At 39.1% G+C, this 72089-nt stretch overlaps 1 protein-coding gene and 2 long non-coding RNA genes across 3 annotated transcripts; 1 reads left to right on the forward strand and 2 right to left on the reverse strand.

Annotated features, from left to right (window-relative positions):
• Positions 1-3510: 3510 nt before the first annotated feature.
• On the reverse strand, positions 3511-4800 carry LOC148865254 (uncharacterized). The gene is made up of 2 exons (XR_016109105.1): positions 4106-4800; positions 3511-3942 (listed from the first exon to the last, which is right to left on the reverse strand). It is a non-coding gene; the product is annotated as an uncharacterized LOC148865254 (long non-coding RNA).
• A 4342-nt stretch (positions 4801-9142) lies between these two features.
• Positions 9143-12340, reverse strand: LOC148865255 (uncharacterized). Its single transcript, XM_088976369.1, has 5 exons — positions 11776-12340; positions 11411-11583; positions 10498-10507; positions 10063-10398; positions 9143-9756 (listed from the first exon to the last, which is right to left on the reverse strand). Exons 1-5 carry the CDS (start codon positions 12338-12340, stop codon positions 9143-9145), a joined length of 1698 nt encoding a protein of 565 aa, XP_088832495.1.
• A 50651-nt stretch (positions 12341-62991) lies between these two features.
• Positions 62992-65510, forward strand: LOC148865256 (uncharacterized). The gene is made up of 3 exons (XR_016110465.1): positions 62992-63058; positions 63149-63250; positions 64316-65510. It is a non-coding gene; the product is annotated as an uncharacterized LOC148865256 (long non-coding RNA).
• Positions 65511-72089: the final 6579 nt, after the last annotated feature.

The raw sequence follows: 72089 nt of genomic DNA on the forward strand, positions 1-72089 counted from the left end.
CTAATCCCATTAGGAGGTTTCTAGATCTGAATCACATTTAGATCTGGACCCTCTGAGTGGATAGGATTAAGACCCTATCCTATCTGCTAATCCATCTCAGAATTTGCCATTTTAATTAACTAAATAAATAGCCCAGTTCGAAATGGGCTTTAGGCCCATTAAGCTTATGTGCTCACTCAACCTTCCTAACTGCTGCTCAGTTGGGCTTCCTTGTATGGCGTGGGACCCAAGCATTGATCTACACATCAGCCACATGGGTTCGGCCCAGCCTTTGTTACAAGGCTTGGTCGAATACACTGTTAAAGACAGTGCATCCCATGAAACCCATCAAATGGGCTTTATGGGCCCAACACTTACCCTAAGTGGTCCTTGGGCCAAGCCACCTTGTAACACCCAGGGACTGTGGGCAGATGCAAGATTAGCCCATCAGGTATTATCCTCAATGGTCTTACACTTAACCTCTCAGCCCTTAATGATCATACACTGCCCGACAAGAGAGGACCTCTCCCTCGGCTTCAAGGAACAGTATTGCACTCTCCACTTATATGGATCCTGGGAATTAAAACCTTTTGCAAACATTTTAGAAACCATAATATATATACTTTTATATTTCATATAAAATATACTTTGCAAAACAAATCTCAACGGTTGAAATCGGCTGCTGGCAGTCTTGGTTTCCAACAGTGAGAGCGCATCCCCGATCATTACCTTTGTCCGACAAAGGGGCTGATCCTATCATTATGATCACCCACTCAGATGAATTCTCGGATTGTCCCAACATACCCAGGTTTTGACTCCCGCTAAGGATCTCACTGATTGGTACATCAAAGACACCCCGATCCGACACCTAGTGCAGTATCATAATCGAGTCTAGGGGTCGGGTGTAACTTTCCAGTTTTGCCCATCAATCTCCAAGGTCCAAGGCAATACTGGAAATCTGGTCCAGTTCAAAGATTCAATTAATCCCACACTGTATGTGCCTGGGGTCTCACCCCGGTAGCTGAGACAAGCCACCTCAACCGACTTGATGGCACCACAGTGTCAGCCTTGTCAGGATAGGTCTCCCCAGATCGACCCACTGGCTGTGAACTTTCTAAACTAACACGAGTCTCAATAAGTGTCCAGTTTAAGGGTATTACACAGAAACATACCAAGGGAACATGAATCAAATATGCACTTTTATTCATTTACAATAAACTCATAAAGTACATCAATTTTGATTGAAGCTAAGGGCATACAAAACTGTCTAACACCACTGGTGACCCGATCCCTGATGAAGTGATAATCCACCTCCACATGTATTGTATGGGCATGATAAATTGGATTTGCGGTGAGATAGGTTGCTTTGACATTATCGCACCAAAGCACAGGTGGGGAGGAAATAGGTATGTGTAATTATTTTAGCAGAGATGTGAGACATACGACTTCAACTGTAAGGTCAGTGAGTGCATGAAATTCAGCCTTTGTGCTAGACTGAGCAATAGTGGCTTGTTTATGAGCCCTCCAAGTAATTAAATTTTTGCCAAGAAAAATGACCATTCCTCTAGTTGATTTTCGGTCATGTGGACAACTGATCCAGTTTGCATCATAGTACCCATGGACGGATAGGTCAACAGTGGAAGTGAAGGATAGACAGTGATCAATCGAGCCTTTTAAATAATAAAGAATTGTTTAACAAAACTCCAATGAACATCAGTAGGCTGTTGAAGGAACTTACATGCTTTGTTCACATTGAATGCAATATCTGACCTAGTGATGGTGGCATACTTTAGAGAGCCAATAGCGCTACGATATTGAGAGGGATCTTCAAGAGGCTACCCTTCATACTTGGAAGGGGAAGAATGTGCAGGGAGAAGTGTAGCAATTGGTTTTGAATATGCAAGATGACACCTATGAAGAATGTTGAGTATGTATTTGCGCTATGAGAGTTGTAGTCCTGAGGAGGTGGAGTGAACCTCTATGCCAAGAAAATGATGGAGTGTCCCAAGATCTTTGATCGCAAAAGAGGTGGCACGGTGATTTATGACTGACGAGAGAGTGTATTCATCATTTCCAATGAGCAATGAGTCACCAACATAAACAAGCAGATATATAAGAACCATATCATGATGATAAATAAAGAGAGAAGAGTCGGAGTTAAAGGCCACAAAACCAAACTCAACCAGCTTGGTGCTTAGCTTAGAGAATCAAGCACGGGGTGCTTGTTTCAAACCATAGTGAGTCTTTTGCAGTAGACAAACATGAGAGGGGTATTGCAAATCCTCAAAGCCTTGAGGTTGGTGCGTATAAATAGTTTCATGTAAATCACCATGCAAGAAAGCATTACTGACATCAAATTGCTGAATCTGCCACCCCCTGTTTAGAGAAATTCCAATAATAGTTCTGATAGTGGCCGATTTTACAACTAGGTTGAAGGTATCCTCAACATCAATGCCGGGTTGTTGAGAGAACCCTTATGCGACCAACCTCGCTTTGTAACGTTGAATGGTGCCGTCAGAATTTTGCTTAATTCGAAAAACCCACTTGGAGCTGATAACGTTCATGTGGGATTTGAAGGGTACGAAAGTCCAGGTACCATTTTCCATGAGGGCATCAAACTCCTCACACATAGATTTGCGCCACTCAACTTGTTTATTTGCTTGAGAAAAGGAGGTTGGTTCAATAGGCAATGTAGAATAATGAGATAGTAAAGCCTCTAATAATGGATGTCGTGTAGATGCATGGGACTAAGATCTCGTAGTCATAGAATGAGACCGAACCGATGGAGGTGTCGTTGGGTGTCTCTCATGATGGAATCCATCGATTTTATCCTAAGCTCAGGGGAGGGAGTGGGTGAGTTTGGAGAAGGAAGGTTGTTTGGTAGTGGTTTTGGTGAAGGAGAAATTGGAGGAGAAGGATCGGGTGCAGGGTGGATGATAGAGGGAGAAGAAATGTAAGTGCCTTGGTTAATAGAAGGAGGTGATGAAGGTGCACTGGTAGCAAACGAGAATACTGTTTCATGAAAAACAACATCCCGACTAATGAGAACACGACCTGTGAGTGGATTTAAACAGTGATAGCCTTTATGATCTTGTTGTATCCAATAAAGATATAAAGAGAGGACTGGTACGTGAACTTTTGTTTATTAAATGGGAAAAGGTGAGGATAGTAGCTGCAACAAAAAACTTTCAAGATGGAATAGTTGGGTTGTTGTTTGAACAAGAGTTGATACGGTGAAGATCCGTGTAGAATAGGTGTGGGCATGCGGTTGATGAGAAAAGCAGCCGTTTGGATGGCCTCATCCCAGTATGACAAAGGCATACAGGAATGAGAAAGTAAGGTTAATGCGATTTCAGTAAGGTGTCTATGTTTGCGTTTCGGAGCACCATTCTGGGCATGAGCATGAGGGCAAGAGACACAATGATGAATCCCATTCTGTTTCAAGTAAGCATCAATGGAGCGAAATTCGCCCTCCCCCAATCAGATTGAAATTGTTTTATCTTGCAAGAGAACAAGCTTTCAACCAAAGTTTTAAAGCACAAGAATGTTGAGCATCAGATTTGTGAGATATAGGAAACACCCAACAATATTTACTATAATCATCAAGAAACATAATATAATAATGAAAACCATTATGTGAAACTACAGGTGCAGGACCCCAAATATCAGAGTAAACTAATTCTAGGGTAGATGATGAACACTAGTGTATGGTAGACAATGACTTTTTGAATTAAGACAATGATGACAAACAGTAGAAGAAGATGCAGCCGAAGAACCAATAGTAGAAAGAACTTGTTGAACAATCTTGAATATTGGGTGACCTAATCGATAGTGCCAAGAATCATAGGAGTCAATAGTGTGATATAAAGCAACAAGAGATGGTGCGTCCGGTGGCAAAAGTTCATAGAGACCATTCTTATTGAGACCACGCATGAGGAGGTTCCCCGAGGATTGATCCTTCACCTAGAGTAAAATTCAAAATAGCAGTTATTGTCTTTAGCAAACATACTGACTAATAAAAGGTTTATAGTAATATTAGGGACATGGAGAATATTGGTAAGATGAAAGAGCCTATTATTGATAGAGAAAGAAGGATCAACAACATGAAAAATAGCCAAACCTGTACCATTAACAATTCGAATCTGATCAGCCCCAATATATTTGAATTTGCTTTGTAGGTTGTTCAGATTGGCTGCGACATGATAAGAGGCTCTAGAGTTGGATACCATGCTGAATCGGTGGAGGAATGAGAGCTACTTGCTTGAAAGGCATGAGCTGGGATAGATGGTTGTTCACCAATGAAGGAGACATCAAAGCGACTATAACATTGTAGAGCATTGTGATAGAGCTTATTGCAGAGTTGGCATCTTACTGCACTCAGATTGCTATTCTAGGAATCCTGAAAGTCGCCCCATCCACCACCACCACGACCTCTGCCCCTTCCACAACCCCTATTTGAGGCAAGGAGGGTCATTGTTAATTGGGATCCATGGAGGGAGTGAAACTAAATGGCAGTTGAGAGGCATATTGTTTACTTGTAGTATTGGTAGAAGAGTCACCAAGAATAGAAGAATTACATTGCAAGAGCCAAGCTTCATTATTTAGAAGTTGTCCAAAGAGATAAAAAATAGTAAGAGAAGAGAAATCAGATTTATTTGTTACTGAGGTAATGAATTAATGGATCATAATCAGGCCCGAGTCCATTAAGAGTGCTGAAAAGAAGATCCCGGTTGTGGACAAGTTCAGACACGGCAACCAACTTCTCTGCTATGATCTTTATCTTTCGTATATATTTAGTAATTGAGGAAGAGCCTTTCTTAATGTTCATGAGCTGCATGCATAGTTGGAGAAGCAGAGCTGGTGAGGGGGATGTGAAGGATTCTTCTAATGCCTTCCAAACACCCCTTGATGTTCTGAGGCCGATAGTTTGATTGATGATGCTTTTAGTGAGTGAGGAGATAATCCAACTCATGATAAGTTGATCAATTTGATCTAGATGAAGTATTCGGTATTTGGAGTTTACTGCCCTCTAGAGAATACTGTCTATGGAGGACATGTGAGTGTTCCATTTACAATTCCTTCAATTTCATGGGTTCTGAAAACTAGTACAAATTGAGCCCTCTAAGCAACATAATTTTCCCCAGTGGGTTTTATGGGTAGAAAGTGGGTAATGTTCGAAAAATTGATAGAAGATGAGAGGCTAGTTAATGTATTGGGAGAGATGGTTGTCAATGGGATGTTGGTTGAGGAGCTCTCTCTCGCCATTGGCTCTGATAACATGTGCGATTAGAAGTAAACAACAAAATAGAGGAGAAAGAGTGTGCGATAAGATAGACAAACCAAGAGAATGTGCGATGAGATATACACAAGACAAACATTGAGAAGAGAGAGACGAGGGAAAGAGAATGCTTCTTTAGCAAAGGTTGATGGATTGTGTTGCTGTTATGTAGTCGATATATATGCACATTGAGAGTTGTGTTTATACATAATTACTAGGAGTTTGATTTATACAAGAATAACTACCAGTTCTGGCTTTTCTAGAAATACAACCCTATCTTATCTAGGATTTACATCTTAAGTCTTATCTTCACAACAACGAGAGTCCTCTTGGACTGGTGCACTAACACTTTTCAACTCTAAAAGCCCAATTTAAGAAATGAACTCCATTATCATCTAGTTGGAAACAATCACCTTCATGTGTCTCCATTCTCAACCCTAGATTTTTCTCTTTAGAAAGACAATGCAACCCATTGTCCTATTCCGTGACAGCTTAGTTAAAGTGATGGAACTAGAATAATAGGTGGAGATTGACAAAATCTTCCCCTCAAATAAAAACCTGAGTTCGGTGACTAAAATGAAGTGGGTATTTTAAATGTATTTTCTTTTTACATTGGAAACAGAGGTATGCAGAGTGATGAGAAATGAAATGACCGAAGAGAATTTATAAAGAGAAAAAAGGCCAAATGGTGGAAGAGTTCGAGAAAAATGCTAATAGTCGATTGAATTGGCCTTGTAAATCATAATGTGTGTGTGATAGGTATCAAATTCCACTCTATGGCCCTCAAAAGTCAAATTTTACTATTCGCTCGGTCGGGTTATTTTTGGTTTATAAATTTATAAACCTAGACCAACCCGATTGTTCTTCTTGTACATTTTATCAATCTAAAACTGACCGACAACATCAATAAACCGAACATATTGGGTCGAGTCGGATCAGTTTAGTCGGTTTGGTTGGTTTGGAATTCTTTGTGAACATCCCTATTTTACAGTCTTAGCATTTCATGTCTCGGTTGTCATAGTTAGTTGACTATGTTGTCTAGAGTAGTCAACTATGTCTTACAGTCAGGATAATGTTGCCTAATAGACAACCTAACACTTAAAAACCTTTGAAATTCATATCCATTGGATTGGAAACTCTTCCATTGGCTTTCAACATCTATTTTCTTGATTGTAATATTCTTGTTTAAGTTCTTAAAAACCTAGGAACCAAATCCATTCAAATTGATGGTTTCTAAGGTTGATTATATTGACTTTAGTATTTTTGAGCATCTAGTGAGTGCATCATACAACTAATTACATCAAGGCCCTAAAATGTAAATACAAAATGACCTCAATTTGATGTAGTCCTCTCCTCAATGTGGTGTTGTAGTAGATGTCCTTTGAATAAATCTAAAAACATTTAAGTTGTTCAATAGCCTTGATGCTTGAAATGCTTGGAGTTTCGTAAGCTTAGAGAGGTGATGATGGTGTAGAAATCTTTGAAGCACAAGCAGCCAAATCAGTAAAAGTTCTATTTATCTTTGATAGCATTTTAACTTTGACACATTTTTTTGGCCTAGAGAATCTTACTAAGGATTTGCTACACACTTAGTTACACCATTCGTATTCTCAATAAGTTCATTATCACCAAAATATATAGGATAACATAATGCTCTGTGTTTTAATTGCTTATCTTTATTGAAAGTTGGAATTGTTATTATTATTATTATTATAAGCTAGCAGTTTGAGTTAAAACATGGTTAGAAATCTGTCTAATAAAATTGATATAAATTACAAGTAAAAAGATTTAAAACTAAGTCTTTAGGTAGAAAGGTAATAAATCCATTAATGCTCTATTTTTCATTTGTTTAAAATTGTTATGTGCAATGCACATGCACATTCATTACTAGTTAAAATTATTGTGCATGGATTTAATTATTGAAGTTTAATAATGAAAACATAGATATCTTAAATATAAAATTCAATGTAAGAGAATGAATGTTAATACCTCAACTATTGTATTTTTTATCCTCACAATAGAAAATAACCAAATTAAAAATGAGGAGTCTATATATATAGATAGATAGATAGATAGAATAAATTATTACATTATATCTATCATATAATAAGTTTAAAAATTATCTTTACATTATTAATAGAATATATGCTGTATATGTCTTTATTTATTTATATGTTGTATATCTACATAAATACATGTATATATATGTGTGTGTGTGAGATATATTACCAATGCTAGGTTGGAATATATATGAGCTACATCAGTAATTAAATATGTATAAAAGAGTTCCATGCCATCAACATATTATAGTCGCTATATAAATATAAGCAGCCATCTTAGCTTTTAAGTTTATTGAAAATCGACTGTAAAGAAATGGAAGTTATTGAATCACCAATTTTCTTATACCATGCTGTTTCCATTAATTCAAAACAACAATTATATTGGACACAAGTACACGTCTTTATACTCTACATCCCCACCAATTCCACAAAGACATACCTTCCTGCCTCTAATAAAGCCAAGTTAAGAATGTTTATGTGTTTTATTCACCGAAAACAAAAGAATTTTTATGGGTTTACATCGTATATTAATTTCTAAACTTGAACCGTTTGAAGAGTGAAAAAATCCAACAACTTGAGGCTTGCTACATGCATACCTAAAGTTGTAAAAGGAATAGGTAACAATAGCTCCGTCAAATTAAATGCTATAAATAGTTTTTGATGTGCTAGCTGAGTTATGAGTTCTTGGTTTGAAAACAAATTGGTTCTCAAAACAAAGAGTTAAAGAAATAAAATGGGAAATAGAAAAATCAAATAAATGGAGAATGGTTCAATGGAATTAACTAACCATTCGAACCCTATGTATTTATAGATGAAGAGGTACAGTTTGGGTACAACAATAGTTGGAGAGAGTCAGATAACGTTGAACTCTATCAGATAGAGTTTATCAAAGATTTAAACTCTATCTGATAGGGTCTATCTAGTTAGTTGAGTTCTATCTCAATCTGGATAGAGTTACATCTGTAGAAGGAGATCTATCTGATGACATGGCAGCTCTTGATGACGTGGTAGTAAGGTTATCCTCAATATGCCCCTTCAAGCGAATGGGCATTGGAAGCACATGCAGCTTGTCCATAATAGAAGAAAAACGAGGGGAAGCCAATGGTTTTGTGAAAATGTCAGCAAGCTGATGCAGGGACTGAACATGATGGAGTTGAAGAGTTTTCTTGAGAATATGATCCTATAGGAAGTGAAAGTCGACTTCAATATGACGTGTCTGAGCATGGAAGATTGGATGAGCTGCAAGGTAACAAGCTCCGACATTATCACAATAAAGTGATGGAGTAGATGGAAGTCAAGCTCCAAGATCCTGTAAGAGAGGCTACAACCAAATTAATTCGGTGGTAGTATTGGCAAGGGACTGAAACTCTGCTTCTGTATTGGATCTAGCAATAGTTTGCTACTTCTTAGCACCCCAACTCAATAGATGTGAACCAAGATAAACACAATACCTGCTAGTAGACCGGTGGTCATCAAGGCATCCTGCCTAATCAACATTAGAAAAAGCCAAGAGTCTGGTAGAGGATGGAGAGGAGAAGAACAAAGCGTGATTTAGGGCAAAAATAAGGTACTGAAGAATATGCTTTACTGCTATACAATGTTCACCAGTGGGATTACGTAAAAACTGACAAGCCTTGTTGACTGCGAAACTGATGTTAGGCCTAGTGAGAGTAAGATACTGTAGTCCGCCCACAATACTCCTATATTGAGATGGGTTAGAGAGAGGAGACCCATGAAGTGTAGAGAGTTTAGCACTTGCCGCCATAGGAGTAGAGAGAGGTTTAGCACCAGATAGCCTAGCACAATGATGAAGATCACTAATGTATCAGCGTTGGCAGAGATAAAGTCCAGTGTAATCCCTTTGAGCTTCAATACCCAAAAAATAGTGGAGATCACCAAGATCCTTGAGTTGAAACATACGACTCAGTTTGGCAATAACATAATTGATAATAGCTAAGGAAGTGCCAATAAGTATAACATTGTCCACATATAACAACAAGTAGATACGGTGAAGACCATGAGAGTAAATAAAAAGAGAGGGATCACAGCTAGGGGTATGAAATCCTAGTTCAACAAGCTTAGAGCTAAGGCGTGAGAACCAAGCTCTAGGAGCCTGTCGAATCCCATAGAGGGCTTTAGATAACTTGCACACATGATTGGGCCGATCTGCATCCTCAAAACCCTTAGGCTGCATGTAAATATTTTCAGTTACCAGACCATTGAGAAAAGCATTATCAAAATCCAGTTGCTGAATAACCCATTGATGAGAAATGACAAGAGAGAAGATAGTACAAATGGTAGTGGGCTTAACAATAGGACTAAAAGTGTTAGAAAAATCCACACTTGGTATTTTCGTAAAACCTTGTGCAACAAGCCGGGCTTTATATTGATCCACAGATCCATCAGGTTTCAGTTTGACCTTGTAAACCCATTTGGAACCTACCACATTCATCAAGGCATGATACGGAACAAGATCCCAAGTCTTATCCTAAACAAGAGCTTGAAACTCCTTGGTCATCACCTCACACCAATGACGATGCTTAAAGGCTTGGGAATAAGTGCTAGGTTCAGATTTAGTAGCAGCAACAGAAGCAGTATAACAGAGGGGCAGAGGGTACCGAGTAGCAAAAGAGGCTTGAGCGCACATGGACCCAGTGACCATAGAATGAGTGCGCCGAACTGGAGCAGGGACAGGTTGTGTGGTGTTCATTAAATTCTGAACCAACCAAGTCCGAGGTTAGGTGCCTGGAAGTTCATCTGAAGCAGAAGGAGGACCAGCGCTTGCAACATCATTATCACTAGAATCAGAATTGGGTACATCTGTCTCAGAAGATGTCTGGGGTGATGACGAAGCTATAAGAATAGGTGATGATAGTCGAGACATACATATTGGCCGTAAGTGAGGAATCTGGAGTTGAAGATGGCGATGGAAAGCCAAGGAACCAATCTTCGTCAAAGATGACATGGCGGCAGATATAAATTCATCCTGTTTGAACATCATAGCAGTGGTACCCCTTGTGAGAGGAGTTGTACCCCAAAAATATGCAGAGGGAAGAACAAAAATCCATTTTATGTCTTCGTCTGTACAACAGACATAAAATGGATAACATGCACAGCCAAAGGTGTGAAGTAGAGAATAATCTGGTGTACGCTGAAATAAAAGTTCATATGGTGACTTGCCTTGAAGAGTCTGTGATGGAATGTGATTGATTAGAAAAATCATAGTTTCAGCTGCATCAAACCAAAAATTCTGGGGGAGAGAGGCGGCGACCAGTAAGGTGAGGTTGGACTCTATCACATGGCAATGCTTCCTTTTAACCATGCTATTTTGCTCATGAGTGTGCGGACAGGTGAGGCGGTGTCTGATGCCTTGAGAGTCAAGGTATTGTGAAAGTCTCTGGTATTCCCCTCCCCAATCAGATTGAATACATTTAATTTTTCTATCAAATAATAGCTCAACATGCCGTTTAAATTTGAGAAAAATCTCAAACACATCAGATTTATGGCACATAGGAAAAATCGAAGAAAATTTAGAAAAAGCATCAACAAATAACACATAATATTTAAAACCATTATTTGACTCATCTGGGGTTGGTCCCCATACATCCAAATAAATAAGTTCTAAAGGATTATTGTAAGACGATGATGAACTAGGGAGGGGAAGATGATGACTTTTCCTAACTGACAAGCATGACAAACTGAAATATCAAACGAACCATGATAAGGAAGACCGGACTAAGACAACACTTGTCGAACTACTTTAACTGAAGCATGCCCAAGTCGATGATGCCAAACTCGAATTGATGCTTTACTGCTGGAAGACAAAGGAATGGATGCTGAAGTGGGAAATTGATAGAGTTCACCTTTACTGGGCCCATGGAGTAGAACTCTCCCCATATGATCCTTCAAGAGAAAATATGAAGGATGAAATTCAAAGACAACAATTTTATCTTTGGTAAATTTGCTGATAGAAAGTAGGTTCTTTGTAATAGAGGGAACATGATAGATATCCTTAAGATAAAATTTATTTTTATCATGAGAAATAACAGAAGAACCAATATTTTTAATTTCCAAACCTACGCGATTAACCAACTTTCACTTGGTTAGACCCACCATAGTCTGATCGAATCTGCAGATTGTCCAGATTGGACGTGATGTAGTGTGTGGCTCCAAATTCCGGATACCAGGCCAGACCAAATTGTGATGAAGAACTAATGTGAATAGTAGCAACTGGATCTAGTGTGGGATTCTGAGTAGGTTGTCGATCTGGACCAAGATAGGAGATATCAAACCTATATCTATACTTCCAAACACCATGGCCAGGGATGCTGCACAACTGACAGATAATATTGCTACGTCCATGACCTCTTCTAGAACCATCATTCTGGTTCCCACGGCCGCCTTTGCCTCTATCACGCTGTGAACTATTGCGCGACTACTGGGAGTGTTGTGAGTTACTTTTATTGTTTGTAGCAAAATTGACAGAAGCTCCATCATCAGAGTTAGTAAAATGATTTTCTTTGAGCCAAGACCCATGATTGAGTAATTGGCCAACAATATCTACAATTATCAGTCTATCAAAATTAGGTCTAGTAGCAATAGCAATAATAATGGACTCATGTTCAGATCCAAGTCCACTCAAAATACACATAAGATCTTGTTGAGAGACTGGTTCAAAAATAGCAGAAAGGTTGTTAGTAATACCTTTGGCCTTTTGTATGGATTCAGAAATAGAAAGAGTACTTTTCTTGATGTTGTGGAGTTGTCTCTTTAATTGCAAGACTCTAGAACGTGAGTGGGAAGTAAAAGGCTCTTCCAACGCACTCCAAACTTTAGAGGATGAGGACATACCTTCGACCTGAACTAGGATACCCTCAGTAAGTGAAGAAACGATCCAACTGAGTACTAGTTGATCCAGTTGATACCAGTGATCGAATGTTAGGTTGATAATCTTCCTTGATGGACCTTCAAGATCATCAATATCTTCAGGAGGAATAGGAGTCTTCCCTTCTACGATACGCATGAGTTTGTTAGTATGAAGAATGGGAAGAAGTTGTGTTCGCCATAGCATGTAGTTGTCACTATTCAGCTAGATAGGGAGATAGTGAGAGACATTTGGAATTGAACCTGGTGGGCCTGTTGTAGATGGTGGTGTCAACGACCCTAGGTTGTTGATCTCTCCTCCTATCGAGCTATTGAAAGAAGCCACGAGAACTAGCTCTGGTACCAAGTTAAATAAATAAAACAAGAAATCGAAAAATCAAATAAATGGAGAATGGTTCGATGAAATTAATGAACCATTCGAACCCTGTGTATTTATAGATGAAGAAGTACAATTTGGGTACAATAATAGTTGGAGAGACTTAGATAATATTTAACTCTATCAGATAGAGTTTATCATATATTTAAACTCTATCTGATAGGGTTTATCTAGTTAGTTGAGTTCTATCTCAATCTGGATAGAGTTACATCTGTAGAAGGAGATCTATCTGTAGATGGAGATCAATTTGATGACATGGCAGCTCCTAATGATGTGGCAGTAGGGTTATCCTCAATACAAAGCACGAAAATCATGTTGTTCTTGGTTTTGTTTCCATAATTGAAACCAAAGTCTTTTATCTTGAGTTTTTGGTTTGACATATTTTCATTCGGTGATTTGATATCATGTTTCATAAATAATAATAAATGATTTTCACAAAAAAATATCTTTCTTCAAAAACTTGTTTGTTTTTCTAAAAATCATAACTTTGATGGTTTCTAAAATAGAATTGTTCTTTTAAAGAAAAAACCAGCTTGTATTTGCTTCCACTGTGTTTGGTTGCAATGTAAATAAATTTGTACTGATGCAAAACTATGGCAGTGCAAATGATTTGAGTGTAAATTCTAACCTATTTTTGTTTCAAATTTTAGTTTATTTTATTTAATTGCAATATGAATGAAGTGAATTAAGACATAAAGAAGAATAAAGTAAAACCCAAAACAAAATTAAATGAGAATTTGCATTTTTTTATTTGCACTGCCATGCATTTATACTAGTACAAATAAAATTGCACTACAACCAAACACAGCCTAAACTTCTTTCCACCAATATAATCATCATCATTAACTATTAGAGAGCTTATTTAATGTACATTTTCTAATCCAACTTGAAGGCTCTTGAAAACATTAGAGAGAGAGTGAGAGAGAGAAATAAATAAATATGCAAGTGGGGGTATATGTATGTTACTTAAAAGACATCGTAGAAAGTGAATGATTTATAAAAGACAACAGAAATGCTATTTAGTGAACCTATACGGCTATACTACTTGACAATCATTAGATTCTCTATATTTAGTGATATTCTTAATTACTGCTATTCAATTCTTTAATCTCCTTATTATTATATTATTCGCTTGCTTTTCATGAGAGTCTTGGGTTAAACTGCAAACTGCCAAGCCAAATCTGATCAGGAGATAATTAATAAGTTTGAAGTTGGTCCTTGGCTAGCTTTTAGGAATATAACATATTTCAATCCCCCACTAACCTGGATTTTGATTGGTTTAATTTACGGGTCGTTGTTGGCAAGTCACAATCTTGTTGATAACTTATTCACTGAAAAGACAAAACAATAACTCATCCATCTCTGTTGTTATCAGACTGACCTTTAATTATTCCATTCTGAATCGATGTGCAATTAATAGACATTTTCACAACCTACTTGAGAAGATAATTGGTGCAATGGACCACTTGGCTGGGATAGTTCATGACAATGGCAGTGCAAAATCATGTGGTTTTGTGCTGTTGTTCCATGGCTGTAGCTTGCACTCATTCCCGGGTAGGGAGTGGCCAAATACTGGTCCTCAAAAGTTATTTTGTCACGTTTACTACAGAGCTAAAACAATGGGGGACCTCTGTTTTGATTTCCTCCATGTTAGTGCCATTGGGTCTTTCATTTTATCTCTCCAAATATATATTTCTTCCCATACTCTGTCATACCAGTTCACCCTGAAGCTGCATTCGCAAGCATGACCAGCAATGTAGGTCCCTACCCTTTAAGACTTGTGTGTGTGAAGGTCAGATTTGGAGCTTTGGGTTTTGAAATAAGTGAAGAGAAGTTGAAGAAGGACCACCTTGGCTCACTTTGGAAGAGTATAAATGTAAATATGTACAATGCAAATACATATAAAATAATACAAATTACAGGGTTTTGCACTCTTCATATATTTGTAATTTGTAGTCCTTCCAAACTGAGCCTTTAGGGTTAATTTGTTCATGTGAAATAAAAGAAAAAAAAGGAAAAAAAAATTGTTCATGTGGGGATAGAACAAGTAGCGTATTCCTTTAAGACCATTACTCAATAATATTATTGGTCCCGGCTATCCAGGTTGCTGAGAGGGGTGAACTGAATGCAGACCTGTTATGTTTTGGCATTTTTTGCACAGTTGACCAAATTCGACCCTGTCCTTTTGAGATTTTACCATGCATTATACCAAACAATATCCCCTTTTAAATTATCCTCTTCACAAATATTAAAAAGTAGTGGCTAATTCAGCTGATGATAAATGTTTAAAGAAATGTATGATAAAAACATAGCAGGCCTGGTCCAATTTTCAAGACATCCAACGCATTAGAGAGAATCACATTTTGGTTGCCTGTGGAAGGACAAAACCAGGACCATCTATGGGGAATCAACTTGGGTGCTTCTGAGAATCTCTTATATGTGCCAAAATCAATCAGACATGATTGGTTGATTCAACCTTACAAATTGTTATTTTGCAAACTTTTTTCTTGGTTTGTTTTGGGGCTTTTCCCCATTTTTATCATTCCAAAAACTGCAGTGGTTGCCTTCCTTTTCCATCGAAAAAAGGAATGTAATAATATTAGTATAGAAGAACCCGAGACGCTGCTCTGAAGTGTAGAGACCAATTGCTCATCTGAAGCTCGTTCCACGAGGCTAATACCAACGTTTTAAAAACTGATCCGGAAACGAAACCGTTTTGGCCACCGGTTTTCGGGTCAGTGGTTCAATCATTCGGATCAAATAGTTCGAACATCTTACTCATTAGATTGAAATTTTAGGTTAAGATGCATATAAATATAACTATATAAGAGAAAATAAGGTTTGAACGAGAGAGATTTGAGAAAATTGTCAGCTGAAAGAGTTTAGAAGAAGAAGAAGAAGAAGAGGAGGAGGACATGCAGGTTGCAGCGTTGACGACGATGATGACTTACAGTGGCAATAGTGATGGCGATGGCGAACTACAATGGCAACAATGGCGGTGATGGTGGCAAATTGGCGATGAAATTAAGTAGATCTGAGATTTTTCAGTCTCATATCTCACTCTCTCTCACTGTCTCATACATCTCAGATCTCTCTCACCGTCTTGCGTAGATCTGTCTCACACATCTTAGATCTCTCTCACCGTCTCGCGTGAGAGAGACAGATCTGCGCAGATTTGAGATATCTAGGTCTCAAATTAGGGATTTCTCAGTTTTTAAAACCTTGCCACAAACCGTTCTCCGGCGAACGGTTCAACCGTCAAACCGTATGGGTCACCGGTTTGTTGACTAATTCAACGGTTTTTGACCAAAGACCAGGTTTGGGGTAAAATGGAACCAGTTGCCTAAACGGTTTTTGGTCCGGACGGTCCAACCATCCGGGTCAAGGACGGTTCAAAAACCTTGGAGAATACATAAGCAGCTAATATAGGAAAAGGAAAGAGGGGAGATGAAAATCCTCTCATCATAGAATTCACACGTGCCTTTTTCCTTTTCTCCTTTCTCAAACATATGTATATTTATTTTTAAATTAAATCATTAAAACTCTTATGGGTCTTCATTGTCTCTCATAAAGTCCATATTTATTCTCTAATAAGAACATTCTCTCCCTCCCTCTCTAACCTTAATAGTTAATATTTGTAACATCTCCCCTCTTGATTAAATGCTTATTTTTCTCTTAAATATCCCTTAATCCCTTATGGCTCTCTCTAATAATGTAGGGGCATAAATTAGATGAGTTGGGATCACCTGCCAATAAAATTCATTCCAACAACCTACCAACATGATCACACATACATGACGTGTCCTATTTTTATGGTGGGTCTCAGTTTCATGATGACGTGTGCGGTGTTAGATCAAGTTGGTAGGGGGTTGAAATGTTTTTTGTTGGAAGATAATCTCAATTCAAATTAGATTGCTTGGGTTAGGTTAAGAGTCAACCTAAATATGAACCTTAGCTTGGACCCAAATTAATGTCAAAACATGTAAATTTCCCACAAGTACATGGGGTAAACCAATCTAAATAAATCATTTCTCTTTTCCTTGGGTTATCAGGTCTTTCTTTTGTTTCTATTAATTTAATTTAATGTAGATTTGTTTCATGGGTTGTTTTCGTTCAATAATAAAATGTAGCAAGAAAGAACTTAACATGAGTCTTTAGTTATCTTCATTAGTTCAATTTTGAAATTGTTTTTTATTTATTTTTTATCTAGGTTATTAATCTCATGTAAAACACATTTTTTGGCTTTATAGGGCTACACAATGGGGGGTAGCCCATCCCCCTAACCCAAGTCTCTGCTACTAGATAACATAGCAATTGAACCACCATCAGTTGGTTTATATGCTTATCATAATATATAAGTTATATAAAAAGGAAAATTTAAAGCTCAATAACTAAAAAAGAAAATAAAATTATTTTTCTACTATTTTACATGTAAATATATAAATATATAAAAAACTTTGGTGAATCATTGTTACTTCATTTTTCTCTCTTAAAAAGTACATTTTTAAACAGCATCCGTCAATCGCACGGGTCACCACTAGTATATAGTAGAAAGAGGAAAGAGGAGAGGTGAGGATTCCTCTCACCATAGAGCTTGCATGTTCCTATTCCTATTCTCCTTTCTTGCACATGTGCATATTTATTTTTAAATGAAATCATTAAAAATATAACAAGTCAAAACTAAAACCCTCATGAGTCTTCATTTTCTTCATAAATTCCATATTTACTCTCTAATAATACCATTCCTCTCTCTCTCTTTCTCACACACACAACTTAATAGGCAATGTTTGTAACACCTTCCCTCCCCATTAAATCACTCTTTTCTTCTTAATTTTCTTTTATTCTCTTTTGGCTCTTTCTAATAAAGTAGGGGTGTGTATTAGATAGATTGGGTTAGGTTAAGGGCCAGAATATGAATCAACCCTAGCTTTGACCCAAACTAATGTCAGAACCCAAATTTACCTACCAATACATGGGGTGAACCGGTAAATCAATTTTCTTCTTGTATAAAATTCTAAAGAAACTAATTTTCCTTTCCATGGGTTATTTGGTTTATCTCCGTTCTTTTATTAATTTAGTGCAAATTTGTTACATGGAATGTTTTGGTTCAACAATAAAAATCACTTACCATGAGCCTTTGGTTATCTTTGTTAATTCAATTTTGAAATTGTTTTTAAATTAGTTATTGATTTCATGTTAAACACATTTTTTGGCTATATAAATAAGAATAATTTGAAGCTCAATAACTAAAAAGGAAAATAAAATCATTTTTGTACTATTTTATACATAAAGAAATAGAAATATATAATAACTTTGATGAACCATTGTCACTTGTAGTATATACATAGCTAGTAAAGCAAGCCAACGATATATGCCCACGTAACCCTTTTCGTCAGCGAATTGAAGCAATGTAACGTGCTTTAATCAGTCTTAATGTATAGGGGAGTTGGGTTGACTTGAGAATATAGAATAAATTTTTATTTCTAAAAGCTACTTGTTGTTAGTTGAGACTCCATTCATACCTTGTGTTATATTTAATTGATTATAATGGGGGAGTCAAAGATCAAACACTAGACTGCTTGGTTTTAATAATACATGAACTTGAGTTGTACGTGTTAGGTAGTCTCAAGGAATTATTCAACTTAATTAAAAGTTTAATTAAGCTATTAGGTGAGGTGTTTAAATAGGTTTTTACTACTAGGGACCCGTGTGATGTATGGGTTTTGTTAAGTAAAAAATAAAAAATAGAAAAATATAAGAGTATAACAATTATTAATTTTAGATAGGATTATTCATCAAATTAAATTTAAATCTTTTGAACTGATCAATCAAACCCAAAACTGATCCAAATCAATACAACTTGAGTTGGCTGGTTTTCACTCAAATTCATTCGATTTCGGGTGACCAACTCCCAAACCCAACCAAGTCAACTCAGTTGGATAAACAGTATGTAACTGAATTGAATCGACCCGTGAGCACCCCTAATATCAACTAAATTAAGAATTTAATCTCTAATAAATAACAATAATTTAATCTCCAATAATTAATAAAATTTATAGAAAAAATATACAATTATTTAACTAAGTGCTGACCTGTTCCTTCGTTTCTTTAGCAGAGACGCTTTGAAGTGGAGAGGTTAGGAATTGGACTCCTCTCTTCCGCTCTTATTATTCATTTGTCCTTTTTCTTTATATTTTGATTTCAGTCTCATTACCATCTGTCTCATCATTGTCGGTGTTTGAATCTAAACCAATCAACCCACATCTTCCACATTGTCAAGGCTTTAGTCTAATAAGTAACTTGTTTATTATATTTAATAAATTAATTGCTAAGATATAATCATTACATATTTTAGACATTTTACAATTTGTTACTCCCTATGCTGGAAGTTTTGTTCTGGTGTTAATAGAGAAGTGACGAGCTACTTTTTATATTCAGTGAATTTGTTTCCTCTGATGGAAAGTTAGAGGAAGAAATGTGAATACTTATTCCAACGTTTATCAATTCCTGAAATGCTTAACTAATTTTGCGGAATAATTGTTTGATAATACGTCTAAGAGAAGAAAATGCTTCACTGCAATACCATTTATACACAGATACATCAGAATAAATCCTTTTTTATTTTCAAATTAGTGCAATATAAAGGAAAAAATATATGGTAACCACATGAAAGATAACTTATAACCATGTGGTTAAAAGTTAAATAATGGGATTTATGGACCCAAAGATTTTTTTTCTTTAAGAGATCAAATTGGTATTTTTTTTTTTTTTTGCAATCATGTGAATTGTTTCAAAGGCCTAGAAAATTGTTCTTTCATCTAGATATTTCTAAATTACTATAGATGTTAAGAATTTTTTATTAGTTTCAAATTGTCTTATATTTTTGTAGTTTTTGGAGGTTAGATATTGTAAGGTTAGTCTTACATTTTTATCTTTATGGTAATGGATGTTATCTCTATGATTATGCTTTCATGGACTTGCATGGCTAATAAACCTATAAATAAAAAGAAATAGATGCATCATGAGCAAATTCTATGATCTTTTGTTATATTTTTTTGGTATCACTTATTATCAGCACCTGATTTTTGCTCGTTCTGCCGCCTAAACCTCCAATTCACCCTAAACACACGATCAAGCCCTTCTGATCCCTTTGAAATTCCAGAAAACTAAATAACCCAAATGTTACCACGAAAGTCCTCAAATCCACCGTTAAACCTGCCCCCTAATCAACCCCCGTATACACTTTGACCCTCAGATTAGACACCACCATCAGACTCAAGGCCTTTCAGAATACCAACCCAGTAAATCTCAACCCAAACTTCTTCCATTTATCCTCTCATGAAATGAAGATTCCATTTCAACCCATTTCATTAACCTAAAAAATTGACAACCCAGATCCCCTCAATTTAGACATATTTGAACCAATCTTACTGTACGGTTGAGCCCTAGACACACCAAAGTACCTGCCCATAAAGTTTCAACCCAAGATTCCCCCGTTTACCCTTCCATAAAACTGAAATTCTATTTTAAATCCTCTCATCAACCCAAATCCCAACAATCTTGATCCCCCCTGAACCAATCTAACCCCACCATTCAACCCAAGTCACCATAAAATACCTACTAGTAAAATTTCAGCCTAAAATACCCTTGTTTGCCCCTTCATTTCACTAAGATTCTATTTTGATGCCCTAGATTAATTGAATCATTACCCTTCCAAGGCAGCCGGTTTCCTTCGGCAAGTCCTTAGTTGTAGTCATTTGTAACTAACATCCTTTGAAGAAGGCTACGAGAAATTCATTCTCAGTGTACCTTGTTTCGGCATCAGACCTCCGGTCGGTATACAACTTAATACTTCACACAAAACTTCTGTTTTCAAATCTAATCGTGTAAAGATCCAGCTGGTTGTCGCACTAGAGGACGAACGAACTGGAATCTAACTCAATTAGCTCTCATTGCAACGGTTGGTTTCAACCAAGCTTCAAGTCGAGCTCAAGCCTAATTTACAGACTCATTCATTAATCGAGTCGAGCTCTAGGCTAATAAAGTTTGGCTCGTGAGGCTCACAAGCCGGCTCAAATAGCTACATACATACATACTAATACTAATACTAATACTAATACTAATACTAATACTAATACTACTACTACTACTACTACTACTACTACTACTACTACTACTAATACTAATAATAATAATAATAATAATAATAATAATAATAATAATAATAATAAAATATAAAACTATAGAAAATAATATATATATAATAAAAATATTATATATATAATATTTTTATTTTTATATATAGTAATAATGAATTATTATAATTCTTAATTTTTTAAATATCAAATAAAAAAATTATATATAATTTTTTTATTTTTATAAAACATTTTTCTCAAGTCGAACTCAAGACAAGCCAAGCTCGAGCTCAAAGAAAACAAATATAAAAATAAAATAAAATAAAAGAATTTTGATAAATAAAAATAGGGAATTTTTTTGGGCTTATGGTTTGCTTTCTTTTTGCATGTTAATTGTTTACTTTTTATGATTATGATTGTTCAAAGCATCTTGTGGGCCCCACCTATTAGACCCGGGAGAGGGGTGCCTAATCTCTTTCCTCTTTAATCCGAGTCTAACCCAAACTAGTTTAGCCGGTGCCTTGATTTATTGAAGTCATTATTTAATAAGAATGCTTTTGATGCTATTCTCAGAGGTCCCACCACCTCCTTTTCCGTAACTGATGGGTGGCAGCTCCAATACCAGCCTAAGTGAGCCGTTTCCCGACACTCACAGACCAACGACTCCACTGGGGAGTCCTTGGAACATAGATGGGGCCCACATGGGGCCCATTTGGCTTGATTGCCTTTTCTTGTATATATGCATGCTTCTTTGTTGCTTCCATTCTGTTAAAATAATAATTGCTTATTTTCTAATGATTATTAAATAGTTTTTTATTGCTTTATTCTATTATTTCTCTATCTACTTATGCACACTCTACACATCATTCTACATTAAATCTAGCATCCCATCATCCTATAGGAGAGGGTCAGAAGTCTAAGCCACGAGATCTAAGTACTTGTTGGCCAAGCTGAAGGTTCTCCACCAGGCACTAACTTGAGAAGCCCATTTGTCTGATGGGTGGAGGTTTGAAGGCTAACAAGCTTGTTGGAGCCATTTGAGTCTAGGTGTCAACCCTCTCCTCATGCATCACACTCCACATGTCATCCCAGTCATTTAGGATGTTAGCCACCCATCTTGGTTTGTTTGAGTACACCTTGTGGGGCCCATGAAAATAATTAAAAGCCAAAGATAATAATAAACAAAAATAGATAAATTTTCAAGAGAAATAGGACAATAGGATAAAATGTATATAAAAAAAACATAAAATCAAAAATAAAAAAAATAATGAAAAAAGAAAAAACAATTGAAATAAAAGAGGCAAGAAGAGTTAGTTAAGCATAAATACACATAAAAGAAAATAAAAAATTTTAAAAATCCAAAAAAGTTGTAGAAGAGAAAAATAGAAAAAAAGAAGAAAAAAGTAAAGAATATATAAAATAATCAAAATTAAAAGAAATTAAAATCAAATAAAATTTCAAAAAATTTATAATAATAAATACAAAAAATTCAAACAGAGAAAATTAAAGGGGAAAATTTTAAATAGGAAAAAAGAAAGAAAAAGAAAAGAAAAAAATAAATATATAAAAATGAAAAGAAAACAAAAAGTAAAAAAACAAACTTCTAAAAAATCAAAAAATAAACTATAGTGTCAAAAATAAAAGCAAAAAAAATTATAACCATAAAAAAATTATAAGAAACATGTGAAAAATAAAAATAAAAAAAATAAAATTATAAGATAAACGTCAGCAAAAATAGAAATACAAAAAAAAGGAATAGAAATGAAAAAAAAAAAGAAAAGGAGAAAAAAAAGAGAAAAGAAAAACAAGAGAGAAAAAAGAAAGAAAAATGAAGGAGGAAAAATGAGAAAAAATTGCAATATATCTTTCTGGTAGTTAAGGAAAAATTAATCATAGCACAAATATATAAAAAATTAATAAATAAATAAATTATGAATTTGAAATAAAAATAGTACAAATTCATAACAAACAAAAAAAGTATAAAAAGAAAAAGAGTAAACAAATTAAAACACAACAATCAAAGGAAAAGTAAAAAAGAAAAATATAAAAAAACTATTTAAATGAAAATTAACCATGATTCTTTTGGATAATTAATAAAAAATAAAAAATAAAATTATCAAATCAAATCAATCAAGAATTAAAATTCAAAAATGATAATAAATCATTAATAATTAAATTGTAAAATAATAACAAATAAAAATAAGAAAAATTTGAGAAAAATATAAAAGTTAAAAAACAAATGATAAAAAAAGAGAAGAAAAAGAAATATGTAGGACCCACTTAGTGTGATAACATAAAAGAATTAAAATATCAAAAAAATAAATAAAAATAAAAAGTAAATAAATAATAAAATAAAAACAAAAATTCAAACTAACTAAAAATAAAAGCAAAATAAGAAATATTAAAAATATAAATAACAATAATAATAAATACATTAAGATAAAAAAACAAAAAAGAAAACAATATGTCATAAAATAAAATTCAAATAAAAAATCAATTATATAGTTCTTCGTACCTACTAAACAACCTTAGGTTGCCACCCTGATAGGTTCCACGTTACCTCAGCCAAGCATCCTTTGCATTGTTTTCTCGCATTTCATACACACCACCAATGGCACCCACACATGTGTACGTTTCTATGTTTTCCTTTTATTGTGCGTTTGCATATGTTATCCGTTGCTTGAGGTTTGATGCACTAGTAAGGTGAAAGGGAGAAGGAAAAGAATTGAAGAATGGTAAAAACCGGATGAGGTTTAACCTAAAGGGTCTGGACATGTTGCCAATGCTCTATGATGATAATAGAAATGACCTAATTCTTAGATTACTTAAATTTTTCTTAAGAAAATCTTTGTTATGAAATCATCTTTTCATCATCCCTTTCTTCATCCATTTCACATAATAAGTTTAGCTTCTTTGGTTTGGTATTTTGTTCAGAGAAAAATGTCTACTCATGTTGACGATTGATTCATGACTTACTAAGAGTTTGACAAGCTTAAGCAAATGATGGTTGTCTTGGGTTCCAAGGTGGATTTGTTGATATCTCAAATCGGGGAAAACCCACTTTACACACCCCCATCAGGCGCACCCTTGTCCTCACCGACCCTTTCAACATCTGCACCCACTCTCAAAGTCTTTAGACCACCACCTCAACCAATATCACCATTCCACCAACCATTAGTTCATGTATGTTCATTTGGTGCACTTAGCATGGCTAAGAAACCTCTTGTCATTTTGACCCCACCCCAGATAACTCCATTCTATGCATCATCTTCCAACCCAGCATCATACACAGTACCCCCTGCCCCAGCCCAAATGGGTCAAAATGGTCAACTATCCTAGAAAAATGAGAAAAGAGTCCTCACCCATTTACCATGCTCTCATGCTTAGTTGTTACCCTTCCTTGTTTCGAAGGGATATCTCTGACTGCTGACCTAGAGACCTCCACGGGAGCCTAAGCCGAAGAAATATGATGAAAGTGCTCACTATAACTATCATTAAGGGCCCAATCACACAACTAATCATTGCTGGCAACTAAAGTTTGCTATTCAAGATCTCATCGACGAGGGTGTGTTCGATCCCACCATGGATATTCTAGACATGGCACCACCAATGCTTGAGAAGCTGATTGATTAGAAAATCTCATCAGTTTTATTACGTTATGAACTTCTTTTCAGTTATTCCTTTCTATTTCGCTTTTGTTCTTTGGTAGTTTGGAAATGAACTTAATCATTGTACAACTCATATTTCGTATTAATGAAAGTTTGTACTTAGTTGTTTCATTTTATTATTCGGCCTTTTTACTTTGAATAAAACAATGAGTTTTAATAAGGGCACTTTCCAGCCTAGGAAAGAGATAAAATTACCACTTCCCTTAGTAGGATTGTACAGGCATGGCTGACTTGAATCACAAACCTGGAATAAGCCTCAAAGACATAACTTTATGAAAAAATGATAGTTAATCGAAGGTATATTACTAGAAATGTCTAAGGAGGGAGGGCAATGCTATCATACCAAAATAGTAGTATCCATTCCCAAGTGTGTAAATAGATAAACCCACCGTTGATAGCTTAAACTAGGGCAGTCTAAAGGTTGAAGTCATTGTGATGGGATATGTACTCCTTTGTGTCGTTCCTTGAGTCATCATAGAATGAAGGCATCATATTAACTTAATTCATTTTTTATTAACTAGGGAAAGGACTAGAGGCCAGCCATTATTGGTCGTTTTTATTACCTCAAACCCCTTACCATTATTAGTATTGCTAGTTAGCCCATTAAGCTGATTCATTGGACTTTCTTCTTTGTTAAACCAATCAAATTCCCAAGATGTTTCTTTCCAAAGGGTTAGAAAAAAAAGTTTAAAAATAAAGAGAAAATAGAAAAAAGAAAAGGGATTCTAGCTGATAAGGGCAAATTTTGGGCCCTAATATCAATAAAAATAATATTTTTAACATAATTTCTAGAATAGGCTAACTTTTTCTTTAAAATATTAAATAGGGGCAGAAACACTATTCACCTCCTTCTTCCTCCAAACCATCGAATAAATCTCCGCACCTCTAAGCTCTTTCTCTCCCTTCTTCTTCTCACATTTGCTCCTCTATTTTGTCTTTTATACTACAGCTTGTTGTAGTGGCAGGTTTGATTGAAAACTCTTTGCATCTGATCTTTCTCCCACTCCATCTATTTCTTTATCCTTCTTTTTCTCTCTTTCTTCCTCTTTCTCCTCCCTCTTCTCCTTCCTCTCATTCTCATTGTTGCCAGCATAGTTTCACAAATCATTCCTCTATTTCTACTCCATCATGGAAGCACTATTCATTGGTTGGTAAGAATAGCCATAATTGGAGGTTGCGTCCTCCCTAGTTTTTGACGAAGTCTACTCCAAGGTAGTCGGTCTCCTTTCCCAAATTCCTCAGCTGTAGTCACCCATAACCAACATCCTTTGAAGAAGAAGGCTAGGAGCAATTCATTCTCAGTGTTCGCTATTGTGACATCAAACCTCTGGTAGAAATACGAGCCAATACTTTGCACAAAACTCCTTTTGTTTCCTACTCTAATTGGGCGAAGATCTAGTTGGTTGTCGCACCAGAGGACAAACGAATCGAAATCTAACTCAATTGACTCTCATTGTAATGGTTTGTTTCAGGCCAAAACCTGGCCAAGTAACTCTCTCATTGCTCCCCCTCTGTTGTATGGGTCAGAGGAGAGGGAAAGCTGACAAAGCTAGTGATGAAGTTCTATTGAATCGGCTTTGGTAAGCTCTAGACTCTTTCTCAAACTCGTAATGGTTTTCCTTCTTGTGTTTCCACTATTTTGTAATTTGTTCTAAATTACTAGCAATTTGTTTTTCTTCCTTGTTATTTGCTATACTCTTGAACATTGTTCCCAATCTTCCTAGAGTTATGGAGTAACAATAAATCCAGTAAGAGCAACATCAAGTAAAGAGAGAGGTATAAAGGACTCCCTGAAGGTTATTTTCAAATTCTGCAATGGCTCTGTTGATGAGGAGTCTCTCTCCTGAAAATCATCATATACTAGAAGGAGAGAGATCAGAAGTTGTATTCCAACTGATATTCTAAAATAAATTTATCTAAGGTGAAATCCTATAAATGAGAAAGGAAAAAATCTAAATAATTTAATCAATAAGTAATCCTAATCTAATAGCAATTTACAAGGTAAAGACTGAATGATATCAAAGAATACAAAAGTCCAAGCTCAATAGCAATCAACAAATCTGAAATCTACTACAAACAGATCTGAAACAAAACTGAAATCAAGAACTTTAGGCTGCTCCTCGGTTTCCGATCTGATAGACCTTAGGTAGTATACAAACTTCTTGATTTCAACAATAAAAATTAATTGCACAGATCTGAAAAATCTATTAAATATCAATGCACAGGACTGAATTCAGTAGCTACTGAGAGTAGGATAGCAATTTACAATTTCTCTCTTAGTATCAGATCTGAAATCAGTTAGCTACTGCAATCTATAAAGAAAAAATTTCTCAGTATACAATATCAGATCTGAAATCCCAGCAGCCACAACATCAGTATACATGTCTAAGATCATTTCAACTCAGATTTGAAATCTGTACCTGCAGTTCAGATATCAATTTTACATAGATCTGAGATTAGATCTGAAAGCTACTGCCATTTTACAGCTTCTTTCTCACTGTACCAATCTGATTTCAAAGCTGGTTGAGTAGTATTCAGATCTGTTTATCAGAACACTAGCATTGGTACCTAGCCTCAGGCTAACTGAAATGAATTACATATCAGATCTGAAAACAAATGCAAGGTGATTGAAATGAATTTCAGATGATGAGGAACTATGATTTCAAAGCTGAGAGCAGTGACTAATGAAATGTACAATGCATTTAGAATACAAAATTCCAGTCCTAACATCAGTAAGTATATCTGAAATCTACTACAACTAGGTCTGAGAAAGGACTGGAATCAAGAGCTTATTCAAGGTTCCAATTTGCATATCTTATCTACATCAATTAATTGCAGAGACCTGAAATCAGGTCTGAAATTTTTGATACTGTTAACATCCGAATTCAGATCTGATATGGATGAGTTCAAATATGCAACTTTTTGGTATTGTTAGTCCAGAGATAAGATAACAAACAATCATTCAGATCTGAGTTGTTATTGTATATCTCATACACATCCATTGGGATCTGGTATATACTGTAATACACATCCATTAAGGTTGGGATAAGATCTTATATGCTTTAGGGCTGATATCAGATCTGAACTGGAATCCTAACATACATAAAGAGGATCTGAAATAAACTGTAATCAGAGCTGAGTTAGGCTTGGTTCAAGGGTTTTAAGCTTTGCATTTGAAGCCCAAACCTATATAGCTCATACAAATCAGATAATTGCTAAGACTTGAAATCAGGTCTGCAATGTTTGGTATCGTTAACTGCTGCAATTCAAATCTAATGTTAGTAGTTTTATAGAACAAAACTTAGTCCATAGATATTTCAGATCGGATCTCATTTCACTCCATATTAGAAATTAGAGTTGGCCATCAAAAGCTTTGAATTTAGTAATGGACATCCAAGCCTATATGGCTCATATTAAGTTATTGCAGAATCCTGAAATAAGGTCTGCAACTTTATACTGTAAGGAGCCTTGATTCAGATCTGAATGCCAGTATATTACAATCCAAAATATGAAGCTCTTTTTGGATCTTTCAGACCTCACAAACATCAGTCCCAACCAATCAAAGCATCAGTCTTTAGAAAGTTCAGATTGGGTGCAAGTGATCTAAAACAAAACATCAGTCCACAGAGATTTCAGATTTCATACTGCCTCAAATTTTCGTGCACTTCAGATCTGATTTTACCATTCATTGCTTATACTTTCATCAATGAGGCAAATCTGATACATCAAATTGTGAATTGGGTGTTGTTACTATCCGAATTCACATTAGAATTGAGTGGGTTCAGGTATGAGTTTAGATGAACTTAGATCTAAACCCAGATGTATTCAGGCCTGCAACTAGATGAGCTCAGACCTGAACTCAAATATGAGTTTCAGAGCTGAAAGCTCACATGTCATTCTTTCATATGTTTTTCATTCCTTACTACCCTTTGATCCTTGAGACAAGTCTGATATATCACATTGTGAATTGGGTGCTATCACTACCCGAATTCACATCAAAATTGAGTAGGTTCAGGTATGAGTTCAGATGAACTCAGCTTAGAACCTAGCAGACCTACAACCAACAGAATTCAGATCGGAACCCAAGTCTGAGTTCAGATCTTCACATGCCACTCTTTCATTCATTTTTTTCCTTTTCTTTTCTTTTTCTATATTTTTTTTTTATTTTTCTTTTTAGAATGGAAGAAAGATAAAATAGATTACAAGGCAACTAAAATCTTTTTGGATGAGTGTAGGTCTGATTGCTGAATGCAATTCAGATCTGAACTCGTTTTTGAAATTTATAATTTTATTTTTCCTTTTGGAGATAAGAGAATCACAAATAAGAGAAATCAGATCTACTTCAGCTACACTAAAACTGAAACAAATGATGGAACAATCAAGTATCAAGAGAAGAAACATGGCTCCATCAATGCAGCCATTGCATCCAAGGCTGAAATGTAAGATGAAAAATTGAACACCAGCCATGAATGAAATGCTAAAAGCCAGATTAAGAATGCCAATAGTTCCTAATATTACTTCCATAAATCCCCAGCAATAGTGTCAAAAACTTGATGTGGCTCATTGTGACACTAGCAAATGCACTAGCCGTTCAAGTAGTAAAGAGGTGAATAAAGTATCGTTCCCACGAGGATTTAGGAACTAACTACTAATACTAAATTGGCCAATTCTTATCTGATTAACAAAACATCATAACTTTATTCAAAAATTAAAATCTTAGGCTAAAATCTAACTAAAAAGCATTGGATCAAATACCTTCTATTCAAGTTAAAAGAGTAAGCAAGAAAATCCAATTTCATGATTCAGCAAACAAACTACTTAACTCATTCGAATAATTCATGATTTAGCCTTGGTTTGGTGAAACCCCAAGGTCATGAACAACATTTTTCAAGAGCATGTTCATCCTATGCATGAATGATGATCCTTATATCTCTATCAAGGATCTAATCATTCATGCATGCATTAATTCAAACACATCAAGGGCATCAATTCAAATCCGAATTGATTACAAATTGAATTGTGCAAGTTATCTCTAGCCTTGCATGCAATTCAGTTCTTGAATAGTAGATCTGAATTCCTAGAGTCTCTCTCAAACACTCTAGAAATTCCAAGCATTAGATCAAACCGGCCAACTTGAAAATTGAAGATCTGAATTCTTTCTCAAGCAATTCAGATCTTACAAATCTTAGATCTGAGATTTCAGATCTGAGTTTGTGAGAGATAAAATCGGCCAATCTGATCTAGAATTCACACTCTATTTAAGAAACAACAATAAGAGATTTGGTCTATTCGAATGATAAAGAAATTTGATTACTCAATCTGAAATTTTACAGCATTGAATACAATAAGAAAGAATGAAAGAGAGGAAGAGAAAATTACATAGATAGAATCTGAATTCGAACTCAAGAAAATAAAAACTAAGTAGGAATAGAATAAATGATCTCTCAATCAAATTTTCCCCAATTCGAACTCACCTTCTTCTCTTCTTCCTTGCTTGAATCTCTTCAGCCCTTCTCCTTCTTGTGCCTAGCTCCTTCTCTCTTCTTCTCTTCAAGTAATTCGAACCCCAAAGGAATGGAGAGAATTGAACTTGGGCAAATGAACGCCTCCCCCCCCCCCTCTAGAGGCCTCCTTATATAGGCTTTCAAGGAAGCTCTTGCCTCTTCTTGAAGCCTCTAGAATTGGGTGTATTACACCCCTCTTAAACCTTCTAGAGTGCTCCCTCCTTCTCTTCAAGAAACTTCTAGGAGTTGCCGCCCCTAGCTCCCTTTGGACTGCTAATTGGGTTGTAACTTAGCTTGTTTTTGAGCACATGTTGGCTGCATTCTAGGTTGTTCTTTGGGCTGAAAATGGGCCTCATCTTTGTTGGGCCGAAATTTCCTTCTTGCTAGGCTTCTTTCCTTAGGTTTTCCCAAAGAGTTAGCTTGCACTACTTGGGTCGAATGATACTCTCTTTCTCTCATGACTGGGCTGGGCTGAATTTGATAAAATTTTGGCTTTCTTTTCTTTCAGTTGGTTGCCCCTCAAATCTTTTTTGCAATCAAGCTAAAATATGGCAAAATTTAATTAAACCAGCATAAAACTCCATGCAAAGACCTCATAAATTATAGGTAAGTTGTGTGTTCATCAATTGTACAACTCATATTTCATATTAATGAAAGTTTTTACTTATTTCATTTTATTATTTGGCCTTTTTATTTTGAATAAAATAATGAGTTTTAATAAGGGCACTTTCTAGCCTAGGAAAGAGATAAAGTTACCACTTCCCTTAGGAGGATTGTACAAGCATGGCAGCCTTGAATCACAAATCTGGAATAAGCCTCAAAGACATAACTTTGTGAAAAAATGATAGTTAACCGAAGGTCTATCACTAGAAATGTCTAAGAAGGGAGGGCAATGCTATCATACCAAAATAGCAGTATCCATTCCCAAGCATGTGCATAGATAAATCCACCATTGATAGCTTAAACTAGGGCAGTCTTAAGGTTGAAGTCATTGTGATGGGATATGTATTCCTTTGTGTTGTTCCTTGAGTCATCATAGAATGAAGGCATCATATTAATCTAATGCATTTTTTATTAACTAGGGAAAGGACTAGAGGCCATTATTGGTCGTTTTTATTACCTCAAACCCCTTAACACTATTAGTATTGCTAGTTAGCCCATTAAGCTGATTCATTGGACTTTCTTCTTTGTTAAACCAATCAAATTCCCAAGATGTTTCTTTCTAAAGGGCTAGAAAAAAAGTTTAAAAAGAAAGAGAAAATAGAAAAAAAGAAAGGGAATCTAGTTGATAAGGGCAACATTTGGGCACTAATATCAATAAATATAATTTTTTTAACATAACTTCTAGAATAGGCTAACTTTTTCTTTAAAATATTAAATAGGGGTAGAAACACTATTCATCTCCTTCTTCCTCCAAACCGTCGAATAAATCTCCCCACCTCTGACCTCTTTCTCTCTCTATCTCTCTCTCTCCGTTCTTCTTCTTCTTCTTCTTCTTCTCACATTTGCTCCTCTATTTTGTCTTTTCTACTGCAACTTGTTGTAGTGGTAGGTTTGATTGAAAACTCTTTGCATCCGATCTTTCTCCCTCTCCATCTATCTCTTTATCCTTCTTTTTCTCTCTTTCTTCCTCTTTCTCCTCCCTCTTCTCCTTCCTCTCATTCTCATTGCTGCCAGCATAGTTTCACAAATCATTCCTCTATTTCTACTTCTCCGGTCATGGAAGCATTATTCACTGGTTAGGAAGAATAGCCACAATTGAAGGTTGTGTCCTCCCTAGTTTTTTACGAAGTCTACTCCAAGGAGGTCGGTCTCCTTCCCCAAAGTCCTTAGCTGTAGTCACCTGTAACCAACATCCTTCGAAGAAGAAGGCTAGGAGCAATTCATTCTCAGTGTCCACTATTGCGACATCAAAACTTCGGTAGAAATACGAGCCAGTACTTTGCACAGAACTCCTTTTGTTTCCTGCTCTAATTGAGCGAAGGTCTAGCTGGTTGTCGCACCAGAGGACAAACAAACCGAAATCTAACTCAATTGACTCTCATTGTAATGGTTGGTTTTAGGCCAAAACCCAACCAGGTAACTCTCTCATTGCTCCCCCTCTATTGTATGGGTCTAAGGAGAGGGAATGCTAACAAAGCCAGTGATGAAGTTCTATTGAATCAGATTTGGTAAGCTCTAGACTCTTACTCAAACTCGTAATGGTTTTACTTCCTGTGTTTCCACTATTTTGTAGTTTGTTCTAAGTTACTAGCAATTTGTTTTTCTTCCTTGTTATTTGCTATACTCTTCATAAGTTTGATTCTGATGAAACCTTTCAGCTATTACTCTGTTATCTCCTCTGTTTTCTCGATTATTCTTGTGAGGTTGGATTTGTTTTGTCTAAATGTTGTTTACTCTAGGTTGTTGTTTCTTGGTTTTATTGGTTATTTAAATTTAGGTTGAGTGGTTATCTAATTTAGGCCCCATTAGTGAAGTGATGATAGAAATAAATATAATCATATAAAAATAATAATAATAAATGAAGAAAGATAGAAAGTTAAAAAAATCTATGATAATGGGTTTAGGGATCAATAGATTGGAATACATGAAAAAGGGGAATACACTACTATAAGGGAGAAAAGTAATTAAAATAAAAAAACAATAAAAATCAAAAACTATAAAAATTAGAAAGGAAGGAGAGAAAAATAAAAAATAAAAATACTAAATACTAAATATTCAAAAAAATTAGAAAATGAAAAAAAAAGAATAAAAATAAATAGTCCCATAAAATAAACATACAAATGGGGTTTTATGAGACAATAACTAAAAAGTCAATAATTGATAAAAATAAATAACAGTAATAATAATAACAATAATAATAATAATAATAATAATAATAATAATAATAATAATAATAATAAATAAAATAAATAAATAAGGGAAATATAAATAATATTTAAAAAAGAAGAGATGCAAATGAAAATAAAAGAGGAAAATAAAAAAGCACAAAAATAAAAATAAAATAAAATGAAAGAATATTGATAAATAAAATAGGGATTTTTTTTGGCTTATGATTTGCATTCATTTGCCATGTTAGTTGTTTTCTTTTTATGATTATGGTTGTTCGAAGCATCATGTGGACCCCACCTATTGGACCCATGAGAGAGGTGCCTAACTCCTTTCCTCTCTCATCCAAGTTTTATGTTGACTGGTTTAGTCAATGCCTTGGGCCATTGGGGCCACTATTTAATAAGAATGATTTTGATGCTATTCTCGGAGGTCTCATCTCCTCCATTTCCATAACTGATGGGTGGAGACTCCAATTCCAACCCAAGTGAGCTGTTTCCTGATGCTCACACCTATTCATATTCTTTGAGGGTGTTATAGTCACAGTCCATTGCGTAATGGATCTTTTATTGAAAAATCTAGGTCCTATGGGTCATCAAGAGCAGAGAAATGAAGAACACCTTCTAGGAGCAGAAGCAAGAGCTAGAGTAAGAAACTAGTCTTGTCAAGGATAGGTCTAGATCACCTTCTGATAACCTTGATGAAAAAAGGGTTTAGTCTCTTAGGGAATTGGTTCTCCCAATTTAGGGTGGAGACAAAACCATAGTATGTGCAGAGTTAGAAATTAAAGGCATGTTCTTTTAGTGGGAGTGGATGGTTTCTCGCTGCAAGGCTATTTCGTTGCTTATCGACTTTACAATTATTAGTGTTATGCTTGATATAGTATAGGGTTATGATTATAACATTGACATTGATATTAAATTGTTGTAATCGAGAGTGTTCTGGATAATGATCTCGACCTTCATGTTTGATTTTCTAGATAGGCTTAGACTTTTGTTCAAATTATTATCTTCGTTGAAGCTGGATTAAGGCCTTCCACTTTATAATGGTCCTCTGACCAGATTATTAGGATGTCAATAACTTGAATGCATTTAATAGTCCTTTGGTTAAGCCCTAGCTTGTTTAATTTGTTTTTTTAAGGCCTCGGTATTAATAAGCAAGCATGCTAATGAGGTTAACTCTTACAAACACAAGCCCTACCCAAAAGAAGGCCTCAATTATCAAATAAAGTTGTAACATGGGAGTTAAATAGAACTACTAATAATGGAACCTTAATGGATTAAGCAAAAGAAAAGGACATCATGAAATGATTGGTAGTAGCATTATTAGTTAATATATCAAGGGGTTGTCGGTAATTAATGGACCTTTTTATATAAATGAAATGGTTCATTTGTTCAAAAGCAAAATGGGTTATACAATTCATTAATGCCCACATTAGAGATATATATGGGTGTCTTCGTTTGTAAAACACCATCCAGTCTGTTCAATATTAGATGGATTGTACACTTATGAGAATCATATAGAACCATGAAGTATAAATACCTCTAGATCACTTGGGTGATAGATATTTGCAATTATAATTGATAATTCAAAATAATAAGAAACCATCCGATCTATTTAATGCCAAACGGTGTCTAAAATTGTAAAACACCATTCGGTCTTTTTAATACTGGATGGATTGTACACTTATGAGAATCATATAGATCCATGTGGTTTATTGAGTTCTAAATGCATTTGATGGTATAAATACCTCTAGATCACCTGTGTTATAAATATTTACAACTATAATTGATAATGCAAAATAATAAGAAACTATATGGTTTATTTAATGCCAGATGGTATCTATGCTTGTAAACACCATCCAGTCTGTTTAATGCCTGATAGTATCTATAGTTGTAAAACACCATCCGGTCTATTCAACACCTAATGGATTGTACATTTATCAAAATCATATAGAACCATGTGGTTTATTGGGTTCTAAATGTATTTGATGGTATAAATACCTCTAGATCACCTAGGTGATAGATATTGCAATTATAATTGATAATTCAAAATAACAAGAAACCATCCAGTTTGTTTAATGTCAGATGGTGTCTACGATTGTAAAATACCATCCAGTTTGTTCAATACTGGATAAATTGCACACTTATCGGAATCATATAGAACCATGTGGTCTATTGGGTTCTTGATGCATTTGATGGTGGAAATACTACTTAGATCACCTGGGTGATAGATGTTTGTAACTATAGTTGATAATTCAAAATTACAAGAAACAATCCGATTTGTAGAGTATTAGATAGTGCAAAACTCTATTAAAAATCATATGGTCTATTAAATATTTAATGTCTTGTACATATTTGAGAATGATATAGAACCATGTGATATATTGGATTTTAGATATATTTTAGGCTTTAAATACCACTAGACCACTTGAGTGATATCTAATTGTCACTTTAACTATTAATTTGAAAGTGGAAGAAACCATCCAATCTACTTAATGTCGAATGGTGTGAAAGCCTATTAAAACCCATCAAGTCTTTCAAATACCAGATTGTTCGTACATATTTTAGAATCATATTGAACCAAATGGTGCAAAGGTGTATTAAAAACCATCGGGTTTGTTAAATATAACAACCAACAAACCAAATACAATGTTCAATAGCTATGAAGCAAGAGTGACAAGAAACAAATAATATTCTTCTTTTCTTAGTATTCAAATCGGGAATATCATTATTATAAAATAAGGCCAAATCCCAAATACAAAGTTCAGTAGTAATGCAAATAGCCAAAGGGTTGGGCATCCAATCCATCCCCTATACATCAACTTCTACATACATACTACTATACAATCTAATTCAATAAAAAGTTCAGCTTGGATATCCTGTATGAGAGGCCAAATTTCTTGTTGGGTATTCACAGGCTACCCACAGCAACTTGCACTTCAAAAGTTCTTTTAGTGGTCAATTGGTTCTTCTTCTTGGATTTGCTCCAAAGTGTAGGTCAGTTTATGTGTGTATTGCTAATAAAGTGGGAAGGACACTCTTTCACTACAGTTGCTTCATCCAATATGGTCATGATTGATACCTTGATTGGATGTGAAATATTGGGATCAACAACACCCTGCAATGATATTCACCATGGGCGCACTTGCTAATAAATCAATGATATTCAATGTCTTCCTTCAATTACAATTTCAACACCCTGCACATATTAAACAATAATAGGTAGTCAATCAATCAATAATTGATATTAATCCTTCTGTTATTTGTAGAAGTGTGGAAGTTGGAGCTGATTAAAAAATACCAGTACTTAGAAGTCCTCAAACTCAAAATAAGTAGAGAAGCAAGGATGGCAACTAAAAAAGGCATCTATGTAATAATAAAATAAACATTTAAGCTATGTTTGGTTTGAAGGGAAAAGTAGGGAAAGGAAAGAAAAGTAAGGAAAACCTTCACAAATCTTGTATAGGTTTCCCTATCTTTCCTTTCCTTTCCCTACTTTTTCCTTCAAACCAAACATAGCCTTAAAGGATAACTTCACTAACCTTTTCCCTTGCAATTTCCTTTGACCCCTTAAATGCTAGATGAATATGAGTTTTCTTCATCACGAGTTGGGCAATAGATATGACATTGACAATAGTAGAATGACCAGAAACTGCCAAACACCTTTTTGTATTACCATCCATGTTGCAAGCTTCCATTTCTACTATGCCTTCGGTAGTCAATACATACCTCCTACCCACATTGAAGCAAGAGCTATTCTCAAGCTCTCAAACTTGTGGACAGAATATCCGCATTAAAAAATATTAAGACCCTTTCATTTTTACATTACAAGTAATTCAAGTTCTTCTGCAAATGACATAGAACCATGTTGTCTGTTGGTTTTAGAACCTTATTGTTGTCAATATCCCAAAACCATATATAGCTCCAAGAAACAAGTTGGAAACCATGAGAATGATTTCTTCAAAATTTAAGCCATACAAGTATGAGGTATATACTATTGTCATTTTCCCTAAAGGTCCATGTAGCAAACTATTTTTCTCCTAATTCCACAACTATAACAAAAATATTCAAAGATTGTTGGATAACAATCAAGGTGCCACTCTTCTTAAATTATAAAGCCCTCTCTATATTTTAATTCAGATTTTATGTACATATCATTGAATCTTGTGTTGTTTGAAGTTGGTTCTGCATTAAAGATTAGGTGAAAGAAACTAAGTTTCTATTATTTTTTGGATGGAAATTATATAAAGGGAAAAAAGCTAATTACGATAAAACATAAGAGGACAAAATATATTTGTTCAAGTAATCAAACCAACATCATGAGTGTAAATTTTCATATGGTATAAATCAATTGCCAACTCATGAGTATAAATCCAAACATGAATTTCCACATAGATAAAAAGCATCCACAACTCTACCAATAACTGAGCTCTTTTTCCCAAACAAGCATGAGTAGTACTATTGTCATTTACTAAGGCTCCATTTGGTTTGCAGTCAAAAACAAAATCGAAATTCATTGGAATTAAAATCAGAATCAGAATTGGAAAAAGTTAGAATGGATTCTCACTACCAAGGGAGGGGGAGAAAATGAACATTCCCTCGAATGGGGGAATGTTATTCCACAAGGAATAGAAATGAGATTCCGATTTTGTGCAACTAAGCAGTGGGAATTAGAATGGCCTATTCCAATTCCCATTGTACTTTTTTAGACTTACGGTAGCAATCTATTTGTCAAAAAAATGACCAAACTGAAGCATACATGATTAGATTAAGACTTAGTACAATGACGATGAAAGGAAACCTAAAACTCTTCATGAAGTCCATAAATTGCAGCAAAATTATAGCATTTAATATAATTAATTCAAGAGTCACAAATAAGTAGATTTCAAATAAAACTTATAATACCAATTAAAGGAAAAATCTTCTCAAACTCGATAAGTCAATATCCTACAACAATAATAAATCATTAGAAACAAAAAAAAAAAAGACACAGCCTACTTGGGTTAAAGAAAAAGTAGGATGGGGTTTAGATGATCCAAGTTACAAAACCAATTACAATTACAGCCCATCATAGAGAGGAAGAAGACCTGCTTACCCATTTTTGTCATTTCGTCACCCGATTGGATAAGCAGGTTGTAATCTAAATTCATTTTTTTTCTTTCACTTCTCTCTCTCTCTCTCTCTCTCTCTCTCTCTCTCTCTTTATATATATATATAGATATAGTAGCCCAGCTTCGCAGCCTTCGATGTTAAATATTGTTGGATGTATCGGCCTGTATCATTCTTTTTTTATGTTTTATTTTTATTTTTTAAAACTGGTTCATAGGGGTTGATTTAAGTCCTGGCTAAACTCTGAACCATGGCCTGACCCGATACATCCCCTGTAGAGACATATTGGAAAGGCCTCGATATGATACGTATCGGCCAATATGGGTCGATACGTAATGAAATTTTGATCCTTGGTTTCATTATCACAGCTAAGCTCCTAGAAATTAGAGAAATTTGCGAGAAGTGTAAATGCTAGTGAGTTTGTCATATTCCACATAGGGGTGCAAATGATATTTGAAAATCTGATTTCGAATTCGATATTCGACATAATCGAATCAAATTCAGATAATTCAAATATCTAATTGGTTGAAATCGGGTATGACTTGATTCGATTCAATAAATATCTGAATTCAACCAATTATTTAATTCTTATATATAATATATAAAATATTTTATATAATTTATATATAATAATTAAGTTATATAAATAATTTATATGTTTATATACTTTATATCAATAAAATATTCATTTTATATATTTATTAATTATCTAAAATAATTAATTAATTGAATTCAAATTGAATTGAATATTTGAATATTTAATAGAATTTGAATTCAGATATTAATTTTCAATATCTATCGGATATGTTACTGCCATGTCCGCATAGAGGTCTTCCTTTTGTTCTTCCATGGTTGAGGAGATTCCTTCACGGCTCCTTTCCTTCCCATCTTTATCTCTTAAGCTATGTTTGGTTTGAAGGAAAATGTAGGGAAAGGAAGGGAAAGGTATGGAAACCTTTAAAAACCTTGTATTGGTTTTCCTGTCTTTTCCTTCCTTTCCCTATCTTTTCCTTCAAACCAAGCATAGCCTTTATAAAGTTCCTTTTCATAGAAAAAATCTTGTTATATGTGATTATATCAAATTCAGTAGAAATGGTAAGAAGAGACATCCAACGGTGAATGAAATACATCAACAATTTAACACCACCAACATCGATCAACACATATGAACTCCTTTGATTGATTAGTGTCCCTGTAACATAACATGACTATCAATGTTATTATTGATAAAACAAGGAGAAAGACAAAAACTAAGAGTTCAATTCGATGACAACCCTACATGCAGTTTGCTGCCATATGTTCTGAGGGTGTTCAATGTTTGTTTGCACGTTCATTCAAACACTCTATTTGTTTGCTTGACATACTGGCCGGCAACAATTTTTGTTAACCAACCTCCTTTAGTATCAATTAGGGGTGCAAATGGATCGGGTCATGATCCATTTGGTCGAATTCTGATAGATCCAGATCAGATTGGATCGGATCCTATATAATACATATATATGTTATTTATTTATAAATATATTATTTATATTGTATTTTTATAAATTTGTTATATTATTTATTCTTTTATAAAAGAACATGTATATATATGATGAAAATAATTAAAAACTTGTATTTTTTGTTTTTTTATTTAAATTGGTATATTTTATTTTTTTCTTTTAATAATTTATTAATTATTAAAGAAAACAAGTCAGATCAAATCAGATCCAAATATCTGATAGGATTCAAATTCAGATTGTCCTATTAGATCCAATCGGATCAGATCTGGCATGAACAATGTCGGATCGGATTCAAATATACCCTGATTTGAATATGATTCGATATGTTTACATCCCTAGTATCAATGTTTTAAAAACAAAACCAGATGTTGACCCTAAGGGTCCATTTGGGAGTGTTTCAGCAGCTTTGATTGTGACCAAATTAAAAATTACTAAAACCAATTGTAAGCATAATGGATTCATGTTCATGGTAGTTAAGTCCCTAGGCTATGTTTGGTTTGAAGGAAAAGTTAGGAAAATGTAAGGAAATCTTTACAAACCTTGTATAAGTTTTCCTGTCTTTCCCTTCCTTTCCCTACCTTTTCCTTCAAATCAAACATAACCTAAATGCATGTAATAGTAGTGGAGGTCTCGGTCAAAAAGGGAGGGAGAGAGATTCTAGGGGAAAAGTGGTAGGAGAGAGATAATTTGGGTCTGTCCTCAAAAAATTAGTCTGGGTCTCTAATTAGGATATGGGGCCATATTTATATTGTTTTCTTCTTGATGAAACCTCTAGAATGTTCCAAGTTGAGTTCAGCCAGTACTTGGTTTATTACCCTAGAATGAGGCAAGGCAGTTCGATTTGGGTTTGAGTTGGGTTAACTGGATCTATGGTGGTTTCCAAGTCTATGCTCTTACACCAGCTTCACTAAAAAGTGGAATTCTTGGTTAGGTGAAGGCAAATTTGGGCTTTCTCGATTTTTTATAAAACATAGCTTCTAAACTTTTCTTGAGCGACCCAGCTTGCAAAACTAGAAGCCATTAAGTTTGTGTTTGGTTTCGTAGGCATTTATGGATAGGCCGTTTATTTGTACTTTTCACTTTAAACGTTTATTTATACTTTTTCACTTTAAATATATTTTTTGTTTACTTTAAGTTTCCTGTTTGTACTGTTTGGTTGGGTTTCACTTTAAATGATTTTTTACTCTCCACCTCAGATTAATACCCATTAAAGTATGCCATATCAGCATTTGGTTTCAAGAAATACCGGGGCATTGGGGGAAACAAGAATTTGAAGCTTCTGTTCTGACCATTAGCATTAGTCTGCTTAGATTCTTTGGTCGATGAGTCTCTTAGATTTCAAGTTTCAAACTTCTTTTCCAATTTTCACGTCCTCTCTCCAAGAGTTTTGGTAAAATGGTGATTGACCGATCTCTGCTCGGAGAGCTCTGGGCTCTGGCCTGGGAATGATTTAAAGAGTTATCTCTCACAATTTGAATAATCCCTCTCTCTCGCTCTCCTTCTTCTTCTTATTCTTCAACACCATTTGTCATTCTCAAATGAAACTAGAATAGTCCATCGTTGATTTGCATCTTTCTAACCAAACTACAAGGATACTGATGTTGCACGACCTGGTCACTCCTAGCTGGAAGTGGCTACGCTCCTAGTTGGTGGCGGACGAAGCACCTGTGAAGAAGAAGATGAAGGGATCCCCAGAACTTCACCCGGCGGGAACACTCCGATACTTAAGTTAGTAACTGGGAGAGTAAGCTGAGAGCTGAAAAAGAGAGTTGCAGAGAAAAACAAAAGGGCTAGACTACAGATCAAGCAAGTTACAACACCCTTGCTCTTTGGGGGGTTAGAGCTCTTATATAGCGGTGTCCTCACAGATCTGGCATAACCACCTCTGATTCTCTGTCGTAGTCGTTACTTGCCAGGGCTGCACAAGCAACTGTTGTAGAGTACGGCCCTGCCTCTCGACCTTGACATTTTTGCCTCCATACTTTCCATAAAGAAGAATGCTTCTAGCATTCTCCCCGAGCACAGGTGGACTTACTACCTATCCCCTTGTCCGGGCTACAAGTTGCTACATAACCTCCCCAATAAAATCTCGGCCTGGAAACGGGATTATTTTGTAGTTCAGAACCCTGTGAGATGGCCCTTCCCTACTAATTGTGTTAGACAGTTTTGTATGCCCTTAGCTTCAATCAAAATTGATCTACTTTATGAGTTTATTGTAAATGAATAAAAGTACATATTTGATTCATGATCCCTTGGTATGTTTTTGTGTATTACCCTTAAACTGGACACTTATTGAGACTCGTGTTAGTTTAGAATGTTCACAGCCAGTGGGTCGGTCTAGGGAGATCTATCCTGACAAGGCTGACACTGTGGTGCCACCAAGTCGGTTTGGGTGGCTTTGTCTCAGCTACCGGGGTGAGACCCTAGGCACATACAGTGTGGGATTAATTGAATCTTTGAATTGGACCAGATTTCCAGTATTGCCCTAGACCTTGGAGATTGATGGGCAAAACTGGAAAGTTACACCCGACCCCTAGACTCGATTATGATACTGCACTAGGTGTTGGATCGGGCTGTCTTTGATGTACCAATCAGTGAGATCCTTAGCGGGGGTCAAAACCTGGGTATGTTGGGACAATCCGAGAATTCATCTGAGTGGGTGATCATAGTGACAGGATCAGCCCCTTTGTCGGACAAAGGTAATGATCGGGGATGCACTCTCACTGTTGGAAACCAAGATTGCCGGCAGCCGATTTCAACCGTTGAAATTTGTTTTGCAAAATATATTTTATATGAGATATAAAAGTATATATATTATGGTTTCTAAAATGTTTGCAAAAAGGGTTTTAATTCCTGGGATCCATATAAGTGGAGAGTGCAACACTGTTCCTTGCAGCCGAGGGAGAGGTCCTCTCTTGTCGGGCAGTGTATGATCATTATGGGCTGAGAGGTTAAGTGTAAGACCATTGAGGATAATACCTGATGGGCTAATCTTGCATCTACCCACAGTCCCTGGGTGTTACAAGGTGGCTTGGCCCAGGGACCACTTAGGGTAAGTGTTGGGCGCATAGAGCCCATTTGATGGGTTTCAGGGGGTGCACTGTCTTTAACAGTGTATTCGACCAGGCCTTGTAACAAAGGCTGGGCCGAACCCATGTGGCTGATGTGTAGATCAATGCTTGGGTCCCACGCCATACAAGGAAGCCCAACTGGGCAGCAGTTAGGAAGGTTAAGTGAGCACATAAGCTTAATGGGCCTAAAGCCCATTTCGAACTAGGCTATTAATTTAGTTAATTAAAGGGGCGAATTCTGAGATGGATTAGCAGTTAGGATAGGGTCTTAATACTATCCACTCAGAGAGTCCAGATCTGAATGTGATTCAGATCTAGAAACCTCATAATAAGATTAGGATAAAGCTAATCTAATTTGCAGATAAGATAAGGGTTTATCCTTATCATTAGAAGAGAAGGCTGATCCAAATATGATTTGGATAAGCACCTCCTAATGGGATTAGGAGCTGATCTTTTCAAGTTAACAAAAGGAAGGAGGGGGGCGGCAGCCTTGAGAGACCAAGAAACACATCAGATTTTCTTTAGTGCTGAAATCAAGAAGAGAGAATTTTGCACCCTGCGAATACTCTCTTGCCGCCTCCCTGCTCTTGCCGCCCTGTTTGCCAGTTCGATCTCCAGCTGTGGGAGAAGTCAAGATTGGATCTTGACATCAATTCTTTGAGAAAGGATTGAAAAGGAATCTGTGCTCACGTTCCATCCTGTTGTTTCTTGCGAAGGACAGAGTTCTTGGGGGAGAACACTGCTGATTCTGCTCCATCCTGCACTGCGCCATCTTCAGTGGGAGCAGTCTTTGGATCCTTCCCTGGGCGTGAACACCTTCGTTGGGAGATATTGCTTCTCCGTATCAGGTATCATTCTCTCCCATTCCTTTTGGTTCAGATCTGGTTCAGTTTAAGGTTCAAGATTTATCCTTGAAAATATGATTTTCTAAATAGGGAATGTGATTCCCAGTTGAAGGGAGAGAAAATTTTTTGAAATTCGCCCCTTATTCCTCAATCTTTGGGCGTCCATGTGATGGATCTCTCAACCCTTCAAATTGGAGGGTGGCCATTCAGGACTCCGGCATTACGCTGGACCGGGATACAAGGGAGACGCTCCAGTCTTGGGCAGAGCTTGGCATTGACTATATGGATTTCATCGTTGAGAACAAGCTCATTGAGGCCGGTCAGAGTCCTAGTAGGTCTCCTTGTTTAGGGTTAGTATTTTTCTTTGGTAGCCAGTTTCTACTTCTTGGTAGCATTACTGACATTGAACTTTATTGCAGGTCCTATGGAGTGACTTAGTGCAGGGAAACTCTTGGGAAAAATGAAGGGAAGAAAGAAGCGAACTACAAAGAGAGCTCGCATTGAATCACCTCGGGCTCCTACTCTGGAGCCAGAATAGCCTGTTGTAGCTCCTCCGTGATTGACTTGGAGGGGTCAGAGAACCTCCCTCCTCGGGATCCCGAGACGATTGTAGAGCCTATTCCTGAGACAACTATGGAGCCCGCTTCCGTGCTCGTCACTACCTCAGTGAGCGAAGGAACAGCTCGGAGCATCTTTAACCCACAACACAACCTTCGGAAGAGCAAAGGGGATGTGTATGCCGAGGAGGTCTCCGAGTGGGCCGAGCTATCGCCTTCTCAGCTCGGAGCTTGGGCAGTTACCCACTCTATGGTGGTAAGTCCCGTTATACTTCAAACTTCTGCAATTGTTTCCTTACTGGTGCTAACTGGCATTCTCTTGGCAGGTGAACTCTGTCGTGCACGCCTTGACTCTCCAATCTGAGAGGTACTTGAAGCGAGCTCAGGCTGTTGAAGACTCAGCCGTGCAGCTCACTCCGATCTGAATCTAGCTCGCGGCCAAATCCACTGGCTGGAGGGCGATGTGCTAGCTCAGAAAGATCTAGTTACATCGCTGATGTTAGAGAAGGAGTGGTAGCACGAGAAGGAGTTGTTGCGCGAGAAGGAGGAATTGCTGCGCAAGGTAAAGAACCTTGAGTTGGATAAGGGGACTCTGAAGCACCAAGTAGAGAATCTCGAAGCCGATGTCAAGGAGCGAATTGATATCCTTCTTGGCGCTATGGAGGAGGCCAAGGTCAAGGCCGTCCAAGACTACGTCAAGTCGGAGGAGTTCGACGGGATGATGGTGGAGGCCTATCGCAAGGGCTTCAAGCTCAACAGGTGGCTAATAAAGCGCGAGTTCCCACAACTCGATGTAAGCGCTATCACTACCTCTCGAATCATCGGAGATGTAGCCCGTCAGGCCGCTGAAGACTCAGACTCTAAGGAGGAAGGCGACAAAGACATCGGGGAGGCTGACACTACCAACCAGGCTGACACTTCTACGGAGGCTCCGAGCAAGAGTGATGGGTCCCTTAAGTAGTTCGGATGGTCCTTGTACTTTAAGCCTGCGAGCTCAGTTTTTTGTTTTCTTTTCCCCTTTTGTAACAAACTTTTTGTAATGAAATACATCTTTGTAATGAAAGTCCACTTTTCGCTAAGTGTTCGTGTAATTTACCTTATCTACCAAAGTGATTATTTTATCTCGAGCTATTAAGCTATCGAGCTAAATACTCGAAGTAGGGGTTTCTTAACTATCATCACCCCGAACTGTCTCCCAGTACTTAGTAGGGGTAATTTTATGTACATCGAGGCGAGCAACATAGTAGGGTATATGCCCGACCTGTCTACATCTGGGTTACTTAAGCTAACATCGGCTGTCCCTAATAGGTTCAACCTGTTGTATGCTGGGGCGGGCTATGCATCATAAGGTTCATACCCGAGCTACCCACGCCTGGGCATTAGAAGTACTTAGCCTATGCCGACGAGGCGATTAGGTCTTACACGGTACCGAGGTCTTTCGTTAGCTCGGTGTTTTAGCCCTTAGGTTGAGGGAGCGACTTTTGGTCCACTCTCTGGAGTTCGCCCATGCCGAAGAGGCGACTGGGCACTGAGGTCCTTAGCTCGGCGTTTTGTTCCTTAGGTTGAGGGAGTGACTTATGGTCCACTCTTCTAGAGTTTGCCCATGCCAAAGAGGTGACTGGGCACCAAGGTCCTTTGCTTAGCGTTTTAGCCTTTAGGCTGGGGGAGCAACTTAGAGTCCACTCCTCTAGAGTTCGATAATTACAGGTAATATTACCTTAGGTTGACAATATTCCATGCCCGAGGTATTTGCTTCCCTTCTAGGGTTTCGAGCTCATATGTTCCTTTTCCGAGCACCCGCTTTTCTCGGTAGGGTCCTTTCCAATTTGGCCCGAGCTTACCAACATTGGGCTCAGGTACCATGACTTTACGAAGAACTAGGTCTCTAACTGGAGGTTTCACTTCTTGAATCTGGCGTTATAGTACTGAGCTACTCTTTGCTGTTAGGTCGCAGTCCTAATGTATGCGAGGTCTCGTACCTCATCAAGTAGGTCGAGGTTGGTGCGTAGCTCGTCCCCATTTTCTTCGTCATCGTACACCTCCCGGCGTAATGTGGGGACCTTGATTTTGGCGGGGATCCCTACCTCGGTGCCGTAAGTGAGGTTGAAGGGGGTCTCGCCTATTGCGGTCTTCACCATAGTTCGGTAAGCCCATAGTACGTAGGGTAGCTCGTTTGCCCATAGTCCCTTAGTTCGGCCCAGGCCTGCCTTCAGTCCGCGGAGAATGGCTCTGTTTGTGACCTCCGTTTGGCCGTTCTCTTGAGGGTGCGCCATCGAGGTAAAATTTTGTTGTATTCCCATATCTTTGCACCAGTTCCCGGAATTTGTTGTCCTCAAACTGCTTGCCATTGTCAGAGATGAGTACTTGGGGTAGTCCGAAATGGCATACTATATTCTTCCAGAAGAAGTTCTGCATTCTTCCAGAAGAAGTTCTGCACATTCCGCGCTATGATCGTTGCAAGAGGTTTGGTCTCCACCCACTTAGTGAAATAATCAATTGGTACCACTAAGAACCTCCTTTGTCTTGTTACTGGTGGAAATGGTCCGAGTATATCAATCCCCCATTGTGCAAAGGGCCATGGGCTGGTGAGTTACTTTAGGTCGGTAATGGGCTGGTGGTGGATGTTGGCGTGCTTCTGACATTTGTCACACTTTTTGACAAACTCAATCGCATCTGCCTTCAACGTTGGCCAATAATATCCCTGTCGTAGTGTTTTCTTGGCGAGGGCCCTACCCCCAAAGTGTCCGCCGCACAAGCCCTCATGAGTGTCACGGAGCACGAGCTCGGCTTTGGAAGGTCGCAAGTAGCGTAGATTACAATCTGTACGGTGGGTTCCGTGCAGTAGGTAGCTCGTGAGCAGATCAATCCAGCTCGGCTCTACTTGTACGACGGGAGCGACCTCCTCTGCCACCCCGAGAATGCTAGGCCGAGGCAAGTTCTCTATGTATACGGTTCTCATGGTGTTGTCACTTGTGCTGGCTAATCGGGATAGGGCATCGGCCTCAGTGTTCTCGGATCTCGAGATCTGCTTGATGAAGTAGGAATGGAAGTTGAGCAGAGCCTCTCTGACTTTGGCCAAGTAAGCGACCAGGGTTGGCTCGTGAGATTCGTATTCACCGGTGACCTGGTTGACCACAAGCTGGGAGTCGCTGCAGATAACGATGTGTTTGGCTTTTACTTCATTTGCTAAGGCCAGCCCGGCTATTAACGCTTCGTGCTCCACTTCATTGTTGGATGCAGCGAACTCGAAGCGTAGCACATACTCCAATTTCACACCGCTTGGCCCATACAGAACGATTTCAGCTCTGTTGCCCTACTGATTTGATGAGCCATCCACATGGAGGATCTAGGGCTCCTCATCCCAGGTCGGGTTCTGTCTAACCAGGAGAGAGGCCATGGTAGTTGGAGCCTCACTGTGCTCGAGCTCGGCCAACTCAGGGACCTCGGTGCTGAAGGTGCATTCTACGACGAAGTCGGCTAAGGCTTGGGCCTTGATAGCAGTTCGCAACTTATATTGGATGTCGTACTCGCTGAGTTCGATTGCCCACTTCGTCAATCTACTAGAGACTACGAGCTTGAGCAAGACTTGCCTCAGAGACTTATTGGTGAGGACGACGATTGTATGAGCTTAGAAGTACAATCTCAATTTCCGAGCTGCAATAACTAGTGCGTATGCCAATTTTTTGATCTCAGGATACCTTGTCTCCGCTTCCTGCAACACTTTGCTAACATAGTAGATGGGTCGTTGGACCCGATCTACTACTTTTGTCAGTACCGAGCTGATTACCTCGTCACTCACAGAGAGGTACAGCTCCAAAATGTCTCCCTCCTTGGGTCGGGTTAACACCGGGATATTAGCGAGGTACCTTTTGAGCTCGTCAAAAGCGAGTTGGCACTCTTCGGCCCATTCGAAGTCTTTGCTTCTTTTAATTGCTTTAAAGAAAGGAAGGCATTGATCTGCCTATTTGGACATGAAGCAGCTCAGAGCGGCTATGCAGCCGTTTAACTTCTGAACCTCCTTCATTTTCCAGGGTGGCCTCATATCTAAGATGGCCTTAAACTTTGTCAGGGTTGGCATCAATTCCACGTCGGTTAACGATGTAACCTACGAATTTACCCAAGGTGACACCGAAAACGCACTTGTTCGAGTTTAACTTCATATTAAACTTGCGCAAAATTTCAAAAACATAGTGCAAATCTTTTATTAATTTGCTTGAAAATTGGGTTTTGACGACCATGTCGTCTACATAACACTCTACTTTTTTGCCGAACAACGGCTCAAACAGTCGGTTTACAAGTCTCTGAAATGTTGCCCCGACATTTTTCAGTCCGAAGGGCATGACCTTGTAGCAGTACAGGCCGAGCTCGATTATGAAGGCCATTTTTTCTTCGTCAGTAGGGTCCATTATGATCTGGTTGTAGCCCGAATAGGCGCCCAAGAAGCTCAGCAACTCATGCCTTGAGGTCGCGTCCACCAAACGATCGATCTTGGGGAGTGGGAAGCAGTCCTTCGGGCAAGCTCGGTTCAAGTCAGTATAATTGACACACATCAACTACTCTCCAATGCTCCAGGTAATGAGGTTGGCTACCCAGCCCGGGTAATGGACTTCCCTGATGAAATTGGCTGCAAGGAGCTTCCCGATCTCATCAACTGCTCTCCAACGCTCCGGGGCTAGGTTGCGTTTCTTCTGTATAACGGGCCTAACTACAGGATCAATGTTCAGTTTGTGAGTGATGATTTTAGGGTCTATGCCGGGAATCTCGGCCGCGGACCATGCAAAAACATCTAAATTTTGAAGTAAGAAACTTAACAGCTGATATCGCGGGGCTCATCTACCGAAGCGCCGATCTAGAGGGTCCGAGTTGGGTCCTCTATTGAAGTAGGCACATAAACTATCTCTTCTATGGGTGCAGCTCGCTCTTCATAGTGCTCCACAGGTCGCTCCAGCTCGAGGTCATCTGCTACCTTGGTTTTTCCTTTGAGAGCGGCAACATAGCACTTGTGAAGGGATCTCACGCTATCCCAACTCTAAAGTCCATGGGGAACTTCATGGTCAAATAATAGGTGGAGACCACCGCACATAGTTTATGGGTAATGGTCCAACTTATTATGGCATTGTATGGGAAGGGAGTTGCGACCACCAAAAAGTTGTGGTTGAATCTCACTATGCTGGGCTAGGTGCCGACCAACATAGGTACAGAAATCCTCCCCAAGGGCCTGACTTCCTCTCTGGTAAAACCCACCAAGGGAGTGCTCGCGGGCTTGAGGTCGCTTTCCTAAAGTTGAAACTTGTCAAATGTTGCTTTGAAGAGGATGTCTGTCGAGCTGTCGGAGTCGACGAGGACACTTTTCACCTCGAAATCGTTGATTCTTATCTTCGCGACGAGTGCATCGTCATGAGGGTAGTGGACTCCGTGTGCATCGTCTTCGGTGAAGAAAATCAGTTCCTCTGTCCTTGGTCGCTTTGGGGGATTCTGCCCTTCTCTTTTGACCTCATGGGCCAAGGTCCTAGCTGTAGTTGAGGTGCAGCTCACGATGATCGACCCGCCAGTGATCATGTGGATTGTCCCCCGAACTGGCCTATCTTTGGGGGACGGCTTCTACGGCTGCTCGCCTTGTCTACTGCTGGACTCAGGAGCGTCTCTACCTTGCTCCCCCTGTCGTCCTATTTTATTATCATTTTGTACAAAATTTCTTAAGTACCCACAACGGATGAGTTCTTCTATCTCCTCTCAGACGAGGTGGCCACTTCACGTACGGCGCGCCTTTGATCGCATGAGGATCCCAACTCGCTTTGCGTTCAATGGCGTGTAGTTCGGCCTTTCTAGAGGAGCTCAGAAAGATTGATCTGGCCTTCCTCCTCGAGTTGGCTCTTCTTCCTGCTGTCCCCATGGGTCGAGGACTCACCTTCTCTTTTCCTCTTCTTAGGCGGATTCTCCTTCTTCTGGTTCATCTTCTCTTCCATTCCAATGAACTGGTCCGTGAGCTTGAGGAATTTAGTTACGTCCTTAGGTCTGTTGACAACCACATGCCACTTGAACTTCTTGTGCATTATGCCTCTCTTAGATGCTGTGAGCTTCATCGTGAGGTCCAGATCGGGTATCTGCAGGCATGCATCATTGAACCTCTTGATGTAGTTGCGGATGGAATCTCCTTCCCTCTAGACTATGTCAATGAGGCTTTCTTGGGTCCTTGGGCATCTCTTGTAGGAGACAAAATGGGAGGTGAAAACCTGCTTGAACTGTTCCCAACTCATGGTCGTTCTAGGAGCAAGGTTCCTGTACCATGTTCGAGCTACTCCCTTGAATGTGGTGGAGAAGGCTATGCACATGCAGGACTCACTCGCCCTGGCTAAGTGCATCTGCGATTAAAAAGCATCTACGTGATCATTCGGGTCGAATGATCCATTATACTTGTCTAGGGGAGGTACCTTGAAGTCTTTGGGCATTGGGATGGCCAGGTCCTCGGGAGATAGAAGAGACGGTACAGAGAGAAGCAGTGTGGTCTTCACTGCTCCCGAGCTGGCCTCTTCTTTGGGGAGTTCAGGCAGGTGTTGGGCTGTAGCTCGGCGAGCTCAGTGACATCTCCGCTGCTTCCTCGTTGGCTTTGCATTAGTGCTGCTGGCCTCTGTGTTGTTGGGCACAGTATGCCCGGGAAGGGGCTCGAACTGTTGCCGATGGCTGTGGATCGAAGAGCCCTATCTATGATCCGCAGCCAGGACTTCGAACTAGTTCTCAACGAGTGGGATCTGGAACTGTGAAGGCTGAGGTGATGTGGACCTGGTTGGCTGAGAGTCCCCCAACCTGACTACATGCTGCGAGGTGGGGGGAGTGACTTGTCTTTCCCTCTCGCGAGATGAGATCTGACTCCCAAGAGGGTTCTGAGTTTGGGAGGTCTCTCCCCGACGGGGGGTTGCTCGTTGTGACGGCGGGGCTTGGCCTGCTACGCAGTTGGGTGTCAAGGAGGAACTTGTTGCTGGTTCTGGGGCAGTGGTGGAAACTGCTGTTGATACTAGTGCTGATAGACTTGGTGCAACACTTGCTACTGATACGACTGAAACTATGGAAACTGTTGCATTTGGGCTTGCATAGCATGCATGCAGTGCACCAGGTCTTCAAGCTGGTTTTGGCTGATCATCGGACGAACAATAGAAGGTTCGACGAAGGTTGCTCCTACCGTGGAGGGAAGTGGAGCATTCACAGGTGCCAATATCTGAGGCATGTTTAGAGTAGGAACTCTATCTGCAGAGAGGGGGATGGTGAACTATCCAATGCACACCACTGGGACCTGGAGTTGCTCTCTGGCAGTGTTCATTTTTACATTGCGTCCGGCGTTGCTGGATGAAGCCATGGAATCTGAAGTCTGTAAGTTTAGTGGAAGAAGGCTTTTTGAAGCGTTTCGCGTAGATGGCGCCAATTGATGATGCACGACCTGGTCACTCCTAGCTGGAAGTGGCTGTGCTCCTAGCTAGCAGCGGATGAAGCACCTGTGAAGAAGAAGATGAAGGGATTCCGGGGAGCTCACCCAACGGGAACACTCTGATGCTTAAGTTAATAACTAGGAGAGAAAGTTGAGGGGTTGAAAGAGAGAGTTGCAGAGAAAAATAAAAGGGCTAGAGTGTAGATCACGCAAGTTGCAATACCCTTGCTCTTTGGGGGTCGGAGCTCTTATATAGTGGTGTCCTCACAGATCTCGCATAACTGCCTCTAATTCTCTACCGCAGCCATTACATGAAAGGGCTGTGCAGGCAACTGTTGCAAAGTACGACCCTACCAGGCGAGGGACACCTCTCTGGGTTGGCAGGCACGACGCTGCCTGGCGAGAGATGTGGGTGCAGTCTCTAGATGTGGCAGGTACGGTTGTCAGGTAGGAGATCTTCCCGTGACACGCTGAGCTGCTCTTCCGCGAGCTGCCTTGTACCGAGCTACCTTGTGCCAAGCTGTAGGTGTCGTATCGAGGTGCTTCTACTTGAGGTGGCCTACTTAGTTTTGGACAGGAGAAATTATTCTAACATAGGAGGCTCCCGAGCTCAACCCGAAGTGCCTTTAGCTCGGGATTTTCCCAACTTGGAAGATCCTTAGCTCGGGGTAATCGGAGTGTCATCTCGTAGCGAGCTGCCACGCTAGATCTTGGCGAATTGGTCGTACTGAGTTGTTGCTTATGTTGAGTCATGTCCACGTGTCCCCTCATGATGAAGTCGGGCCAAATCACCCTCCATCAGATATAATTATCAATGTAAACCAGTTTTATTTTTGCATTCACATGAACCGAACCGAATTATTTTGGATTTGTGCCTATAAATTTACAGTAATTTGCATTGCAACCAAATGCAGCTAAACAAAATGAATCACATCCACATTACAAGATACTTGCTAATTAATCTGGTGAAACGCATAAAATTGGTCATGTACTAATGCGTTAGCTATTAGATATCTTAAATAAATCATTCAATCCCGTGAAAAACTATCAAATAACTAGAATCCGAAATTGAAAAACCATCGAAATATCAAATAACTAGAACCAAAAAAGCTAATTATGTCAGTCCATCAAAATACCAGTTCAACCATCCAATCCGGTTGGAATATTAGAACATTTGCTTTGCTTCATCCAGTATATCAAACTGATTTTTGTACAATCTTTAAAAAAAAAGTACTTTTTATACCTAAATTTTAATTCCTCTCCAACTTCTAATTTCAATTTTCCACAAGAACTTATGGTCCGTTTGTTTCCCTGGAATATGTACCTGGAATCAGAACCAGAATGGCCCATTCTGATTCCAACTGTTTGTTGAGTCAAAATGGGATTCCGGTTCCCATTCTTAGGGGAATGGGATTCCCATTCTAAAGTATGCCAAGAAGTAAAGGACTCACGACAAAAAACCCCAAACCTTAATATTAAAAAAGAGTATTTAGAAAATAATAAAATATTGGTCAAATAATAATAAAATTATCATAATAATAATAAATAATATATTAATACTAAAATAATAAAATATTAAGAAACTGTTAACAAAATATTAGAAAAATAGTAATAAAATTATAGTAGTATAAAAATATTAATAAATTAATAATAACAAATAAAGATATTAATTATTGGATATAATAATATTAATAATAATAACAATAATAATAATAATAATAATAATAAAGTATAAAAAATAATACTAATACAATATAATTAAAGTAATAGTAAAATACAAAGATATTATGATATTATTGTTTATTAAATAATAATAGTAATAATTAAGTATGAACAAAATATTAATATAATATAATTAAGGTAATAATAGCAAGCTAACATATTAATTATTAAATAATAATAAATTAATTATAAAATAATAAAACCAAAATAATTGGATATTAGTAAAATAATAAGAAAATAATAATATATAATAAAGTCATAAATTATTTGTAAAATATTATTAATGTAATAATTAAATAATAATATATTAATAAAATATTCATAAATTAATAGTAAATACTAAAATATTAACAATTAAATAGCTAAATGCTAATAAAATAATAATAACAAAATATTAATAAAAGAATTATTATATATTTATAAAATATTAATAAAGTAAGAATAAAATAATAAATAGTATAATATAAAATTGAAAAATTTTAATTAATTCCAATTCCAATTCTAAATGAACCAAACAATAACAAACAAAATCTGATAACATTTCTAAACAGAATCTGGCATCTTAGAATTTCTCTTCAATTAGGCCCCAAATTATAGTATTGGAAGACGGAAGACTCTACAGTGACAGGCTTGCATATGCAAAAATAAGCCCATGTACTTAGCCGATTAGCTGGATAACTGGTTTTTACTCCAACCCTCATTGGAATTTGAGTTTTCTGTCAAAAGCTGAGAAAAGATAAAACCCTGATTGGACATTATAGGTATCCTTGGTGTATTTCCATCAGAGGTCCACACCTATTAGGGCCAAACCAAATTGAACGGTGATGGGTACACTAATACTCTAAGGGAACATACACCATACTCCCTTTCTTTCCATTTTGTTTGATTGGCGATAAATTGAAAGTTATGAGTCTATTGAATAGGAATGGCAATGGGGCGGGGATCATATTTACCGTCTCCACCCCTGATTCGGAAATTAACTCCATCCCTGTCCTTGGTCTCCGTGTAAGGGATAAAATTTGTCCTCCATCCCTGATCCCCAATGGGGATGGGTCCCCCACAGTGATTTGAATCCCTGAAATTTTTTAGATAGTAGCATGTCTTTTGAAAAATAAATTTACTTAAAATAAATAAAAATTATAGATTATAAATAATGTTTTAAATATGTTTTGATATATATATATATATATTTAATATATTTAATATAAATAGCATTTAATATATATATAATCGGGTTGGGGTGGGGCAGGGACCTCAATCCCCATCCCTGACCCCATCGGGTCAGGAATAGGAGAAATTGCCAATCCTAAGTCTGAAAAAATCACCCTTTCTCGTCAGTGTATTTTGGTGTAAGTCACTAATCATATATAGCTGTTAAAACTTTAAATGCCGAGAATTGAGGTGAAAAGGTTATAAAAAATAAGCAACACAACGCTATAACAAGGAGACCACATTGGCACCAAACCAGCGCCCCACATGCACATTTTAGCATGCATTGAAAACATCTCTCGTACATATCACGAGGAGATGTTTCCAATACACAGGTTGGAGGTGCTGTTGGGTGCCTTTTGTGGGGTGCCAATAGATCTGATCTCCCCAACAGGCTATTGCAGTTATACATTGGGAACACCTCCTTGTCATTTATGGAGAGATGTTCTCAATGTGAAGATATATCTCGATGTACATTATTAGTATAGCCCTTGTTGGTTGCAAATGGATTTACAAGGCTACTACAGTTATACATCGGTTGCAAATGGATTTACAAGAGGAAGAAGGGCCCCGATGGTAGGGTTGAGACCTTCAAAGCTCATATGGTGGCAAAAGGGTACACTCAGAAAGAGGGCATCGATTATGAGGAAACTTTTTCGTCTGTGGCTATGTTTAAATCCATTAGGACCATGCTAGCTGTAGCAGCATACCATGGTTATGAGATTTGACAGATGGATGTCAAAATTGCATTCTTGAATGGAGATCTTACTGAAGATATCTATATGCAACAGCCGCAAGGCTTCATTGCTGCAGGTCAGGAAAACATGGTATGTAAACTTAATAGATCCATTTATGGACTTAAGCAAGCTTCTAGAAGTTGGAACATCCGTTTTGACTCTGCCGTCAAATCGTTTGACTTCGAGCAGAATCTGGATGAACCCTGTATGTACAGGAAGCACAGTGGAGATAATGTTACTTTCTTGGTTCTGTATGTAAATGACATCTACTCATTGGGAATGATGTAGGAATGTTAACTATGGTGAAAGTATGGCTTTCATAGCAATTCTCCATGAAAGATCTTGGAGAAGTCTCCTATATACTAGGTCTTCAACTCTATAGAGATAGATCGAAGTAGATAATAGGATTATCCCAATCTGCTTACATTGACAAAATAGTCAAAAGATACAGCATGGAGAACTCCAAGAAAGGAAATGTTCCTTTCAGGCACGGAGTCACTCTCTCCAACAAGATGTCTCCCAAGACTTCTGAGGACATTGATGGCATGAAAGACGTTCCCTATGCCTCTGCCGTAGGGAGCATCATGTATGCCATGCTATGCACTCGTCCTGACATTGCTCAAGTAGTGAGTGTAGTAAGCAGATTTCAGGCCAACCCAGGGCAGGAGCACTGGACTGCTGTGAAAAACATACTTAAGTACCTTCGAAGGATAAAAGAATTTTGTCTAGTATTCGATGGTAACTCACTACAGATCCAAGGGTATACAGATGCCGATTTCTAGTTGGATCCAGATGATAGAAAGTCTACATCTGGATATGTTTTCACGATAGGATCGTGTGTTGTTTGCTGGAAAAGCAGCAAACAGGAGTCCACTGCAGACTCCACGATCGAGGCCGAGTACATTGCCGCAAGTGAGGCTGCCAAAGAAGCCGTGTGGATGAAGAAGTTCGTTCACGAGTTGGGAGTAGTTCCATCCAGCACATCACCCATCTTGTTGCTGTGTGACAACAATGGAACTATTGCTCAGGCTAAGGAGCCACGAGCCCACTCGAAGTCGAAGCACATCGAGAGGAAGTACCACGTACTGTGGGAGATTGTTGGTAGAGGGGACATCCTAATTCAAAAGGTAGCGTTAGCGGAAAATGTTGCAGACCCATTGACGAAGCCACTATCACAGAAAGTGTTTGAGAAACACGTGGAAAGCATGGGACTCTGACTTATACCTGATTGGACCTAAGTGCAAGTGGGAGCTGTTAGACAGTTTTGTATGCCCTTAGCTTCAATCAGAATGATGTAATTTATGAGTTTATTGTAAATGAATAAAGGTGCATATTTGATTCATGTTCCATTGGTATGTTTCTGTGTAATACCCTTAAACTGGACACTTATTGAGACTCGTGTTAGTTTAGAATGTTCACAGCCAGTGAGTTGGTCTGGGGAGACCTATCCTGACAAGGCTGACACTGTGGTGCCACCAAGTCGGTTGGGGTGGCCTGTCTCAACTGCCAGGGTAAGACCCTAGGCACATACAGTGTAGGATTAATTGATTCTATGAACTTGACTAGATTTCCAGTATTGCCCTGGACCTTGGAGATTGATGGGCAAAACTGGAAAGTTATACCCGACCCCTAGACTCGATTATGATACTGTACTAGGTGTCAGATTGGGCTGTTTTTGATGTACCAATCAGTGAGATCCTTAGCAGGGGTCAAAACCTGGGTATGTTGGGACAGTCTGAGAATTCATTTGAGTGGGTGATCATAGTGATAGGATCAGCCCCTTTGTCGAACAAAGGTAATGATCGGGGATGCACTCTCACTGATGGAAACCAAGACTGCCGGCAGCCAATTTCAATCGTTGAGATTTGTTTTGCAAAATATATTTTATATGAAATATGAAAATATATATATTCGAAATGATTTGCAAAAGGTTTTAATTCCCAGGATCCTTATAAGCAGATAGTGCAACACTGTTCCTTGCAGCCGAGGGAGAGGTCCTCTCTTGTCGAGCAGTGTATGATCATTATAGGCTGAGAGGTTAAGTGTAAGACCATTGAGGATAATACACGATGGGCTAATCTTGCATCTACCCATAGTCCCTGGGTGTTACAAGGTGGCTTGGCCCAGGGACCACTTAAGGTAACTGTTGGGTCCATAGAGCCCATAAGATGGGTTTCAGGGGGTGCACTATCCATAACAGTGTATTCGGCCAGGCATTGTAACAAAGGCATGGCCGAATCCATGTGGCTGATGTGTAGATCAATGTTTGGGTCCCACACCATATAAGGAAGCCCAACTGGGCAGCAGTTTGGAAGGATAAGTGAATACATAACCTTAAATGGGCCTTAAGCCCATTTTGAACTGGGCTGATTTGATTAGTCACTTAAAGGGGCGAATTCTGAGATGGATCAACTGATAGGATTGGGCCCAGACCCTATCCTCTTAGAGAGTCCAAGATCTAAATAAGATATAGATCTGGAAGCCTCCTAATTAGATTAGGAGATGGCTGATCTAATCTACAGATAAGATAAGGGTTATCCCTTATCACTTAAAGGGACTTCTTATCCAAATATGATTTGGATTAGCAACTCCTAATGAGATTAGGAGCTGATCCCTTTAAGATTATAAAAGAAGGGGTGGCAGTCTTTAGACATGCAGTACACAACTCTTGTCTTCAGAGCTGAAATCACAAGAAGAGAGAATTCTGCACCCTGCGAATGCTCTCTTGCCGCCTCCTTCCTGCAACCGCCACCTCCAGTAGTTCGATCTCCTCCCCTCTACAGTTGTAATCAAGATTTGATCTTAATACCACTTTTTTGGAGAAAAGATTGGTTGGAGCTGTATTCACAAACCATCTAGTTGATTCTTGCGAAGGGTCAAGTTCTTTTGGACGAACACTATTGATTCTGCTCCACCCTGCACTGCGCCATCTTCAGTGGGAGCAGATTTTGGATCCTTCCTTGGGCGTGAACACCTCCATTGGGAGATACTGTTTCTCCGTATCAAGTATAATCCCTTCCTACTCCTTTTGGTTTAGATCTGGTTCAGTTCATGGTTCAAGAATGATCATTGAAAATATGATTTTCTAAATAGGGAATTCGATTCCCAGTTGAAGGGAGAGAAAAATTTTTGAAATTTGCCCCCTTATTCCGCAATCTTTGGGTGTCCATGTGATGGATATCCTATCCCTTCACTCGGCAATAGACCTGTTCATGGGCCGAGTAGCCCGACGGCTTGGCCCACACCCCGGTTGGGATTGGACATGTAGTAGGCCTGTAGGCTTGACCTCAGGCCCAAAACACCAAGCCCAACTATGTTTCAGGTTGGGCTCGGGATTTGTCAAAAAAGCTCGACCTGAGCTCAGCCCGACTCGACTAATTTATATAATACAAAATATATAATATTTATTATAATATACATATATATATATTAATAATTTAATATATATAATTTTTATTTTTTCTTTATAATTTCTCTCTCTCTCTCTCTCTCTCTCTCTCTCTATTCAGTTGCTTCAGCGATAGCAGCGATATGAACGTTAGACTTCATGCTTAGGCTTGGCTTTTTATGAGGGTCGGGCTCGGGCCCAAGTTGTAGGCTCGATGGTCGGGCTGGGATCAGACTCAAGCCTTAAAAGAATTTTGTTAATTAAGAGTGAAAGCCTGGCCTAGCCCATGAACAAGTCTACTCGGCAACACTTCTCCCTTCCAAAAACTTTTTGGTCATCCCCCAGATTTTTCTAGTCTTAATGTTTTTGGTGGTTGCCTTTGTTTTGTACATCTTCTTGTTTGTGAACATTCTAAATTTTCTGCGCAGTTTACTATGTGTGCCTTTGTGCGATATAGTACTGACCACAAAGTATTCTTGTGTTATGACCCTGCTATTTGTTGTATTCGGATTTCACGGAATGTTGTGTTTTTTGAACATATTTCCTTCTTTGCTGGAATTGCTAGATTGTTTGCTCCTTCTATCATTGGTTTGCAGGACTTTGATTTAGATAATACCCATGCTTCCTCAACTGAGAGAGATTTCTCGTCTTCACCCGCAACTAGCAACGTGTCCTAGTTCTTGTGCCTACAACCCCCCTTCCACCCGGTCCAAAGCATCCTCCTTTTGCACCTCCTGTAAGTGACACTTCGCCCCAAGACCCTCCTATTTTAGATGGTAGTTTTTTTATTCCACTTTGCCATTCTACTTGTATTTCTCGACATCCTGACCGATGTGGTTTTCCTTCAAACCATAATTCATTTTCTATTGTACTTTCTTCCATAGATATTCCTAGATCTTATCAGCAAGCCATTAGAAGTCCTTAGTGGAAAGAAACCATGGATTCCAAAATTCAAGCCCTCCATGAGAATGATACTTGGGATCTTGTGCCTGCTCCTCTAGATGCTTCTATTGTTAGAAGCTGTTGGGTTTATACAATTAAACTAAAGTCAGATGGTTCCGTTGATCGATATATGGCTCGGTTAGTTGCCCAATGATAAAGCCAGCAATATGAGATTGATTATGAAAAATCTTTTGCCCCGGTTGCTAAGATCACCATAGTTCAGACTCTTCTAGCCATATCTACCATTCATTCCTTGATTATTTACCAACTAGACATGAAGAATGCTTTTCTTCATGGTCAACTGAAAGAGATAGTCTACATGAAGCCTCCACCTAGATATTGTAGTGATTCTTCAAGTGTTTATTGCCTAAAGAAATCCCTATATGGTAGTAGGCACCTATATAGTTATAGGTTGCCTATAAAAGGGTGTAGAGTGCCTTGTTTCATATCACCATTGGTGTTTAATCTGTCTTTCTTGTTTTTGTCTATCTTTTCATTTTTCTATTTGCGGTTGGGGATGGCTCTTAATCAAAATAATGTGCAGATGCCCATTAATGAATCTGTGGGCTCTAACTTTCCATCTCTAGTGGGGTCGGCTTTGTCTCTAGAATCCATGTTCCGCCAGTTGCTTAGGCGGTACTGTGAGGAGAATGTTATAGCCCCCTTGGGGTATGATGTGGTCGACGGGATACCCGTTTGTGGCGTTTGTCTAGGAGACAGGTTCATAGTGACAAGAGAAATAGTGAGTTTTGCAGAGAAGATTGTTCAGTTTGGTGGCTACCTCCAGTGGAGCTGCCCTCCGTCATTGTCAGTCCAGCGCTGGATATGCTATCAATGGTGTTGTCTAAGATCATGAACCTCCCCCATGACCAAATTTCGTGGCCAATCCTCGCATAGTAGTTGAGGACTTGTGAGAGTCTCTTCGCGATCGGTTTCCTTGTCGCAGGGATCGAGGAATGTGTCATTTGACTAGCGCACGTATTTTGGAGGGTGGGTCTTGGGGAATCGTCGTTGGTTTACGAGCGAGCTCTAGCAGACGTGCATCGTCGTATGGAGACAGCAGAAGCAAGATTGTCTGCAACTACAAGGAGCCTTGCAAACCTCGAGGCATAGTGTGCTCGTCAATGTCGCATGGTGGCAGAGTGCGAAGTGGAGATAACTGAGCTTACAACATATGAGGCTCGGGAACCTCTGCTTCGGGATATTGAAGCGGTGAGGGATGAATGGACTGCTCAATAAATGTTCCATTTTGTTTGCAAATATGTAAATTAATTTTTGAATGAAATCAATGAGATCCTCTGCATTCCAGTGTAATTAATTTGGTGTTATTTTTGTATTGTATTGTGCTTTTGAGAAAGCGTTGTGTGAAGCTTTGGTTGAGTTTGATTGTGTGCATGTGGATGGCACCCATGGTGTGTTGGTGCTTTATCCCAATTTGGGCAAAGGATTAATTCAGTTTCCTGGCTTGGCTACATTACTGCCATTGGTGCTGGTGATGTTGTGATCACGCCGTGAGTTCTCTCAACTACTCAGCCCTTCCAAGGAAGAATGGCTTGTAAGAGGAGAACCCTTCCTGAGTAACAGCCTTATTAACTGTCAATCTTGTGAAGGTCGTCCGATTCGTTTCCCCATCGGGACTCAATGGTTGGTTAGGTTCGGTCACGTGGCACCTGTTGGTAGGGTCATTTGATTAGTTCTTGCGAAATCATTACGATTTAATCGCACGTGTGGGGCCGTTTGGAGTAATTTTATATAATTTCTATAGGCATCCGTTCATCTGTGTCGGCGCCGTTTGGTCTGTTATGTGTGCGAGTATCGGACAGTCTTTATAAGACTAGAGAAAGGGATCAGAGCAGTTCCTTTCACCTGTAACTTGTGCTTAAGGTTGCTTTTGCTCAGCGCTCTTTTAATCTCGCTTAGATTTCTATCCATGGCTCCATGTCGTCGTCAGGATGTTAGGGTCACCAAGGAGCAGAAGACGAAGAAAACTGAGAAAAGGGTTGAGTGCACTTTTATTGATTTCGTTAAAGAAGTTGATATGGAGAAAATGCTCTCAAAGAGGGAGACCGCCTTGGCCGCTACGGGGGAACGAATTGTTGTGACTTTGTGGTCAGTCTGATCAATCCATGTCCTATAATTGTCAGGAACCTAGGACCGACAGTTTGAAGTCCCCCAACAGCTTATAGTGCATGGGAGGAATTCATTCTCGAAAACACCCCATGTATTGTCGGATGCTATCAGATTCTAGCCTACTTAGGCTCATTAATTGCTACACAGTTTTGTCTGGTAGGGAAGGTGTGAAATATGTAGGGCGTCCGTTGGAACGTTGGTGTTGTCGCACCCATACGTTCGTCGGGGTGTTCAGGGAGTTCATGGTGACAGTTGAAGATGCCGCTGCCTTGCTAGCGCTCCGAGTGAGATTGTAGTGTTTAAGGCACAAGAGGATCGGACTACCTCGCGTGGGAAGATGTCACTTGACCATTGGATGGAGTTCTGGTTCGAATCGTGCGTTGGTCAAGACTTGATGGTGAGGAGTGTGGATAGTCAATGCCATTTAGTGGCCTTCATTCTTTACGTTGCTTCCCGATTCCTCTTTCCTAGTCCCCCGAACTATGGTCTACGAACGTCCTTGGTGTCACTTGCTGTGCTTACTTCCCCCCCCTGGCCTCGATGTTCGTGGGGTATCTCTATGCGCAGTTGGATGACACTATGCAACAGTCGGTAGATCTGAGCTGCGAAAGGCGTGTCATCTATGTATGCGCTTCATTTCTGTGGATGTATCTGTGTGAGCGTTTCAACCTCGCAGATGCTCCACACTCGCTTACCCATTTTCGGGTCCCTGTGGCAACCTTGCATGGAACGAAGTCGAGGACAAGGTTTATGAGGTGTGTAGGGGGGAAAAGATGGTTGCAAGTCGATCGTCAGAAGAGCTTCAAGATGGCTAAAATCAGTGTGAGGTTGGCGTCACTGGATGGGTTTGAGTGGAGGCCCTACTCTCACCGGATTCGTAATGCTCTCCTGTTTTGTGCTGGTGCGCCTGTTCCTGTCGATGCGGACCAATAGTGTGCCTTGGATGTTGATATCCCTGCTACAGGTATAGTGTGATTAGTTGCATGGCTGGGCGTGGTGTCTTATCTCGATCGCAACGGTGAGGCACATCTAGCCGTCTACCGCCCCGATCGGGTAATGCGTCAATTCGGCTGTGATGACTTGGGTGGCTAGTATCTATGGTCATCAGGGGAGGACATTTTCTGGACTCAGCGGCACAACCACACTTTTCTTAGGTGTCCACATTTGCCTGTTGCAGGCTTGTCCAGAGTACCGAGGTGTGGGGCTATGCAATTGTCTTATCTTTGTGCTTTGTTGGTAGGTTTCCAAGTGGTAGTCAGGAAAACCTCTGAGCACCGTCATTCCTTGGCCCCTCCTGAGGGTCATGCGGAATCGGGGTGCTATTCCGACCCCTGTCATGTCACAGTCGTCGCAAAGGCTTGGGACCAAACGAAGTAAGGGGCCACTGGTATTGGAAAAGGGGGAAAGCAGTCGTCCCCCTGTTGCGAAAAGGTTAAGGTCTGCGAGGGTGTCCCGCCCTCCATAGTTTAATCTGGTGCAAGAACCTCTAGTTGTTGCCTCATCGCATGTACCTGCAGATGATCATAGAATTCTGGCAACGGCCCCTATGGAGGGGGTTGTTACAGTGGTGAAGCCGGTAGGGGTAGTAGTTGCATCATCATCACAGTGCCATAGTTCGATTTTCTAGCGGGCGGATGAAAAGGAAGCCCCCGCCCCCCCCCCCCCCCCCCCCCCCCCCCCCCACTTGAAACGAGGCTTCGGGGATGACAATTCGGTAAGTGTATGTAAGTTGCGCTTTGTGTTCTTTTCTGTTTTATGATGAAGCAAGACTGTTAATTCTTTTTGTATTTTGCTTATGTCACAGCCTATCAAGAATGATGGCGATCAGGCCTTCATGAGCGTTATGGCGATTCCTCCGGAATAACCGACAAAGGCTTTGGTTGTGCCCTCGGTCGGGACTGGTTTGGTGAGTATCTAGTCTTATGTCGTGGTTGTGGCTTGCTATGTCTGTTGTGTTTTGCAAAGACTAACTGCAAAACAGTCTTTTGTTTTGAGGCAAGTTGATTGTGATTGTTGGTGAAGATGGGGTCACTGTAACTTAGGAGGAGAAGAATTGAAGCGCGTCTAAAGACATTGTCTTTAGAACGTTATTTTCCCTCACTCAGTTTTACTGAGTTTGCTGTTGGGTTACTGGCAAATTCGTTCACAGGATACAATAGAGCCTTGGGCGAGAATCTGCAACTAGCAAAGTTGAAGAGTCTCCAAAGAAACCTTCTTTGAGACTGTAGCAGACTGGACTGAGAGAGAGAGAGATAGTTAATTTCGAAATTGTGTTTTTGGAGTCTGATTCATGCTCCTTAAATAACTTGTGAAGAGGTATGAGGAAAATGTAGGTGCTGGTTTAGAGAAGGCACCTTGAACAGTCACAATTTCAACCATTGTGACTGTTAAAAAATTGTTAACAGTTGGTGACTATTAACTTTGAATTGTGCCTCTTGATCACACCCGATCAAATCGTGACCGTTGATCTCATCAATGGTCATCAACGGTCATCAACGTACCAAAACCAGAGCCGCCCATCACAAGCCACGCGGGTGAGAGCAAAGTGCGAGAAAAGTGCGCCTCTAAAGCGCCTCATTGTGCCACACACACGCACGCACGTTGCGCGGTATCGAATCCCCATACTCTCCTCTACTAATTCTAAGGAGTGTAAATCAGTTCCTATTGAAATATTGAAAATAAAACTTATAATTTTCCAATGTGGGGCAAGTTCAAAACTGGGTTTTGTAAGAGAAAAACTGATTTTTTCAAATAAGTGTACAGGTGCAATTTCTCATGTAATTGACCAATCAAACCCATTGGATTTAATCTCTTATGAGATTAAAATCCAACAGTGATGAAGCTCATCCTCACAAGGACGAGGTACATCCAAAAATGAGTTGTTGGTAGATTTCATTATTTGTTTGTTTGTTTTTGTTTGGTTCATGACCGCTCTCGGTGTTTTAACTGTTTAGGTATGGCTTTATTGCAGGGCTTCTCTTCTGAATTTTCGGTCAAGGCGCCAGACATGCCCTTCTTCAACCGTCTAGCCGAGGATTTGAAGGCAATGCAGCCCTCCACAGCTGAACCCGCGGTGGTTGGAGGTGCCGGAGGTGGCGACAATGGGATGCACTCCGATGTCCAGGAGGTGTACTAGGCCGATCAACTGATAATGGAGCCAGAGGCGACGACACAGTGTGAGGAAGTTACCACTGGTACGGATGTATTTGGGGATGCTAGAGGGGGAGTCACTATAGGGTCCCAGTCCTCTGATTCGACTGCCTATTCTTCCGGGGATGCCCTGTCACAATCTGTTCACCGTGAGATTGTGGCACCTGAAATTTCAGGGGACCCGGAACGTCATCCAGGGGACGAGGCCACGGAGCCAGAATTTGTCTTCCCTTCGGAAGAATTGACTTATGAGGAGGAACTAACCCCAATACGACAGGAATTATTGGGGTTCTGCGACAAGCACCGTCCCCCACCCTTGCATTTCCCGGTAGTCGATCTTGTGCGCGTTCAAGGTAAAGAAGTATAGTACGATGTCTCTAGTGCAATTGCTCAGTTTGCATCAACTGCGATCCGTGTGGAGTGGTTGCCGGAGGGGAATCTGCATCCGGCCATTATGGGCCCTGCCCTTAATACCATTACTACCTTGATGAGTCGCGTGATGCGTCACCCTCCAGAAGAGTTGTCGTGGGCTGATTTCGCCTGTTGGTTAGAAGCATGTCGAGCATTTTCATAGATGGGCTTCTTTATGGACTAGGTCAAGCGGCGAGTCGTGATATTAGCGCATGCCTTCTGGAAGACGAATCGAGACATACCGCAAAATGACTTGTTCTGCTCTATGAAGGATGTTCGTAGGTGCCGCAAGACCGTTGAAGCGAGCGTCGCCCGAGTGTCAGACAAACTCAAGAGCCTGAGGGAAGAGTGTGTGTGGCAGGAGCGGATCCTTGGTGACTACACGGCGGAATTGGAGAGTTTGAAGAAGCTTGAGGAAACCAACCGTGTCTTAGAGACTATAGTTACAATTCGAGAAGAGTGGGCGAAGTGATATTTTGTATTTTTAATTGACAATGTTGGGGTTGATCCCCTATTTTGCATAGTATTTTGTTGAATGTTACCGGATTCGATTGCATTTGCTGTTAATATTGCCATATACTATAAAAAAAGATTATCGGTTTTCAGTTCCCAATCATAATTTTGTGATTCTAGACTCCATGTTTGTTACGGTCATCAACGTACCAAAACCAGATCCGCCCATCGCAAGCCACGCGGATGCGAGCAAAGTGCGCCTCTAAAGCGCCTCATTGCGCCACACACACGCGCGCACATGCGTGCGCGCGCGTTACACGGTATCGAATCCCCATACTCTCCTCTACTAATTCTAAGGAGTGTAAATCATCTCCTATTGAAATATTGAAAACAAAACTTATAATTTTCCAATGTGGACAAATTCAAAACTAGGTTTTGTAAGAGAAAAACTGATTTTTTCAAACAAGTGTACAGGTGCAATTTCTCATGTAATTGACCAATCAAACCCATTAGATTTAATCTCTTATGAGATTAAAATCCAACAATCCCCCACATTGGTTGATCAATTACATAGTTCTCTCTCAATCCAAACTACTATGACACAGTTATGCATACAAAAGGTGTTTATCAACTTAAATCTTTTGTTAGTATAGTTATCTCAGAGCCTTGTCAAAGTTATTGGTGGTAGGACCTTAAACCAACTACTCTCAAGACAGACCGGAGACACCTATACACATAAAAATGTTCAGTCTCTGCAAGAGTTTCAAATTTTGCTCAGCACTGTTATGGCCATGTGCTTCTTTCCTGGTTTCATGAACAATCCCGAGAGTAAACCCAAACCCTCATGAGAAGTGGCACCACTTCTATATTCACATAGGTGAAGTTCCACTATGTGTTCCATTATTTGACACATTCCAGAACTTCATTAAGAGTTTATCTCAACCTTTCATCATAACGGACAACACTGTTTATGTTGTGATGGGAAATTTCTCAATGTCAGTGCTAACAGTCACATTGCTGTAACTTGTTGTTACCCATTAAACCCAATACTGATGCTTTTCCGTTCAGGTTGGGTTACCATTACAGGTGACTAAGTAAAGGGTTTTAATCCCATCTCTTTGGTTGTCATTCTTACCAATTCTCTAGCTAAACCCTTGGTAAGAGGATCAGCCAAGTTTTTACTTGACCTCACATAGTTTATAGTGATGACTCCATCTTGAATCATTTGCCTAACAAATTCATGTCTCAGACTTATATGTCTGGACTTACCATTGTAGGTACCACTGTAGGCCCTTGATAGAGTTGTCTCACTATCACAGTAAATGGAAATTGGAGGCATAGGACTAGGCCAAAGTTTTATACCCAATAATAAATTCCTAATCCATTCAGCCTCTTTTCCAGCAGCCGCTAAGGCTATGAATTCGGATTCCATGGTCGAGTGAGATATACAAGTTTGTCTCTTGGATGCCCAAGAGATCGCACCCCCACCAAGGACAAAAATCCATCCAAATGTGGACTTGTTATCTCCATTACCGGTAATCCAACTTGCATCAGTGTACCTTTCTAGTACAACTGGATAATCACAGCCAAGTTCCAAGGTTCTCTTGAGATACCCAAGAACTCTCTCAATTGCCTTCCAGTGCTCTACACCGGGGTTACTTGTAAACCGACTGAGTTTACTTACTGCAAATGCAATATAAGGTCTGGTACAAAGCATAACATACATCAAGCTCCCTACTGCACTAGCATACTCAAGTTGTGCAATTGCTCTACTAGTATTTTCTACTAGTTTTATACTAGAATCATATGGCATGTTATATTCTTTAAACCCTAAATGCTTAAATTTCTCAAGTACTTTCTCAATATAATGTGATTGGCTTAATGCATAGCCCCTAATATGCTTTTTAACTTTTATTCCCAAGATGGTATCTACTTCTCCTAAATCTTTCATCTTGAAAACAGAGGATAAGTAGTTTTTAGTTTCATTTATGCCAACCATACTTGTACCCACAATAAGCATATCATCCACATAAAGACACACAATTACTCTATAATTTTCAGTGAATTTTGAGTAGATGCATCTATCAGCACTATTATGTTTAAAACCAAAAGATAGAATGCAAGAATCAAATTTCTCATGCCACTGTTTAGGTGCTTGTTTTAATCCATATAGTGATTTAACCAGTTTACAGACTTTCTTCTCGTTTCCAGGAAGAACAAATCCTTCTGGTTGTTCCATGTAAACCTCTTCATTTAAATCACCATTTAAGAAAGCAGTTTTAACATCCATTTGGTGAACAGATAAGTGATAAATGGATGCTAATGCTATAAGTGTTCTAATAGAAGTTGTTCTAGCCACTGGTGCATAGGTGTCAAAGTAATCAATCCCTTCCTTTTGACTAAATCCTTTGACTACCAATCTAGCCTTAAAAGTTTGCACAGTTCCATCAATGTTGTATTTTCTTCTAAACACCCATTTACATTTTATTGGTTTTGATCCTAGAGGCAGATCTACTAGTACCCATGTGTTATTTGACATTATTGAATCCATTTCATCATTTATAGCTTCCTTCCAAAAGGTAGCATCTCTAGAGGTCATGGCCTCACTATGGGTTTTTGGATCATTTTCAATGTTTAGGACAATGAGTATTTTATTTAAAATCTTCTCTCTATCAGCCTCAACCAAAAATACAATTGACTAGGTAGAGATAAAATCTGAACCTAAGTGTTTCTCTGTTCTTTGTCTTTGACTTCTTCTAAGTTCTATTGTAGGTGTTATAGTTGTGTCATTTCTTCTTTCAGTTTCATTATTATCAACAGGTATTGAGATCTCAGTTTCTCTATCATTTTCTGTGGGTTCATTTTCTGCAGGTTCAGAACACAATTTATTTTCAAAGAATTCAACATCTCTAGACTCCATGTTTGTTGCGGTATTATTAGTACACTTGTAGAGAACCTAGCTGTGTTATGAAACGTGGTACGCCACTTTTGTTTTATGATAGAGTAGCAGTGGTCGTAAGCTAGCGAATTTCCTTAAGCAGGTTGTCACCTTATCACAGAATATGAGTGAGGTGCGTTAGGTCTATCATCGCTACTAGTGCAAGTAGTGTATTAATTTGTAGGAGGCGAAAATTAGGCATCCGATTTTTTTCTAAGGAAGCGGATGTTTGTACTCTCATTGCAACTATGTTCAAAGGGAAAAGAAAACATTAGTTGTTGACCTAGCTCCATTACCGATATAGAGGCGATTGGGAATTATTTATATCAGTCCATTATGGTCAACCGGTGCGCTTGTGTGGGTTGAGCGGAAAGTTCTTTCGTCGGTGGCGAAGCCTATCAATGGTCGTGTGGTAGCATAGCTATATTCACCAAAACTTTACCTGTGCTTGTGGATTGTCAGGGCTTCATGTGCCTGGGGTTGTCACGGCTTTCTGTGACTGGTGTTTCGAGGCTTACTGAGATGCCTGGAGTGTCCAGGGCTTTGTCTGTGCCTGGGGTGTCGGGGCTTATTGAGATGCCCAGGGTGTCCAGGGCTTTGTAAAGATGTCTGGGGTGTCGGGGCTTATTGTTGAGATGCCCAGGGTGTCTAGGGCTTTGTAAAGATGCCTAGGGTGTCGGGGCTTATTGTTGAGATGCCTGGGGTGTCGGGGCTTATTGTTGAGATGCCTAGGGTTTCCAAGGCTTTGTAAAGATGCCTGGGGTGTTGGGGCTTATTGTTGAGATGCCCGGGGTGTCCAGGCATATCAGCAAGGGTGCATCTGTTGTAGTGGTATCATAGTACCCTCCCACGGTATCTGGCCTTGATGCATTGGTGATATGTTGAAGGGACAAGGATCAGATCATGTATCAGTGGTCGTCCCAAAAGCGCATGGTAAGAAGTTTTCCTTCGAACTGCTTGGAACTCTTGTGTTATGCTGAACGGTCTGATCACGACTTGTAGCTCTATGGATCCTTCAGTGGTCGATGGGTTACCATTAAAATCCACAACTTCTAACAATAGCCCTTTGATGTCTTCCTTTCGGATACCCATTAGCTCCAGTGTGTGGGCCGGGATGAGGTTTACAGAGCTCCTGGGGTCAATTATTGACCTCCGCATGTCATACCCTCCTATCTTTGCCATGATATATAGAGGTCGGTTGTGAAGGGGATCAACCACTAGCATATCATCTATTGTGAACTCCACGCTACTTCGATCACAGCTATACAGTTGTAAGGGGTATCAGAACACTACTGTCAACACCCTAATGGCCAATTTTTGTGTTGTCGTATTGGTTCCCTTCTTAGTGAAGAACTTCGCTTCGCTCTAGTCTCTCTATCAGGGCGTCGGCTTGGTGCTGTCCAGTTGCCCTGACTACATTGACGCTACCTCCTCAAGCATGTGCTAGTAGGGGATTAGTTTCCACACAGGTCGGCTCTTTTGTCTACTGGTAATTACACCATATGCCGCCATGCTTGTCTTTCTCTAGGTCTACTCCCTGAGGTGGTAGTGGCAAGTCAATGAGTCTGTCCTCTACTAATTTGTTCATGATCATAATTACCTCCTCCCTAGTACAGGGAAAGGGGGGAGGTACTAGTGCATCTCTTCTTCCTTGGGTGTTGCCTCTTTGGTATGGTCATTGTTTGGTTCCTCCATTATTTCTCGGCCTCTTGTCGATTGCATATGCCTCTTCTTTGTTGTACAGGGTCGCACCTTTGACGATTCGCGCTGTCTTTTCTACACATTTCCAGAGTTGGTTGAAGGTTTCTACTTCAACGTTTGTGATGTCGATCCGGTATGCAGGGCACGTACCCTAAATGCACTGTTCGACAAAGCACTTCTTGGTAGCATGTTCATCGAAAACGGAATGGGTGAGCTCTTGGAATCTCAAGACATAAGCAAGAATGTCTTCTCCTGGCCCCTGTTCCACATTCCACAGGTCGGCCATTGTCAGCTTCCTTTCTAGGGTGAACCACTTCGACAAGAACTTCTTGGCCAACTCACTCCACCAATCGATACTCTCGAGAGTGAGGCTTATGAACCACGTGTATGCTGGACCAGTCAACGACTTCTAGAGCTCTCGTACTTTAAGGTCCCCATTGAGAGCAAAAGGACCGAGGGAATCATCGAACTTGCTAATATGTTCCTACGGGCTGCCACTCTGCCCATCGTACTGTGGCCATTGTTAGGGAGAGGTGTACCCAGTAGGGTAGGGCTTGTATAGGATACAGTCAGAATAAGGCTTTTGTAAGACTGTCGAATCCTGGACCCAATTGTGACTCTCGACTACCAGTCCCTGGATGTACTCCTTCAATTTGTCTCTGTTGAGGGAAACTTATGATATCGGGTCGGTGCTAGGGAAAGCACGAAACTAATGAGCGGGTACAGAGCCTACCTGAGATGGGGGTCGGGTTGGCCCTGTGGTGTTGCTCCGGGATTCCAGGGAAGGTGGGTTTGGCGCTAGAGGTATGGAAACTAGGATTGGGATTAGAACTCGAGACATCCAGGATGGTGATGGTGGGTGTTTGTTCAGCCTGGGCTAAACGGTTAACTAAAATCTAGAGGGCACTCCTCATCTCCTCCATGCCTTGTTCGATTTTCTTGAACCACTCTTCGAAAAGCGGAAGGTAAGCCTCAAACCCATAGACCTTGTTTGACAAGATCTCAATGTCAGCTTGGATGGGTGTTTCCATCCCAGGCTGATTCTCCACTCTAGGGTTGGTATTTTCTGGAACGTCACTCTATTCCTCAGGGATGGTAGAGAGATTGATTCTTCATGAGGCCATCCTTCATGATCAAAGACGAGAACCATAGATTCTGCTGTAGGACTAAGGTGTAAGGCTAGGTTGAAGGGTGTCTTTTTAAAAGACAAAGGAGACCCTCCAAGGGGAGCGAAAAGCCTATTTGGTATGGGATTAAGGAAATGAGAGGCTTGTAGGGACTCGAGGGTATTAGCAGCGAAATGCTAAGGGTTCGATGACGTCTAATGTGAGGACCCTCTATTTATGAAGAAGATATTGATATCCTAAAAGGTAGGAGATGAGGATCTTCACTCCATATCGGGAAAGGGAATATATTGTTCGCTGTCAATTATTGGGTACGCTATTGGGGCATCATCACATGTCTCATGAAGATATTCTCAATGATCAGCTTTCCTTATCCTCAAGATCCCTCATTATTTACGTGTGCTACTACCCTTTTGGTAATGCCTCGTGGAGGTTCGCAAAGTGCTTCATTGTAATGGGTTTCCATGTGTTTGGGCACACACGGACCTCACCATGGGCTCGGCCCATTGTCCTCCCCAACCCACTACTTGGAACTGGTTCGAAAGTGGTGAGTTTCCCACACATCACTGCGAGTGTGACTTCACCACACACTCAATTGTGCTTGGGTCTTTTTGACAAGTCTTCCTGAGGCTTGTTTAGGTTTGGGCATTGACTGGACTTGGTGGGCCACGAGTTTATCGTGGTTTTGCTTAACATGCTGCAGGTTCATTGTGACAGTGACAATGGACCGTAAGTTTATCGCAGCGTGGAGGGGGTTGACTATAGGCTACTTGTAAGTGTTTCTGTGGTGTTCTTCTTGGTGTTTGAGTACTCTTTGAGGGTCTGAGTGAGCTGTACACACCTACAGTTAGCAAAAACATGCCTCTAATCTCATCAAACTAGCTGGAATTACTAATGAGAAACACGTTGATACCCCTCTGATCTTGTCAAACTATAAAAAATATGCCTCTGATCTCGTCACCTAATTC

Source organism: Nelumbo lutea, chromosome 3 (assembly GCF_056320005.1).
Source record: "Nelumbo lutea isolate HS-2025 chromosome 3, American lotus-T2T, whole genome shotgun sequence".
NCBI lineage: Eukaryota > Viridiplantae > Streptophyta > Magnoliopsida > Proteales > Nelumbonaceae > Nelumbo > Nelumbo lutea.

Coding starts and splice junctions, on each gene's coding strand:
- LOC148865255 (XM_088976369.1), bottom strand. CDS start 12,340: ATGCGTATCGTAGAAGGGAAGACTCCTATTCCTCCTGAAGATATTGAT. Junction 11,584..11,775: donor TTTTGCTACAAACAATAAAA/GTAACTCACAAC, acceptor ATCTTGGTCCAG/ATCGACAACCTACTCAGAAT. Junction 9,757..10,062: donor TGCTTCAGATGAACTTCCAG/GCACCTAACCTC, acceptor TGAATGTGGTAG/GTTCCAAATGGGTTTACAAG.